Below are 64,912 nucleotides of genomic sequence, written 5' to 3'. Positions count from 1 at the left end.
TTAAATAAAGTAAACTTTTTGAGTCTTTTTGCTCATCATGGCCTTAAAAAATAACTTCTTCTTAGGATTATCATGAGGATCTGAAAATGACATCTAAAACATCTGGCTCATTCAATGACCAGTGGCTATTTTAATAAGGCTTACACAATCAACATTTTAATTCACAACACATATTTCATTTTGAGAAAAAAAAAACCAACTACCATTTGTTAATGATTCTTATGTCAAGGTTATCCTATTAGTTCTGGGGAAATGTTTAGTCTTATATTTAATCTTAAGTCCAAACCAAAAGCTGGAAATTTGAACACCTAACACCTTCCATTTTCATCTCTTCTCCTCCTCCAAACACACAAATCACCACAAAAGTGATTGATTTGACAATTTCAAGTTCACTGAAGAAAGTTTTAACACAACAAAGAAGGGAAAGTCACAGGCAGAGTCATCCATGTCTAACTTTATGAAAACTCACAGAAAATGCTTCCTCTAAAGTCAGTAACTCCCTTCTTTTCCTAAAGGCCTCTTCTGTGAATACCTTCAGGAATCCTCAGAGTCAGGATCCAACTGTGCCACCAGGTCCTCACTTCAGTCTTAGCATCCCTACATTAAAGATGAAGGGGCCTTGGGAACAATGATGCCTTGATGGCCCTAGGCCCCCAGGCAAAGTCTAGAGAGATGGATATTTTCACTGCTTAGACCATACTGATACCATCACACATTCATCCAGTCTTCCAACCACTTTCTTCTTGACCACAAAATTGCAGGCATCTTTCTAGTATCAGGAGATATCAAATATTTCCTCTTTCTTTTAGTATCTCTGGTAGGTGAATTAGGAAGGCCTGGGTCCACTTGGACTATGGTCTCTAATTGCACTTCCATCCTGGAACCTGAGTAGTAAATGGGGCACAGCTACTGGGGAGCAGATTCTGGGAATGCAGACCTAATTAAAAACAGTAACTTTAGTAGTGGGTGCCCAGGGCATGCTCCAGTGAGGACATGGGCTGCATTCTCTGCACTCAGTTTCTCTCTGTACTCAGAATAGTCAAAAGGGAGCGACCTAATGTACCCCTCACAGGGCCTTGCAGTGGTTCTTCTAGATAGTCCTCAGTAAACACTGAGGAACATAATACTACAATCTCATGTATTGGGGCCACATCTGCACAGGCCAGGAGATGTGATGAGTTAGACACAAATTATGTTCAAATGTAATGTGTACATACTGATATATTAATAGTTCTTATCACATTAACTATACTAATATTAATATAACCCATATGATATAGAGTTATATAAATTTAATAATACTTAATTTCTAAATATTTTGTTCATATACTGAAATTTATGTAATATATATTTAATTAAACTATTTTTATATGTATATAAATGAAACATGTCATATGACATATACAATATTAACATACAGAAGTATAATTATTATTTAAGTAAAGTTTATACAATACTTAGTGAAAAGCGTTTTACATTTATTATGTGATATAATTGACACAACTCCTTGAGAGAGGTGCTGTTATTATCCCCACTTTAACGATATGGACTCTGAGAGAATCAAGAAGAACTACAATCCTGCAGCATATGGAACGAAAACCACCATCACAGAAAGATAGACAAGATGAAAAGGCAGAGGGCTATGTACCAGATGAAGGAACAAGATAAAACCCGAGAAAAACAACTGAATGAAGTGGAGATAGGCAACCTTCCAGAAAAAGAATTCAGAATAATGACAGTGAAGATGATCCAGGACCTTGGAAAAAGAATGGAGGCAAAGATCAAGAAGATGCAAGAAATGTTTAACAAAGACCTAGAAGAATTAAAGAACAAACACCGAGAAGAAATAAAGAAGAAACAAAGAGAGATGAACAATACAATAACTGAAATGAAAAATACAGTAGAAGGAATCAATAGCAGAATAACTGAGGCAGAAGAACGGATAAGTGACCTGGAAGACAGAATGGTGGCATTCACTGCCACGGAACAGAATAAAGAAAAAAGAATGAAAAGAAATGAAGACAGCCTAAGAGACCTCTGGGACAACATTAAACGCAACACCATTCCCATTATAGGGGTCCCAGAAGGAGAAGAGAGAGAGAAAGAACCCGAGAAAATATTTGAAGAAATTACAGTCGAAAACTTCCCTAACATGGGAAAGGAAATAGCCACCCAAGTCCAGGAAGCACAGAGACCCCCAGGCAGGATAAACCCAAGGAGAAACATGCTGAGACACATTGTAATCAAATTGACAAAAATCAAAGACAGAAAAATTATTGAAAGCAACAAAGGAAAAACGACAAATAACATACAAGGGAACTCCCATAAGGTTAACAGCTGATTTCTCAGCAGAAACTCTACAAGCCAGAAGGGAGTGGCATGATATACTTAAAATGATGAAAGGGAAGAACCTACAACCAAGATTACTCGACCCGGCAAGGATCTCATTCAGATTCGACGGAGAAATCAAAAGCTTTACAGACAAGCAAAAGCTAAGAGAATTCAGCACCACCAAACCAGCTCTACAACAAATGCTAAAGGAACTTCTCTAAGTGGGAAACACAAGAGAAGAAAAGGACCTACAAAAACAAACCCATAACAATTAAGAAGATGGTAATAGGAACATACATATCGATAATTACCTTAAACGTGAATGGATTAAATGCTCCAACCAAAAGACACAGACTGGCTGAATGTAAACAAAAACAAGACCCATATATAGGCTGTCTACAAGAGACCCACTTCAGACCTAGGGACACATACAGACTGAAAGTGAGGGGATGGAAAAAGATATTCCATGCAAATGGAAATCAAAAGAAAGCTGGAGTAGCAATACTCATATCAGATAAAATAGACTTTAAAATAAAGAATGTTACAAGAGACAAGGAAGGACACTACATGATGATCAAGGGATCAATCCAATAGGAAGATATAACAATTATAAATATATATGCACCCAATATAGGAGCATCTCAATACATAAGGCAACTGCTAACAGCTATAAAAGAGGAAATCGACAGTAACACAGTAATAGTGGGGTGCTTTAACACCTCACTTACACCAATGGACAGATCATCCAAACAGAAAATTAATAAAGAAACAGAAGCTTTAAATGACACAATAGACCAGATAGATTTAATTGATATTTATAGGACATTCCATCCAAAAACAGCAGATTACAGTTTCTTCTCAAGTGCACATGGAACATTCTCCAGGATAGATCACATCTTGGGTCCCAAATCAAGCCTCAGTAAATTTAAGAAGATTGAAATCATATCACACATCTTTTCTGACCACAGTGCTATGAGATTAGAAATAAATTAAAGGAAAAATAACGTAAAAAATGCAAACACATGGAGGCTAAACACTACGTTACTAAACCACCAAGAGATCAATGAAGAAATCAAAGAGGAAATCAAAAAATACCTAGAGACAAATTACAACGAAAACACAACAATCCAAAACCTATGGGATGCAGCAAAAGCAGTTCTAAGAGGGAAGTTTATGGCAATAGAAACCTACTCAAGAAACAAGAAAAATCTGAAAAAAACAATCTAACCTTACACCTAAAGGAACTAGAGAAAGAACAAACAAAACCGAAAGTTAGTAGAAGGAAAGCAATCATAAAGATCAGAGCAGAGATAAATGAAATAGAAACAAGGAAAACAATAGCGAAGATCAATAAAACAAAAAGCTGGTTCTTTGAGAAGATAAACAAAATTAATAAACCATTAGCCAGACTCATCAAGAAAAAGAGGGAGAGGACTCAATTCAATAAAATTAGAAATGAAAAAGAAGTTACAACAGACACCACAGAAATACAAAGCATCCTAAGTGACTACTACAAGCAATTCTATGCCAATAAAATGGACAACCTGGAAGAAATGGACAAATTCTTAGAAAGGTATAACATTCCAAGACTGAACCAGGAAGAAATAGAAAATATGATCAGACCAATCACAAGTAATGAAATTGAAACTGTGGTTAAAAATCTTCCAACAAACAAAACTCCAGGACCAGATGGCTTCACAGGTGAATTCTATCAAATATTTAGAGAAGAGCTAACACCCATCCTTCTCAAACTCTTCCAAGAAATTGCAGAGGAAGGAACACTCCCAAACTCTTTCTATGAGGCCACCATCACCCTGATACCAAAACCAGACAAAGATACTACAAAAAAAAAAGAAAATTACAGACCAATATCACTGATGAATATAGATACAAAAATCCTGAACAAAATACTAGCAAACAGAATCCAACAACACATTAAAAGGATCATACACCATGATCAAGTGGGATTTATCCCAGGGATGCAAGGATTCTTCAATATATGCAAATCAATCAATGTGATACACCATATTAACAAATTGAAGAATAAAAACCATATGATCATCTCAATAGATGCAGAAAAAGCTTTTGCCAAAATGCAACATTTGCTTACAAAAAACTCTCCAGATAGTGGGCATCGAGGGAACCTACCTCAGCATAATAAAGCCATATACGACGAACCCACAGGAAACATCATTCTCAATGGTGAAAAACTGAAAGCATTTCCTCTAAGATCAGAAAGAAGAGAAGGATGTCCACTCTTGACACTATTATTCAACATAGTTTTGGAAGTCCTAGCCACGGCAATCAGAGAAGAAAAAGAAATAAAAGTAATACAAGTTGGAAAAGAAGAAGTAAAACTGTCACTGTTTGCAGATGACATGATACTATACACACAGAATCTAAAAGATGCCACCAGAAAACTACTCTAGCTAATCAGTGAATTTGGTAAAGTTGCAAGATACAAAACGAATGCACAGAAATCTCTTGCATTCCTATGCATTAGTGATGAAAAACCTGAAAGAGAAATTAAGGAAACACTCCAATTTACCATTGCAACAAAAAGAATAAAATACCTGGAATAAACCTACCTAGGGAGACAAAAGACCTGTATGCAGAAAACTATAACACACTGATGAAAGAAATTAAAGATGGTACTAACAGATGAGAGATATATACCATGTTCTTGGATTGGGAGAATCAATACTTTGAAAATGACTATACTACCCAAAGCAATCTACAGATTCAGTGCAATCCCTATCAAATTACCAGTGGCATTTTTTTACAGAACTAGAACAAGAAATGTTAAAATTTGTATGGAGACACAAAAGACCCTGAATAGCCAAAGCAGTCTTGAGGGAAAAAAATGGAGCTGCAAGAATCAGACTCCCTGACTTCAGACTATATTACAAAGCTATAGTAATCAAGGCAATATGGTAGTGGCACAAAAACAGAAATATAGATGTATGGAACAGGATAGAAAGCCCAGAGATAAACCCACGCACCTATGGTCAACTAATCTGACAAATGAGGCAAGGATATACAATGGAGAAAAGACAGTCTTTTCAATAAGTGGTGCTGGGAATACTGGACAGCTACACTTAAAAAAAATGAAAATAGAACACTCCCTAACACCATATACAAAAATAAACTCAAAATGGATTAGAGACCTAAATGTAAGACAGGACACTCTAAAAACCTTAGGGGGAGACATAGGAGGAACACTCTTTGACATAAATCACAGCAAGATCGTTTTTGATCTACCTCCTAGAGAAATGGAAATAAAAACAAAAATAAACAAATGGGACCTAATGAAACTTAAAAGCTTTTGCAAAGCAAAGGAAACTACAAACAAGATGAAAAGACAACCCTCAGAATGGGAGAAAATATTTGCAAACGTATCAATGGACAAGGATTCATCTCCAAAATATATAAACAGCTCATGCAGCTCAATATTAAAAAAACAAACAACCCAATCCAAAAATGGGCAGAAGACCTAAATAGACATTTCTCCAAAGAAGACATACAGATGGCCAAGAAGCACATGAAAAGCTGCTCAACGTCACTAATTATTAGAGAAATGCAAATCAAAACTACAATGAGGTATCACCTGACACCAGTTAGAATGGGCATCATCAGAAAATCTACAAACAACAAATGCTGGAGAGGGTGTGGAGAAAAGGGAACCCTCTTGTACTATTGTTAGGAATGTAAATTGGTACAGCCACTATGAAGAACAGTATGGAGGTTCCTTAAAAAAAACTAAAAATAGAATTACCATATGATCCAGCAATCCCACTACTGGGCATATACCCAGAGAAAACCACAATTCAAAAAGACACATGCACCCCAATGTTCATTGCAGCACTATTTACAATAGTCAGGTCATGGAAGCAACCTAAATGCCCATTGACAGACGAATGGATAAAGAAGATGTGGTACTTATATACAATGGAATATTACTCAGCCATAAAAAGGAACAAAATTCGGTTATTTGTAGGGACGTGGATGGATCCAGAGACTGTCATACAGAGTGAAGTAAGTCAGAAAGAGGAAAACAAATATCATATATTAACGCATATATGTGGAACCTAGAAAAATGGTACAGATGAATGGGTTTGCAGGGTAGAAATTGAGACACAGATGTAGAGAACAGACGTATGGACACCAAGGGGGGAAAGAGGCGGGGGGTGGTGGTGTGATCAACTGGAAGATTGGGATTGACATATGTACACTAATATGTATAAAATGGATAGCTAATAAGAAACTGCTGTACAAAAGAAGAAAAAAACATATGGACACTGAAGCTTAGAGAGGTTAAATAAGGGTTAATTTGTGTCCCTTAACAGGGACACCATGCTGCTTTCCACGTGTCATCTCTGTTTGTGCAGAGCACAGATAATGATGACATCGTACCTTCATTTGCCTGTGGGCTGATGTATTGAAAAGCTCCTATCATCAGGTTACCACCAGTAAAATGTAGTGAGCATTTTTCTTCTACAAAAAGCTCCGCAAGGTTCAAACAATGGAATACTATAGAGCAATGAGGATATCCAATGTATAATACACTTAAAATTATGGTTGGACATCGTAAGCTTAATGCTGAAGGAATGAGTCAGATATGTATGCGGTGCCATTTTCACAATGTATGAACACAAGGCAAAACTAATCTCTGTTATTAGAAGTCAGGGCAGTGGCTGCCTTGGGAAGGGACAGGGACTGGAGGGGCCAAGAGGATGCTTTATTGAGTGCTGACGAGGCCTGCTTCTTTGACAGGGATACCAGTTACTGAACTGAATGAAATATTGTTTGGATTTCTCTGTGTGTATAACTTACTTCATTTCAAAGTTTCACATATGCAAGCATAGTGCACATGCACACACACATACACACACACACACACATCATGAAGCCTTTAAAAAATTCTTTGAGGCATATACTTTATTATAGTTGTTTTTGATATTATCATTGTCTAGATACTGAGGCATATAGAGGTTAAGTAATCATGCTCAGGTCACACAACTAGCAACTAATGTAGCCAAGGCATTTTGAACCCATAGTTTGGGGACATAGCTCCTAACCCCCTAGTAGAGTTAGTAAAATAGTACTTGGAGGCCAAACACACATACCGTTAGTTTTTAAATATATCAAGATGCTTTACTAATTAATAAAATGCAAACTAATTTTATTGTTTCTGATACTGTAAAAGCTTTTAGACTTGGATTTTCCCAATCCAAAATTATCAAAAATACATTTCTTATTATGTGTGGATATGTATAAAATTAAAAAGGTCCTCTTATTGGGAAAAGCTGGGAACCGCTGTCTTAGAACATAAATATGAAAAATCAATTAAATCAATTTTTTATGAACAGCCTCTCAGAACTCAGCTTCTGAAGTCCCCTTCCAGCCTGTTCATTATACTGAGGACCAGTGTTATGTCTGTGGATGACTGAAGTTCTGACTGATGTTACTGAGTACTAATTAATACCTCATCCTGTAAGGTAGAGCTCTGGTAGAATCATTCTGAAACTAATTTTCAGAAATGCCTGTCCCACCTCAACAGATGCTACATCACTGTGAATATGAAGGGTTATGTTGTATAAAGCAAAGGGTTATTCTAGACATGTCAGTCTCTGCACAAGTCAATTAGCAGTCTCGACTACAGATGATTTCCATTCACTGTAGCATATAGACAGAGTTTGTAATTATGCATTTATTTGGGTGTTATTTGTTTCTATATACATTAGTTGTCATGTAGTTGTCAACTCCATGGGGAGAGGACTCTGGCTATCTCCCATTGCCAGTGTGTCACAAACAACTGGCATGAGAGCTAGCCAATATCAGATACTGAATGGATGAATGAATGAATGAATGAATGAATGAGAGACATCTAAAATTCAAGTATGTCTTATTATCTCTCTGATGGTGGCCAAGTTATTCAACTTCTTTGAATCTCAATTCTTTAAATCTGTGAAACATTAACCTCTTTTATTTTAAGTATTACATGAGATGATGTATATAAAATTTATAGTAAGCACTTGATAAGTGGTAGCTATTAATAGATTTCTTTAAAAATTTTTATATCTAAAAGCAGCACTAAAGAAACTGGAGGAGGTAATGGCAGAAAATGAAGATACTTAAAGTCTCGCGAAGGATACTCAGTGTCTCACCAAGAGGTGAAACTGAGGAAGAGGGCTAAGAACATGCGGCTAAGCATAATGTAAAACTTATATATGCTGAGAACTTAAAGCACAATAATTCAAAATGAAAAGGCGCACTGAGAATGCCTTGTAAACTGAGTGTAGATGTATACTGGTGGGTCAGTATTTACGAAGCCAATAGTTGTGCACAGAGCCTAAAGCAAGGTGGCATTTTAGATTCCAAGAGTATCATAGAACCAGGATAAATTACTTGACATGAATAAAAACCTTTAATACAAATACGTACAATGTAGAGGAAGGAGTTTTATTCTCTCTACATATGTAATGTGTATTCAGTGTCAGGTCTCCACAGTATACTGTGTTGAAACACCAAGTGTAGAAGACAAACATTATCTGTGCTTCCAGATTTGGGGTTTTGGTTAGATATACAGTTTATGCCCCCGGAGCTACTCACCCATTTTCACCTTTTCACTGAGCTCACTATATGATGACCCTGTTCCTTCCCATTATGTTCTACCCTGATTTGTAGGGTAGTTAGTTCCATGCTTTTTAAAATAGTTTTGATCACCCCAAAATGCTTCCCTAAACACTTGTCTGTTTTGAACTTTGTATAATAGAATCATACGATATACGTCATATATTTTTTGTCCTTTCTTTTACTAGAAGAGGGAAAATTAGACCACATTGTAAGAGTGAAGGGTATCATTACAAGGACGAAAATGAAAGTCAAGCAGTGGGAAAAGAGAGAGAGAGAGAGAAAAAAAGCAATGGGGGCTGATCCCACCATCCTTAGAACACAGATCTGGCAATGGGAGCAGAAGATGCTCCTCTTTTAGAGTTTGGGCTCCTCTGGGCTCCTGTTGCTGCCGCCGCCAATGCTACGGTGGAATGGCTTGAGACATGAGGTAGCGGAAGGAAAATATGAGAAAAGGGAGAGGAGGTGCCTCACTCTCTCCGAGCGTGATGAGTGTTCCTTCTCACTCTGAGCCAGAACTGGAGGGCTTCTCCTAGAGCCCTCTCTGTATGCTAACCAGTGCCCACTTCTGCACTGGCCAGAAATACTGGAGGAAAACAATAGCAAGCAATCTCACCATTAGGTCAATGATGCTTTACATTATGGTCTTCTTCCTCAATTTACCTGGTATGATTACTTTTCAGAGCCCTCGAACGCCACTCCATGCATTTTGTGCAGGTTTTACAGCAGGAGTAAATCTATGAAGTCTGTTTCTTGAACAATGTGCAGCTGCTGATGCCTCTGCTTAGTTTTCTTTTTCTTCTTTTTTTCTTTCTTGATTTTAAGCCTGACTCCCCAAAGGTCAAGCTTGAGTTTACATAGCTTATTTTTCAGCCAAAGATTGGGCTCAAACACTACAAACCAGTAAGTCTTCCACTATGTGCTGAAGGATGTGTGTGGGGGCCAGGGAGCACATTCAAACTTCAGGCTATTTTTAAGTCTGCTTTGTGTTTCAGATGGGCTCTCTGACATCTCCCCCTGGTCATTACAGGCTTCTTCTGCCAGGGATGTGCAGGTGGTTGGCACATACACACAGTTTATGTAGCACACATACACAGCCTCTGGTCAACCTGGGATGTATGACTATCTCACCTCCCTGTTCTCCTTTGCTAGTGCACAGGTTTCTTATTTCCATCAAGCAGGCCTGTGATCTCAGGATAGAAACCACTGGCTCTCTTTGTTCCCTTATCATGGATGTTGTCACTTCAAATGACACAATCCAAACCAAGCGTGCCCCTTTTGGTGGCAAAACTTATATTCACAGCCTACCCCACCATGGTTGTACTACTATGCAGACCAAGCTGGGGGAAATGGGAGAAGCTTTGGGCAAAAATGTCATGGACTATGCTGTTTTTACTTGAAATTTAGTCATTTTCATTAATAAATGCTTCTTTCTTGATTATCTACTTTTGAATTCCTGAGCACTGAAATGGTTGTATTTTACAATTTTGTCCACCTTTACAACTTTCAAGCTCCTCATTCTACCATGTTGGAAGCTGATTTCATAATCAGATATAATATTTTGATATAAAATGGCTATCTGCGAAGATAAACTGTATTATAATGCAAGCATTAAACAACTAGAAAATTACATTTGAAAATATGATAGTTTTAATAGCATCAATATTCATCAGAAACTTAGGAATATATCTATCAGACCTGAAAGAACTCTACAATGAGATTTAGAAATCATTAATTAAGATACAGAAAAATCGAGTGAGACATCATAACATGTGCTTAGTTGGAAGACATAATTTGGTAAAAATTTCAATTTTACCCGAATGGATTTGAAAACTCAATTTTACTAAAAATCCCAGCAGTTGTGTTTGCTTGTTTGTGTGTGTGTGCACATGTGTGTGTGTGTGTATAAACAGACAAGATGTTTCAAAGAATAATAATCTTGAAAAAGAACAAAGCTGAAGGAATTACACTACCAGAAATCAAGATATATTAAAAGCTTTACTAATTAAAATAATATAGTATTAGAGCAAGAAAAGACAAATAAACCAATAGTATTGAGTTGGCCAAAAAGTTTGTTTGGGTTTTTCCATAACATCTTATGGAAAAAACTGAAAGAACTTTCTGGCCAACCCAATACAAAATAGAGAATCCAGAAACAGCAGTCTATGCATACAATAAACTGCCTGTGACAAACCTGATAATCTAATGCAGTGAGAAAAAAATATTTTCAATAATCAGTGCTAGCTCAAACAGATATCCATATGAAAACAAAATGAAATTTACCCCACCTGTCATCATAGACAGAAATACTTCCAGAAGTATATGTCCAAATATAAAGATAAAAGCAATAAAGTTTTTGCAAGAAAACAAGGGAGAATAGCTTTATCATATTGAAATCCATAAATATTTCTTAACTAGGAAATAAAAAGCACTCACTGAAGAGGACTGATATACCAGACTATATCAAGGATAAGAAATATTGGTCAGCAAATAACACCATTAATGCAGTAAAAAGGCAAGCCACAGCATGGGATAAGGCAGTTGTTTTATGCTATGTCTAGAATGTATAAAGAACTCATAAAAAGTAATAAGAAAAAATTCAGTCCAAGAAAAAAGGTGACAAAATGTTTCTCACAGGCACTTCACAAAGGCAGGGATCCAAATGACCAATAACATATGAAAAGGTACTCAACATAATTATTCTTCAGATAGGTGCAAATGTAAAACACAATCAGATACTAAAGCACAGCAACAGAAAGGCTAAAACAAAAATGACAAAATAAGAAAAAAGAAAGGAGAAAGAGGGAAGGAGAGAAGAAGGGAGAAAGACAGAGGGAGACAGAGGAAGGGAGAAAGAGGGGGGAGGGAGAAAAACTGTGGAGTGGGCAGGGAGAAAGAATAAAGTACAAAGTTAAAAAAAAAAGAAAGAATGAGAGAAAGAACAAACCAAGATTAGAGAAGAATTTGGAAGAGGAGGAGGTAACAGGTCTTTCATACATTCCTGGTAAAAGTATAAATTGCTGGGCCCGTTTTGGATAACCACTTGGCAGTATGTACCAAATCTAAATATAAATGATAATTTACCCAAAAAATCTAATTCTAGGTATATATACCCAATAGAAATGCAAATATATGGTCACCAAAATACGTTACACACATATTTATATTCTTATATTCATAATAAGAAAAAACTGGAAATCAATTGCCAATCAAAAATTGAAAACATAAATATTGTTTTTGCTTTGTTCAAATAATGGTTAACTATATAATACTGAGAGTGAACTAAAACTGCTTATACCCAAACATAATACTGAAAAAGGAGGCAGACACCAAGAGTTCACATTGTATATAGTTATATAAATTTCAAAACAAGAAAAAACTAATGGATAGTATTACAATTCAGGATTGTGGTTACTCATGAATGAAAAGTGGCATGAGAGTTTTTTTCTGTTTTTCTGATGTTCTTTCTTGAGTCAGGTGTCAGTTACACAAGTGTGTTTAGCTTGTGAAAATTCATCTAGCTGTTCATTTGTGATCTTTGTAAGTTTCTGCATACCCGTATACTTCAATAAAATGTCTACGTAAATAATTAATGTTTGTTTTGATCTTTTTTTAAATTTAAATCTGTTTTGATCTTTTAAATGCAAATTACAGTGGAATGAAGACTAGCCCTGAAAAAAATATCATTTTCATTCACTTGCATTAAATATAAGGGGAAGAAAAAATGGTGAAGCTATAGTTAATGATGAATAGCTGTGAATAGTACACACACTCTTCTCGATGCCAAAGCTCCTAACCTATATTTATCAAGAATGGTGAGTCACAATAATAATTATTAATATATACAGATATTATTGTTACATAGGCCTAGGTTGAAAAAATGGTCAGAAATTCTACTTTATGTAACCTAGCATGGCAACACACTTTTTACATAGTCGCTGGTTCTTGTTAATCTTATAAGTACAATTTTATACTAAACTAGGTAGGATTGTGCTCAGGAATGTATCAGATCTGGTCTGATTATTTGAGAGGTAATAATATATGAATGGTGGAGCAGAGAGATAGTTATTTCAGTTCTACGTCCCTACTTAAAATGATAGAGTCAATGAGTAAATATAATTATGGTTTTGGGGGACACTAGGATATTCATCATGGGAGAAGGGAGATACAAATATGGAATGGAGTGAGGTGAGGAAGAGCCCTGTATTACTGGATTTGAATGGAGTATAAGAATGAATTCTTGATTTAAGAAAAAATATTGATATCAAACTTAATTTACATCGTCTACTTTCATTTTATACTTGCTTTGTATGAATGCTGCCCAGGATTTTCTTTTCATTACACAGTATTTGGATTTTCCTGCATCAGTGAAAACAGGTGATTGCTTGAAGACAGGGGAAAGGTTTAAGTGGTTTACAAGTTTCTAGCTTCAAATATGCCCTGTTCTGTTGGTACAGCAAAGTGCATTTTTTGATAGATGCCACTTTTTTTTTAAGAGTTGCAGCAGCCCCTTAATCTTGTATTTGTTTGTTTTGTTGTTTTTGTAGAACCCTTTATTTCCCAAACTTATTTCTATTTGTCCTTTTACCACTCTTCATAGGATGCCTCATGGTAATGCATTCCAGAAGCTGTCTTTTCTTCACTTGCGAGCCCCCCTGCCCCTTAGATCCCTGCAAACCAGTGCTCTGTTGCATTTCAGATGGGACACTTTCTTTCTGGAGATGGTTTTATTTGTTTTCCACCATTGCTGGGCCCTGACTGCCGTCTCCTCTTTTCCATGTAATCGTCTCCTAACTCTCCATTTATGAGATGGGCTCAAGTGCTGGTTCTGTTAGTGGTGATAGTTTCCTCCATCTTTAAATGTATATTAAAACATATTATATTCTCTGTTTGCTAGATATTCTGCAATTTTTGAGCATTGATGGTTTCATTTGATTTTCAAAAGCTGGGTAGTGAGTTCTAAATGTAGGCCTCTGCCACTTTCTTACCAGAAAAGGGAAGCCCTCTGTAGGTACACTGTAAGACTTTTTAATAAATAAATGAATACTTGAGTGTGTTTAATATGCAAAGCACTATAAGTATACAACTTGCCTCATACCGGGCAAATGTTCTGTGTAAAAGAATCCATATTCAGATTAGTGAGCTGACTTTCAACGATGATACCTCCCAGAAACATCTCTCTATAAACAAGAATGGTATGTACTTAATTTTCTCTGGCACTTTGCTCCCCAAATATTTTTATGTAAATATTTATATATACAAAAGCCTAAAAAAAAGTCTAAACTTATTAGGATCCACCATGATTTTTGAACATAATCTTGTTTATAGTATCCGTACACTTATTCCTCACTGTTAGTAGAAAGGTATTTGGGAAAATCAGAAAAAAGGTGTCATCTTTAAAATATATTTTCTCTGAAAAATAAAAGACAACATAGAGAAAAATTTAGGGAAGAAAGTTCCAAGAAAGGGCCATGTTCTAGTGAAGTTCTAAGAGATAGCAACAGAACATGCTCATGCATTGCCAGTTATCAATAGTGCAATGTATAAACAACATTTTAAGAGGTCACATTGATATGATGTACTAAAAATTTGAAAGTACTTAAGTTTGAATTACCATTTCCACTTTTCCACATCTGCTTTAGAGGAATACAAACATGGACACAGAGACATGAACAAGGCTATTTATTTCCATAATGTTTGCATTAGCAAACAGTAGAATTAAATGTCCATTAGGTGAGGAAGAGATATACAAACTAATGTAGATCCTTGTTATGGAATACTATGGAGCAGTTTACAAAAATGAGGTGATCATTTGAATGCTATTATGGGTAAAACTGAACTATGCTCAAATATCCACCCCAGATGGAACAGACACCTAACAGTGAAAGTTTAAACAATGAAGTTTCTAGAAGATAACATGAAAAAATATCTTCATGACCTTGAAGTAGGCAAATATTTCTTTAACAAAAATATTATTACTAAAATAGTAAAAAGAAAAATTTTAATCCTTAAAGAAGAACTGAGAGAGTATAAAGAAAATAAAAAAGTATATATATATTCATATATATCTAAGAATGACTCATATAGAATATGTGACAACCTCCCAGAAATCACTAAGGAAATGACAGACAGCTGTTTAAAAAAGAGAGAGAGAGAGAAAAGATTGGAAAAAAGTACTTTACAAAGAGGATTTCCAACAGGCAATATAAAAAGGAAAATGTGATTAATATCATAAGACTCCAGAGAAATTAAAATCAAAGCCATGTAAAATATTACTGCATTCTCACTAGAATGACCACACTTTTTTTTTTTAATGAAAAAATATTTAGTTTAATGAGCCCCTGGAGCTCAAGTCTACTATGACAGAGTATAAATTAGTACAATTGCCTTGGAAAACATTTTGGCAGTACCTCCCAAGCTAAAAATATGCTTACCCAATGACCTACCATTTTTACTCCCACGTAAATATTCAAATGAAATGAGTACTTTTATCTACTGAAAACATGTACAGAAATATTCATATTAATTTCATCTATAATAGCCAAAACTGTAAATAGCATAAATACCCATATAAATGTTCATATAAAGAAATATTACAGCGGAATGAAAAAGCTGTTTCTCACAACAATATGGATAATCTCACAAAATAATGCTGAACAAAACAATTCGGAAACAAAAGTGTACATGTGTTATGAATCCATTTTTAAAAGCAGGAAAAATAAACTATGATGATTAAAGTCACATGATAGTTACCTTTGGGGTATATTGACTGAGAGAGACATGATAGGGTTATCCGGGGTGTTAGTAATATTTTAATATTGATCCATCTGATGGGTTGACTTCACATGTATTTTCATTTTATTTTATTTTTTATTTTTATTTTTTCTCAAGTCCATTCTCTACGTCTGCGTCTTTATTCCTGTCCTACCCCTAGGTTCTTCAGAACCTTTTTTTTTTTTTTTTTATAGATTCCATATATATGTGTTAGCATACGGTATTTGTTTTTCTCTTTCTGACTTACTTCACTCTGTATGACAGGCTCTAGGTCCATCCACCTCACTACAAATAACTCAATTTCATTTTAGAAATGAAATTACATTGTCATACTTTTAAGATTATTAACTTTTACATTTGAACTCTATAATTAGAAAAGGAGAATGAGGATGTATCTCTATATATTTACATAGAAATATTTCTAAGACATATTATGAAGTCAAAAAGTAAATTGTAAAACAATATCTATAGTATGAACCCATTTTTATGACCATCTCACCTCAACAAAATAAGAAACAAAACTGCATATTTGTATGTGTATGTATAATTTTCAATTGTGTGATTAAAAACAAATGTATCTCACTCACAGAGTAATTCCAGGAATTCTGAACCATGTCTAGGTCAGAGAATTCTTATTAGGCCAGTTTTTCCTTATATTAGTTTAAATTAAATCGAGATATTTTCTGTGTCAAATTTATTCCAACAGAAATGACCTGGCCAAAGGATTTTGCTTCTTCGAATTAAATTTAGTTTCATAAAGCATTAATTATAACTATATATTTTTTTCATAGTGAAAACTTTGCTTCTCTTTATCTTTGACTTGAAAGACCAGAGAACTGTCATGTCTACTAAATTCTATCTCCATGTCTAATCAGTGCTAATATTACAATCAATTCAAGGACCAACGATCAGTCTTTTCTAGAGTTATAAAGTCTGAGTTTCAGTGAAGAAAAGAGTGAAAATTACCAGTCTTACATCCTTGTTACAATAAATCACCAAGTATTTATTCATCACTAATCTTGTACTTAATCCTTTCTTAGGCAGCCTGAAGAGTAATGAGAAAATATCAGACATGGTTCCTGCTGTAAAGGAGACAATAATTCAATTGAAAAGAGAGGGTTTTGTTAAAGATCTTTTGTAATTTAAACTACCTACAGAAGGGCCATCTGTCAAAATGATAGATTAAATTCTAATCCAGACTAGGAAGCGAGTGACAAATATATACTTATCATTTAAGATACTTATAGAATGATTACACTGATAAATCTATATTGGGACTAACTAAAACACAAAAATGACACAAAATGGATTATGTTACATACTGATGACTCTGAAGAAGTTATTGTGAATAATTAAGAGTAATGAATATGACAACTTGATTTTGTTCAAAATTAAAAATGAGGTTCTCAATCTTTGCCCATAATAAATTTACAATATTTATTTTTGAAAATCTCCAAATATTTATTCATAATAAGTTTAACTGAGTAGAAAATACAAGTTACGGTACTGATAATAAAAATAATAATTTCCAAATGTTGAGATGTCACTTGATGAAGTTCAGACAAGTAGAAAGTAAGACAGCCAAAATTTGAATAGTTTTATCTGAAGCCAAATTCATATCATTTCTCTCACCTCAGAGTTCCTTCTATCCAGTTCTATAAAAGTATAAAAAATTGCTTCTGCATTTAATGTAAACTGATGTGACTATATTGCCTATTATGTCACTCAAAGTCCCATGTAATTGACAACATTGAACATGTTACACCAAATAAAAGTATATCTGCACTGTCAAAAGTACATCTCTTTTATAAGATGAGAGTTATGCTTTCTCTTAAATTTCCCTTTTTCCTACCCTCTGTGGACATACATAGCCAAATTTTATGCTAGTAATAGAATATGTTAATATTATCAATGTCATTCTATTTCCCTTTTCCTCCTTTGTGTTTACGTCAGTTTACTTGAAGTTGCCTGAAATTCCTATTCAGAAGATTTGAGTTGAGGTTAAATTAAAGTTAGATGTGACAGGCATTGAATAACTTCTATTAGTAAATACAGATGAAGTTTCAACAAATATGAGGCAGAAAGAAGTCTATTTTTTATTAACCTATGTGAATAGAATGTATTTTTGGTTTCTACTAGTGGTGATAAAGGAAAAAATTATACTTGGTTCACAGTCCAAAGAAAAATAGAGCTGAGAGGGCTCTCAAAATAGGAAGGGTATCCTTCCACATCTAGGCAGTCTTCATTCAGTGTACTCTGCACAGATAGGCATCAAACTTTCTCTCAGTATCTCCATGGAAAAATAGACCCTGCCATCATCTGCTTTCAACTTTTCTGTGTTTCCTCAGTGGTTTTCCCACTGAGATACTCTCCATGAAGCTGTCAGATTTCTTCATTTTTACCAATTTTCTCTCCTAGACTTCTGTCTAAGCAGACTGTGTTTTCCAAGATCGGTACTGATTCAGCCTGTTATTTCTGCTTTATGCTTCTGAACACCAAGGGCTATGATATTAGCACATGGTGCATTATTGTCCTAAACACCATTGAGAAGAAAGCAAGACCCCAAAGGGTGAAGGCATTAATGAAAACAATGAGCACTTTAGTAAGAATCCCAGGATGTTTAAATCCAGTGTCCCAGAATGATATATAACTTTGCCAATTGTAGCAAGCATTTCAGGGATTGATTATCTCTTATAAGTTGTAAATACAGGTACTATTTCCATTCATGCAAAATTATTTAGAAAGCAAAATACGGAACTGTTTTCTACTAATTTAAATGGTAAAAGAAGAAGGCAAAGGACTGAAATTCTTGCCATGCTCAGCCCTAAAACAGAAGATCCTCTGTTTGGGCAACAGTGCTGTGGATATAGCCAAGAGACTGCTTTGGCACAAAAAAGAATATATCAGCATTACCACTGCCAGTTACATTCCATTGCCTTTAGTTTCCTGGCTGAGTTTAATCTGTGTGTTTGGGGGAGGGGAAAAGGCAAGAGGGAGGCAAATCTGGCAGCCATTTCTCTTCAACTCTACAATGTCCTTTTTAGTATCTAAATAAGAATATGCTCCTATTTCATCATCATTTTGCAGGTCTAACTATTGGGAATATCAACACTGTGATAGTTACCGCAATATTGCTGAACACAGCTGTTACTCTGCTTATAGAAAATCAAGGAAAGAAAAAAATTGATTTAATCAAACTTTGATTACTCTGATGTTTAATTTTTAGTTTAAGTTCTAGCCGTCTATTGCTGTGTAAAGCTAATTTTAAAAAGAACAGAACATAGTTGTATAACAATAATGTATTATCCCACACAATTCTGTGAGTTGAATCAGCGCAACTGAGAAGTTCTTTCTTGGGGTCTACCATGCAGTTGAAGGAAGATGTAGGCTGATCTTGTGGTCATTTTAAGGCCTGACTGAATTGGAAGTCCAAAACATCTCCCTTACATGACTGACAGTTGATGCTGGCTTTTGGCTAGGCTCCTATTTGGGGCTGATCACTGGAGCACCAATATGTGGTCTTTCCATGTGGCCAGGGCTTCTTCCAGCATGGCAGCTGTGTTCTGACAGGGAGTATCCTAAACATGAGCATTCCTAAACCCAGGAACTGGCACAACACCATTTCTGCTGAATCTAATTGTTCAGAGCAGTCACAGAGATCTCCCAGAATCAAGAGAAGGGAGAGGGACACAGACCACACCTCTGGATGGGTGGAGCATCAAAGAACCTGTGGCCATCTTTAATCTGCCACATTTTAATTATTACCATATGTGGGGAGTCGCATCTTAATTAAATGGCTAAAATTGTTTGTGAATATCATGAAGGTGTTAAAAAAAATCCACAGTGTAGTAATCAGCAAAGCACAGTATATTTGTATCTTGCTGGTAGGTAAAGAACATTAACAAAATTAGTATAATTTGATTTGTATTCCAACCCTCTTTACTCGTGAGCTAATTTTTGGAGGACTGACAGGTATTTCAGCATAAGACATTCTCTTACTGGCCCAGCATGAGTGAAGATGTTAGTGTTGTTTGTAGAGGAGGTGAGGGGCCATTAAAGATATAAGGTGTTAGGTCTCTGAATATCCTTCTCCTTTCATGGCACTGAGGGCCGAAGTAAAGCGAGCTTCCAATTAACTCTGATTTCAACAAACCCATGGTTCTTTCATTCGATATTCCCAGTGGCTTGTACATTGAAGTCTTCTGTGTTACTATTACCCCTGTTTCCCCCTCTCTTAAAATGACACTTATACCCCATAGGAACCCTCTTTCCAATGTGTCTCCTGTGAAATTCAGATGACTTCTCATCTGTGTCTTAGTCTTTTGCATTCAAAGTGAAATTTTCTTGACCCATCACTCAATGTCCATGGGTTAGGGAAGTCCAAAACATTTCTCATGATCAGGTCAAGCTCTCAAAAGCATTCTCGTGGTCAATTATTCTATAAGCATCGTATCTGTTTCACCCTGCTTTATTTAACACCATCTGGATTAAAGTAGCTCATATCTACTAAAGTAGCTCAATGTCTCTATTAGAGGAACAAGAAAAACACATGTGTACATCTACTAGGCCGAGGAATTAAAACGCGCTAATAACTGGGCAGAGTACACTGAAGGTCTTAGTGTATTGGAGCATTAGAGCAAATAATGGAATATCCACAACCAAGTGATGAAGAGACAAGTATAAAATTTTTTCATGTTATCTAGTTCTGGATACACACTTTGGAGGATGAGTGTTCATGAGACCATATATCCTGAGTATAACCTGTGTTTCCTTAAACCTCTCTATTTGCAGGAAACAGCACTGGCCATGTTTGTCCTACTTTTATAACCAGTTAAAAGTATATCTTGATCATATGGTTTTCCCTTACGTATTTAAATTTATTTTAAGTCTTCTGAAAGCTTGATCTCTAATTCCTGAAATGTGAACAAGAATAACAACAAAACAAAAAGCAAACAAACAAAAATACCCCAAACAAATCACCACAACAGAATCATTTAAAACCACAGCAACAACAAGCCTGAGTTAAGCATAGTGGGATATAACTATATTTAAGCCAGTTAAGTATTTTACAGAGCAGTTAACAAGATTCTTAGAAAACTGATCAATCTTTTGAAAGGTAAAAATCAAGTAAAACTTACATCTCAAGGTTTGTATTATATTCCTTTCAGTGTCCTATCAGTTTAATATTGCTTTTGGGATGAGCTATTGCCGCATTCTGCCTATTTTCTTCTTTCCAACAGGATAATACTGTTCGTATGCCCAATAATGACAAATAGATTTCATCTCATGTGACAACTCTAATCAATTGATACTGGATGCTTGGGGCATTGTTTTGTGAACAGTTCTCAGGCTATGTCTGGACTCAACAGGACTAAAAGTTCTTTATACCATCCAAGGGCATGATGCAGGAAGTTGAGTTACTAAGTGAAAGATATCAGTCATCCCCACATTGCCTGCTAAGAACTATGGACAGGGATTTATCCTTGGTGTTTCAAAAGCCCATCTGTGGGTCTAGTCATTGCTATACCCCTCTTACCTAGCATAAAACGAGCATTCAACAAGATTAACAAATGAATGAATCAATAAAAAGTACTGGATTTTGGTTTTTTAAAAAAATATGTCTGTAATGGACATACAATGGGATACAAATGGGATGGACAAGTAAGGAAAGAGAGAACTAGTAGCCTACATCAACAAATGTGTCTTTCATATACTTCAGTAAACATTAAGAATGTGGCATAAGATTTAATACATACTCCGGATAGCTTGTAAAATTTACCTCCCCTTTACCAAAATATCTGTTTTATTAAGTATCAAATAGTCTGCAGTAGGCATTTTCTAGTTAGAAAACCATGAAATTATAATTTTAGAACTGGATGAGATTCTAAAATTTAAACTTAAGTTAGATTGAATTGTTAATATTTGAGTACATGACTATCCCCTGGATCCAAACCTTCACCCTCTGCTAGGCTAAGAGTGTAGTGTAGGGCAGAACATGTGTTATATACAATTTCCCTTCCCACACATAGCCATAAATCTTTCTCTATAAACACTTGGGGATCATCACCTGATATTATGATATGCTTATGAAATCCTATATTTTACAAATAATTCTAGTTGAATCTTCTTGGTCACCTCAGAAATTACATGAAAAATACTTCTCTAAAGTGTTTTTGAAATTATTCGAATGTTCAGAATATTTTATACATACATCAAATATATTGTTGCTAACAATAACATAAATAAAAGCAACAATAATTTCTCTATTTTTTAACATAGTATAGCATACTATACTTAGATAAACTACAGTTAAATATACAGACATTCCTCAGTATGCGTAGGGGATTGATTCCAGGAACTCCCTACCCCATACCAAAATCTGCAGATGCTCAAGTCCCTTATATAAAAAGGCATAGTACAGTTGGCCCTCCGTAGCCACAGGTTCTGCATCCATGGACATGGAAGGCCAACTGTACTGGGGTTTCTGTTTTGGCTTCATCCTTTATATGTGATTTTGGATAGGTAGCTTAATGCTTCTAGGTTTTCTTATTGGTAAAGGGACACAATAATTGTAAGTACATCAAGAGAGTATATTATAAATGATTTTTGTTTTTTGTTATTTATTTAATCATGTATGTAAAATGAAACAATTTGTTACAGCATTTCATCATTACTACTTCAAGCATGAGATTAAAAAAAATTGGTTTTCTTGAGATAGATAATTTGCAACAAATAAAAGCAATTTGTGATCAACAACCCCAAATCTTCCACAGTGCATTTAGAGGTCCAGGATACATCTTCACAAGGATGGGAAATTTCTCTCTGATATCTTTCTCCATAGCCATGAGAAAACACAATTTCTGGCTCTGAGGTGACATACTCCTGACTCTTAGAAATGCAGTTCTAAATCTTTATCTTACTTGATTCTTTTGATATTTCTATCCATCTCCTTCTTTTGGAAAGTCTTGAAGCCTTCCCTTGCTGTATCTCTAATAATCTCTCTCTTATTCTTCTAATAATTCCTTCCCAGTTTTACACCTTACCTCTTAAATGTAAGTATTCACCAAAGTTCCAGCATAGTTTAACTTTACTGTCGTCCCTCACTAGAGCTCCGCATATGTGAAGACAATCAACTACCCAACATTTCACCATATCTCTCAGGCACCTCAAGCTCTACTGATATGACAATAATCAAACTTTAAATTAAATGCCCCTCCTGTAGTCGCCTTCCTGTTAAAACCACCAGTCACTGTTGTGCATAACACAAATCTGAGGTCCTGAATTTCTTTCTCTTCTCTCCAATTACTATGATTGTACTTATCAACTCTGCCCTGAACTTTCTACTTCCTTTATCTTTCTTCAGTCACCTTGAATCTCTTCTTGGCACATTTGTCCAAGGGATCTCTCTAGAATGTAGGACTCATTATGTCTCTGCCTCCCTTAAAGTCTTCCCACAACATCCTGCAGACTTCAGAATGAAAGTCATGATTCTTAGCATGACACAAAACTTTTCATTGTCTATTTCCCCCCTGCCTCTCCAGCAACTTCTTACCTTGTGTCCCTGCACTTGACCATAGTGTGTACCCCTACAAAACGATTTGCTGTTCCTGGAATAGCTGTCTCCCCACCATGCCTTCTGGCTTGTCTTCCTTTTTTGAATTTCTCTTCAATCTTTAGACTGCTTATCAGTCTGCTTGCCAATTCATGGCTTTAAGACTCTACTTCCCTGTTCTCTCTTGCCATATTTTGCCACCTTCATTATTATCAGTATCATATAACAGGTAAAAGTACTAGTACTAGTAGTAACAGTAATCATATACTGTACACTTAATATCCCCATTTTAAAGATGAAAAAACTGAAGCATCGAGTGGTCAAGTACTTTAACCCCAAATCTTATAGCTTCCATTTGGGTCAGGAGTTAAAAACCAAGCAATCTGACTCCAGGGTTCTACTTTTTAACAAAACTATTCTTCTTCCCTATCCTAGAAGCCTAGTCACTGAGTTGCAAGGGTCTATCCACTTGTTTGTCTCCTTCAATGGTCTCTGAATTTCTTGAAGTCAGTGTCACAGTCTTTATCTTCAAATTCTCAATGCATGGCTTTGATCTCTTCATTCTCAGGTTTTTCAAGTAGGGATATGAGGAAAAGAACTTGCCAAATATAAGAAGCCTGATTAAAATTTAACTAGCATTCAAAAATATTGAGGACTAGGGAAGAAAGGAAGGATAGGTATTGTAAGTTTAAAATGTAATGAAGAATGAACTCATTCAGCTATTATGGAGTAGTTACTAAGGCTACACAATGTGTTAGTTGATCTAGGGGGCAAGATGGAATAAGAAGTATCTTAGTGGAATACTTTTTTCACAGTCACTTCTTATCCATTCTGAACAGTTATTTATGTGGCCTCTGCTACAATATGTATTCTAGGTAAATATCATATCTATGTATTTGCCATTAAGGTTGTAAAATTTCTGTGAATTGGGTGTGATTATTCCTGTTTACAGCTGTTGAATCTAGAGACAGAGGATTTCAGTGACTTATCCAAGTTCACATTTTTACTACACCAAAGCTCACTTCCACAAATATATAATTAAAGAGAAGAGAGAGAGAGAGAAAGACAGGAAGGAAGGAAGGAAGGAAGGAAGGAAGGAAGGAAGGGCGCGAGGGAGGGAGAGAGGCAGGGATTGTATACATTTGTATGTTTGTGTGTGTGACTGAGTATGTGTTAGTATGTGTGTATGTCCACCAGGTACCAATTGAGTCCTCCTATACTCTCTCTTCAGGTTGGGCCAAGGTTGGGGGTAGGGGCTGTGGCTGGTTGGCAGAAGTATGGAGTACTGGAGGAGAGTAGAGAGGGCAGAGTATTCTCCGCCTTCCTTCCAAAGAGATTGGGTCAGATTGGCTCACTCCCTCAAGCAATGTTCACTGTTTTCCTCAAAGCTGCTGACTCTGTTCAGGTCTATCTTCTCCACAGGCCTGGGGGTGGAAGGCTCAGGTCACTGAACACTGACCAGACCTTGTAGTTTCCCAATGCCTGCCCTTTGCAATTAATCTCTTTGTAAATAAAATTTTCTATATTAAGAGTGCCATGTGCTTACTGTGGGACCCAGACTGATGTATTGGGTGTTTGTGTGTTTATCAGTACACAATCATTACAGTTCTTCTACTAATTATTTCTCTACATTCTATAGCATCATGTCATTATAAATTTTATAGTGCAATTACTTGACTACAGTAGAACTCACAAAATAATGACAAAAAGTACAGATCTTCTATTAAGGTCCATAAGGTAATCTGTAATATTTTTGCTGGATACAGCCAATTGCTCACATATAAACAGAATCCTGTCCCTTAACATTAAGCAGATTTCTAGAGGAAAATGTCTTATAGTATTTGCAGCTAGGTTTCCTTTGGCTTTGAAAAGACCAAAGCTATTATTCTAAAGGGAGGCTAAGGGAGCAACAAGTGTTGCACTTTCAATTCCCAGATCAGCAGTGATGATAGCACAGCATTATTTACATCCACTTTCCAATAGATTCTGCTTAGCACTGTCAAGATCAAAGCTGAGCAAAACTCTCCCTTCTTACCACTTTGTCATCCTTACCCTTACAGGCATGAAAATGAAAATTCTTCCCTGTTATGGGGAGATAATGTTGCTATGGTTATAAAGGTAAAGTAGATTTATCACAATAATTGGGAGTATGATTCTCCATTATGGTTAGTGATTGCAGAGACGGTTGACATGAAAACATTAAATTTTATTTATTTTTCCCTCCTTTCCTCACCATTTCTTCAATTTCTTCTTCAACTTCATTGTGTACATACTAACGAAAGTTTATTTCCAGGATGATTAGGCATATCATAATTTGGAAATTTATATATTATATATTGCATATATTATATATACATATACCCTGATAGTGACAACATGATTTTTTACCTCTGTAAGGCTTTGGATGGAGTGCTTGAAGTGTGGAAGAATTTGGAATTAATGTTGAATAGGTCCATGACCTGCTCTTTCTTCAATGATGACGTATTTTAAGGCTTAAGTGATCCTATCACACCAAATTTATGATATACTATTCAAGAAAGTTGATCAGAATATAATTTTGGCTCATTATAGTGTAATAATAAGCTTTATAGTACAGTTTCACTGCACTGCTTGTGTTAAAGTGATAAAGAAAGTGAACTATATCTTTTTTTTTTCTTTTTTTTTTTGGCCAAAGTTAGATTTAACGACCTCTCATTTTCCCAGGACAGCCTCATTTATTAGATAACCAAATTCCTTTGGCTCTCTCTTATTTTCCCAATATAATTTAAAATCCATTTTCCCCCTTGATTTGCTAGCTATACATATCATTTTCCTGCCCACAATTCACATTCCATTAAAGAGTTGTGATTCTACAAGACACATTATACTGATACTCTGAACTAAAAACAGTGTTTCCTTGGCATATTTTCACTTGAAAATCTAAGGATATATTGCACACAGTTCAAATAGCTTCTGATTAAAGATAATAATCTCACCTAAGAGTTGAAAAAATTCATAAGTACATAATAAGAACATAATAGATTTATAAGTAATTTACTAAATTTAAAACACGCATGTCCGGAGTAACCTGTGTTTTTTCTAAATGATGTAGCTTTTCTCCAAATTGATGCTTGTGTGTATTGCAGTTGTGAAGAGAGACTCTGGTACACCCCAATCCTGCTCTCCCTCTGCCCCCTAACATTTCATGCTCTATTTTCAGGGTGTGTAATAGGATTGCACTTATTCTCTCCTCCCTAGCCTCAGTGCTAAACAAGGAGTTGGGAGTGGAAAGGAGGTGTGCTTCTTTTGGTTGAGTATTTATTTGTCTCTGTGAGACATTCCAGAGATCTCTGTTTCCATTTGTTACCATGACTAGCTGCATTCGAGACAGTCCCTGATATCCTTGATCCTTGAATGATTATAGTGAGCATATCCTTCTGTTCACCTACAATGGATATATAACTTAATGGGGAAAATATACATTTGTAGTTTTAAGTCACTAAAATGTAGGATTGTTTGCTACAGCAGAATAATTCACCAATCCTAATTAATACAGAGGCAAAACACAGAAAAAAAAAGTGAAAAACATTCTTGGCAAAGACAGATCCTGATAAGCTAGGGAAGGAGGAAGATATGCCTTTAAGAGGAGTGCTAAAAGCAGGATTTATGAAAGATGCTTCCAGGACACACTTACAAAATAAAGAAGTTGTAACTACACAGCTTTTATATGAAATGATTAGATAAAGGTTTAATTGATGGCTAAGACTCATCCATTGTCCAGATGGATTTTGACAGAGATTGCAGAAGAACATTTATGATGTCTGTGAGTCCTCTTAAAGGCATAGCTAAGAGACTGTAAACCTCAGTATGAAAGGGCCATTTCCTTTAAGAAGAACAGATGCCTGATCTGATTAAGTCCAACAAGTGCAGATTATCAAACCATTAGACAGATTTTAAGAAAGACTAACTGAAATGAATTTATACTTTACATAATTTAAATGCTTTATCTGCCTGATTCTGGATCAATTCAACAAACTAAATTTATATTTTATAATATATTCTATTAATTTCTGAAACTTTTTATCTTACCATTTTGTAACATCTATATCTATGGAATTTTATAAGTATATACTACCATTTCTAGGTTTTCTTTTCTCATCTTATATACTTAATAGTGTATGCAAATTTTTTCTAATAATAACTAAATTATTTTTATGGGGACTTGGTATTATAAGAAGTCATTAATTTTACATCATTAAGCTTGGTAAGCCAAACATTTTAGAGGTGAATATTTTTAAATTTTGTATTAGACAAGTGTGAGTCAGTATATACTATGAAATATTTAGCACTTGATCATGACTATTTAGTTTTAAGTATTTTACACAAATGAACTAATCAGCAGAATGACTTACTACTACCACATAAAAGGAAGAAAAACATAATATCAAAGTATAAACCTTTATTAATAAGCATATTTCAAACTTGTTTCATAAAGATATATTAATAATAAGCTAATACACTATTGGTTTATATTGTTTCCATAAAAATTGAAGATGGGCTCTACAGTTCAAATCCAACCCCTTTCTTCTTAATCAAATGCTAATCTGCATATATGAGACCATTAGATAAGTACCACTCAAGGCCCAGTGAGGAATGGAGTGTTCTCCAACCTCTTATGTCATTTTTCCTTGGCTGAAAGAAAAATTATAATTTGAGCAATTTGACCTGCATGTGACTGCCGTGACAAGGAAAGCCCCTTTAGGGCTACCAAACATCCTATTTCCAAAAGACCAGTCCTACTTAGCATGAAATATTCCATATTATACAGGAACCCTAGATAAAACACCAGCACATCTATTCAGCATGAAATCTTTTTTTTTTCCTTCTCCTACACATGTCATTTGTAATTTGTTTAGTGTAACAAGGTAGATATGGGCATAATATTTGAACATATGAGAATCTTTTTTCTTTCACATTATATTATAGTGATCATTAATATTATACTCAAGATTTGAAAAAATACATATGTATGTACTCCAACAACTTAAATACATTTATGATTCTATTATTCTTTAGTCTAGATGTCATTTTTCCTGATTTCACATGTCAGGGTATGAGATGAGAGGGAAGGTATACAGGTCTTTTTCAGTACCACCTACATACTGTCAGTGCCAGAAGTAAGACAAAATCTACACAAGGTGGAGAGTTTTACACATATATACAGCAAGGTAAAATAATAATGTGAAAGTTTCTAAGAAAATGAGAACAGACGTTTAAAAACAATTCATGGGGGATCAACTTTGGGAATGGTGAAGTGAGGACCTCAGTCATAGTCCTCCCACAAAAAACAATGAAAATACTAGCAAAAGCCCTAAAATTATTTCAGAACTCTGGAAATTACCCAAAACTACAGAACAAACTGGAAATCTTCTATCAAACAGCAACTGCCAACCTTAGTAGCACAGCAGGATCTGTGATGCTTTAACTTCCTCTTTCCCTAGCATAGTGACACAGTAATCATAAAATAAACAAACAACCTACCTCCCAAAAAAACAGTTTTCTTTCAGCCAACAGAAAGGACTGACCCACTGAACCATTCTGTAATTCTGTTAAATGTAACATCCCCAGAAGCACAGTCAATATTGTGCCCAAATTTGAAGCTCCCTGGAAAATATCCCTTCTGGGGTGTTATGGCTATTTGATTTAATTCAGAGTTCAACAAAGTTCTATGTCAAGGATATTACCAAAACAATACAGTTTTGCTGGCAATATCACTGGTGTCTAAGACTGTGATTTCAGGCAATCAAACAAGATCTCTGCCAGGAATTTCTGAATGAAATGATCACAGGGAACTTTGAAAAACTCCCACAGGAATCTTAAAGGCAGCATATGTGCACAAGGCTATGTAAATGCCCAGGACAGACTTGGGAAAAAATAGAAAGCCCCACACATCTCTAGCAGACGTTGAGGTGTTGAGGCCCTATGTAAGCAGGAAGTGAAAGTTAAAGCTGTATTGTAAACTGCCTGAAGTTTAAATCATACCTTCTCACACAAATTCTTTTGACAGAGAGTGAAAGAAATAAAGGTAAGGTATTTTAGAAAATCTTCTGATCAATCACTGTTTCTGAGAATCTGATTTGGAAAATCTTCTGACCAATCACTGACTAAATTATACTGACCCTGGGCTGAATTTAGGAAGTTAGGCTTAAAATTAAAACAAGAACTTAAAAAAATTCTAGTAGATTTCAGTGACTGCACAACACAGGGAATATAAAAATCTACAGATCTAGTCTGAGAAAGTTATTTGAAAAGCAGCAACAACAAAACAATGAAAAAACAACAACATAAATAGCATCAAAAAAAAAAAAACCTCTGGGGGAATGAGGAAGAATCTGAAACCAAAGTTACATTATATTATCTAAAATAACCAGTTTTCAATGTCAAATACAAGTCATACAAAATAATTGGAAAGTATGCCATATAGAAAAAAGAAAAAGTAAAAGTAGACAATGGAAAGTTTTTATGAGAAGGGCTGGATTTTGAAGGTAGTAGTTAAAGCCTTTAAATGAACCACCATAAATATGCTCAAAGAACTAAAAAATACCATATTTTAAAAAGTAAAGAAAGTATAATAACAACCTGTCATCAAATAGAGAATATCAATAAAGTGATAGAAATTATAAAATGAAACCAAAAAGAAATTTGGAGTTAAAAAGTACAATAGCTGAAATCTGAAATACGGATTCTCAACAACATATTTGATCCACCAAAAGAAAGAATCAGTGAACTTTAAAAGATGTCAGTAGAGATTATGCAGTCTGAGTAGCAGAAAGGAAAGAAGTGAGGTGACCTGAACAGGGCCTCAGTGATGTGTGACACTGTCAAACATACTAACACATATAACAACAGACAGAGAAAAAGGAGCTGAGGGAATATTTGAAGAAATAATGGCCAAAAACTTCCCAAATTTGATGAAAGGTGTGAATCTACATTTAAGAAGCTCCATGATCTCCAAGTAGCATAAACTCAAAGAGCTTCATACCTAGACTTATCATAGTCAAACTGACAAAATTCAAAGAAAAGCAGAAACTTAGGAAAGCAGCAAGAGAAGAATATACCTTATTATATACAAGAAACTCTCAGTAAGGTTAACACCTGACTTCCCAACCACAGAGGCCAGAAGATAATAGGATAACACATCGAAGTGTAGAAATTAAAAGACTGTCAACCAAGAATTCTATATCCAGCAAAACTATCCTTCATAAATGAAAAAGGAATAAAGAAACTTCTAGATTAGCAAAAATTTAAGAGAATTTGTTGCTAACAGACTTCCATGAAATACCAGGTTGAAATGTAAGGAAACTACATAGTAACTAAAATTCACACAAAGAAATAACAAACACTCATAAAAGGTAACTATATAGGTAAATATAAAAGGAGAGTACAAACATACTTTTGTTTGTAACTTTTGTATTCTCCTATCTGATTAAAAAATGACTACATAAAACAATAATTATAACACTGTATTCATGGGCTTATAATATATTAGGATATAATTTGCATGACAATAATAATACAAAGATGGGGAGAGGGAAGAAAAGTATCTTGGGTCAAAGTCTTGTATACTATTGAAATTAAGTTAGTATTGATCTGAACTAGACTATTATAAATTCAGATGCTAATTGTAATCTACAGATCAGCCACCGAGAAAATAAATAATTAAAAAACCACACACATGGAAATTTAAATGATACATAGAAATTTAAATGATATATGAAAAAGTGTCTATTTAATACTAAATTTATAATAATCAAGGAATAGATGAACAAAAGCCATATAGAACATACAGAATACAAATAGCATGATGCCTGACATAAATACTATCATCTCAGTAATTACCTTAAATGTAAATGAATTAAACACTCCAATCAAAAGACAGAGATTGATGAAATGAGGGGAAAAAAGGCCAAGATACACTATATTAAAAGACACATTGCTTGAAAGTGAAAAAATGAAAGAAATATACTATCCAAGTAGTAACTGCCATGGTCTAAATGTCTGCGTCCCCCTCAGATTCATAAGGTGAAGTCCTAACTTCCAAAGGTGATGGTATTAGTAAGTGAAGCATTTGGGAGGTGTCTTATTCATGAGAGTGGAACCCTCATGAATGGGATTAGTGCCTTATGAAAGAGGCTCCAGAGAGATCCTTAGCCCCTTTCTCCATGTGAGAATGCAATGAGAAGTCTGCAACCTGGAAGACAGCCCTCACCTGACCATGCTGAAACCCTGAACTCAGACTTCTAGTCTCCAAACTGTGAGAAATAAATTTTCTGTTGTTTATAAGCAACTCAGTCTATGATATTTTGTTACAGCAGCCTGAATAGACTAAGATGGTAAACAAAAGAGAGCTGGAGTGGCTATATTAATTCAGACAAAATACACTTTAAAACAAAACAGTGTTTCTGCAGGTAGAGACTTTTCATAAGGACAAAAGGATTATGACAATTACGTGTCTACCTAGAAACAGCTCTCCAAATTACATTAAGCAAAAACAGACAGAACTGAGGAAGAAATAGACAATAATAATTGGAGATTTGAATACAACACTTTCTATAAAGGATAAAACTAGCAAAAGCTCAACAAGATATAAAAGACTTGAAAAGCACAATAACTAGACCTAATAGACATTTACAGAACACCTTATCCAACAATAGTAGAATGCACATTCTTTTCAAGTGTACATGAAATATTATCCAGCATATAGATCGTACATTATGCCATAAAACAAACGTCACTACATTTGTTTGAAATGATAAAAAGTTGTTTTATTTTTATTTTTTAAAGTATGTTTTATGACTACAAGGAAATTGAATGGAAATCAGCAATTATAAAATTTTTATGAAATAGTGAAAATTCACAAATACGTGGATATTACGCCATACACTATCAAATAAGCAATCAGTCAAGAAGGAAACCACAAGGAAAATAGAAAATACTTTGAGAAGAATGAAAACAAAAACACAATTTTACCAAAGCTGATGAGATGCAGCTAAAGGAGTGTTTTAGATGGAAATTCACAGCTTTTACCACTTATATTTAAAAAAAGAAGAGAAAGGTCTCATATCAATAACCTTCCAATTTAAGAAACTAGAATAATAAGAGCAAACTGAATGGAAAACAAAGAGAAAAAAGTGAATAATAAAGATTAGAACAGAAATCAATAAAATGGAGAATAGAAAACAATAGAGAAAATCAACAAATCTAAAAATTGCCTATTTAAAAAGATAGGCAAAGTTGACAAACCTTCAACTAGACTGCTTAAGAACAGAAGGGAAAAGATACAAATTATTCAAATCACAAATGAGACTGGGGGCATCATGACCAGCCTTACAGAGATTAAAAAACAATTGTAAGATGTACTATGAACAACTATATGCCAACAAATTAGATAACTCAGATGAAAAAAAATTCTAGAAAGACATCTGGTAGATCTGTAATAAGTAAAGAGATTGAATTAGTATTTAAAATATTTCGTAAAAGAAAAACTCAGTACCAGATGGCGTTACCAATGAATTCTACCAAACATTTAAAGGAGAACTAATATTAATTTTTCACAAACTCTTTTAAACTTCTCAAATTATTGTATGAGGTCAGTATGACCCTGACATCCAAACCAGACAAAGACATCACAGAAAAAACAGAAAGACAGATAGATGAAAGAAGGAAAGAAAGAAAGAAAGAAAGAAAGAAAACTACACATCAATAGAAAGGTGAGCAGTTTTGCAGGATACTAGATCAACATAAAAAAATCAATATATTTCTATACACTAAAAGTAGGCAATCCAAAAACAAAATTAAGAACAGAATTCCATGTAAAATAGCATCAGAAACGACGTAGGAATCAATTTAATCAAAGAAGCGCAAGACTTACACACTGAAAACTACAAGACACTGTTGAAAAATATTTTTAACAATTAAAATAAATGAAAGCCATCCTATGCTCATGGATCAGAAAACTTAATATTATTAAGATGATAATACTCCAGTTGATCTACAGATTCAATAAAAAGCCTTTTAAAATCCCAACTGGTTTATTTTTTATGGAAATAGACACTTCGATTTTAAAATTCATATAGGAATTCAAGGGGCCAAGATAGTCAAAACAATCTTGAAAAAGAACAAAATTGGAAAACTCAGACTTCTTGATTTCAAAACTTAGTTTAAAAACTACAGTAATCAAGACAGCATGGTACTGGCACAAGGACAGACATAGACCAATGGAATAAAATTGAAAGTCCAGGGCTTCCCTGGTGGTGCAGTGGTTGAGAATCTGCCTGCCAATGCAGGGGACACGGGTTCGAGCCCTGGTCTGGGAAGATCCCACGTGCCGCGGAGCAACTAGGCCCATGAGCCACAACTACTGAGCCTGTGCGTCTGGAGTCTGTGCTCCGCAACAAGAGAGACCGCGATAGTGAGAGGCCTGCGCACCGCAATGAAGAGTGGCCCCCACTTGCCGCAACTAGAGAAAGCCCTTGCACAGAAACGAAGACCCAACACAGCCAAAAATTAATTAATTAATTAATTTTTAAAAAAATTTGAAAGTCCAGAAATAATCCTTACATTTATCATCAACTGATTTTCAACAATGTCAAGACTATCAAATAGGGAAAGAAAAGTCTTTTCAAAAAATGGTGCAGGGTCAGCTAGATATCTTCATGAAAATGAATGAATTTGATTGACATTTATCTCACACAGTATAAAAAAATTAACTCAAACTGGATTATATACTAAATTTACCACTAAAACTATATTCTTGGAAGAAAACATATGCATAAATCATTATGACCTTGGGATAAGTAATGGTATCTTAAGACACAAAAGCACAAATGACAAGAGGAAAAATAAGTAACCTGGGCTCATCAAAATTAAACACTTTCATGTTTTAAAGGACACCATAAAGAAAGTGAAAATACAAACCATAGAATGGGAGAAAATATCTAACAAGGGACTTGCATCCAAAAGGTATAAAGAACTCTTACAAATCAATAATAAAAAGAAAACTACCCCAATTTTAAAATGGGCTAAAGCTTCAAATAGATATTTTTCCAAAGAATATATTCAGATGGCCTATAAGCACGTGAAAAGTTATTTAACACCATTAGTTAGTAGGGAAATGGAAATTGAAATTACAGTGCAATACTAATTCACATTGACTAGGATGGTTATAATAAAAAACAGACAGTAACAAATGTTAGAGAGGATGTGGAGAAGTTAACACATACACTGCTGGTGTATCATACACTGCTGGTAGGAATGTAAAATGAGGTGATGACTTGGAAAACCTTTCTTCAAAACGTTAAATACAGAAATAACATGTGACCCCAACTGTATTCCCAAGTATGTGACCAAGCAAAATAAAAAATTATTCCACACAATACTTGAGCATGATAGTTCACAGAATTACTTATAATATCTAAGAAACAGAAACAAGACAAATGTCCATCAACTGATAAATGTCTAAACGTTAAGTGGTACATCCACACAATGGAATATATCACAAATAAAAAATGACAAAGTACTGATACATACTACAACATGGGTGAATCTTGAAAGTATTGTAATAAGTGAAAGAAACTAGTAACAAAACATTGTGTATTTTATAATTCCATTTAAATGAAATATCTAGAATAGGCAAATCTATAAAGACAGAAAGTAAACTCATAGTTCACTAGGGTTGGGGTGGTATTGGGAGGAAATGGGTGGTGACTGCTAAGAGATACAGGGTTTTTTTCTGGAATAATGAATATGTTCAAAACTTAGATGTAGTGATGGTTGCCTAAATCTATGACTGTACTAAACCCATGGAACAGTACTCTTTGAATGGCGCATTTTGTGGTATATGAATTGTATTTCAATAAAGATGTTAACAATTCATGGATAAATCTTAAATCTTTAATCTTCCATATTATGGTTGAAATCAATGCACTTAAGCTTGAGTAAATATAATATTAATATAATAACAATAATAATAATAATAAAATAGCCACCCTTTATTGACTGCTTGGTACAACAACCACGTGAGTATCAGGCAGTGATTTTAGTACATTAAGTCTGATTTTTAAGATGCTTAGCAGAATGGATAACATTAGTCAACATATTACAGATGAGCAAATGGAATGTCATATAGATTAAGTCAGGAGGTCACAGCTAATTATCTGATAAATGGTAGAGCCAGGATATAAAATCAGTATAAGGCCCGTGTACTTTCCTTGTTCCATCTGGCCTTGACAAATGCCTACAGCAATATTTCATAAAATGTATTTGCAGGATACTAGTGCCAATAATAGCTCTAGATTTTGTATTTTAAAAGGATTGCATGGTTAAGACTGAGAAACACGGATCCAAAAAAAAATTATAACATATTGTATTGAGAGTCTATAATAAAGACACTAATCTAATTCATTCTGTATAGATGAGCATACGAGCCCATATTAAGACAAATGATTTTCCTAGCATTTCCTCATCTATGGCAGCACAAAAATTGCCTTTCGAATAGGTGGTTTATTCCACTATATCAGCCTTATATCAAGGGCAATGGCTTAGTTAGATTCGTGGAGTACAATATTATGTTTTTGGACAATTAGCAACATGATCACCACTCTCTTCAAAATGAGTTACTTCACCTCTTACTACATATTTACACGTTACTATGGTGCTGGCTTCACCCTATTCAAACAAAAATGATACATTTTTTCTTGAATACCTTGTCAGGCATGCATGAATATAGGCAATCTCTAGCATTCTGATTCCATCAGGTAATGAGGAACTTTCATAACAAAGGCTAGAAAAGCTCTGGACTTGAGATCCTCTCTTGCCTACATAGAAAAATGAGGCTGGATATTTAACATGCACTCGTATGCCCAGTGAAATGTGCTAAGTATATGTCACTTATTTTTCCAAAATAAATGAATAAAATGTTTAAAACTTTAACTGTAAATCCAATGAAACACCTACCATTCCTTATTCCAATATTTCCTACTCATCACAGCTATATTAATCATTGAAGCCCAGTCTGACCAGTAATCAGTCACCTACTCAATAACCATGCATGGTTTTTCTATTGTCTGCAATACAAAATCCAAATCCCTTAGCCTGTCATTTATGATTTTTCCCAACAGATGGCCCCAGGCTTATTCACTATTCACACCTAATTTCCAGAAAACATCACAACTTGCTATTCTTCTAAATGAGACCCATACTTTATAATTGCTGGATCTTTGCTCGTATTTTTTCCTATGCTCAAAATTCTTTGTTTTCCCCACTGCTTAGCAAAATTAGAATCACTTTTCATCCCAAAGGCAACTTCCATGATAAATTTGTTCTTAATTCCCAAATCAGAAATAAGTTGTACTTTTTCTGAATTCTTTGGAAAATATTTTATAAAACTCATCTAATACATTTACACTCATAATCTTATTTTACTTTGCTAAAATCCAAGAGGAAAGAACTTACACTCAAGCCTCCACTATTATGCTACTGAAGAAACTGATGGTTAGAAAATAGCCCCAGGTGAAGCATATACCAAAGACCAGAAATTGGATTAAAAATAATTTAGCTAAATCCAAAGTGTGAGCTTTGCGATAATGATAGTAGGTGACTTTTATTTTTTTTTCTTTGTCATGCCAATTGTATTTTAGGCCTGTTCTCTTTACTTGTAAAAACAATTCTTTCTTGAAGCTCTTTACTTTCTGGCTCTGGGACCTGATTTTCCTCCCATATCATGTATATTCTTTCTCAGTTTCTTTTTCAAATTTTTTTTACCTCGTCTCAATCCCTAATTCTTGTAATGTCCCAACCTTGGACTCTTGCTCTTCTTTATTTATACTCACTGTGATAGTTTTAAATACTATCTATGTACTTGTGACTCGAAGATTTACATATCCAACTCCAATCTCTCTGCTGAGCTATGGACTAAAATATTCAACCACCTGCTCAGAACCTCCATTTGGATGTCTAATTTAAACTATTCAAAGGAGATCCTCTCTTTGTCTCCCCTATCAAAGTACATTCCTATACCTTCTCTCTTACCATATCACCAAACAGCATACAGTCTGTCCAGTAGTTCAAACTGAAAACCAGCAATGAACCTTGATTCCTCTTTCTTTCACATTTACCATCAGTAAGTTCTGCTTGTACCATCACAGTGTCTCACCACTTCTTACCACCTAGATTCTTACTGGATTTATCGAAGCCACTACAAAATCTTGCCTAGAACTTATCAAGTTTCTGTAAACAGGTCCTCTTCTTTCAATCCTGCTCCAGTACTGAAAAGCTTCCATCTTCCACTCACCACCATTCTCAACCTCTCTAAGCTGACCTGAACAGACTGAATCATCAGGCTCCCTTGTATTCTAGATTGCATTTGGTTTTGGCCAATGGTGAGTGTGTGGGTGGGGCAACAGCAGGAGTTAGGAACAAGACCTTTCCATGCAGAGTGACTTGAGGTTGACCAGTCCCTGAATTTAAGGTCTTAATTTTTATCAGACACTCCTCTTCACACAGCTCTTTCTTTCCCCATTTCACTAACTGCTCCACTCCTCTGTGCTTCTGGGTCCAGTAGTGGTAAAAGCTCCCAAGTATTGGCCCTATTTTATTGCTCTATAGTTTACTAATTTGTTGTCTTTATAAACAGTCCTTTTATTAAGCTTTCCACAAAGTAGCTAAATTGAGTGTGGCATTTGTGTCCAGCAAGAACTCCAGGTGATACACTACCTATGGCTTGTGCTATATATACACCATCTATGGCTTGTGCTATACATATCAACAATAATTATCTTTAAAAAAACAAAAAGTGAAATCATGAAATTATTTCCTCTTGAAGCTCTTCTGAGACTTTCTAGTAAGGTCCAAATCTCTAACCATTGCCCTTAAAGCTTCTATGAGCTGGCTCTGGCCATGACTCCAGGTTCATCTCCCACTCTCCCCACTTTGATTCATTTCATTCCTGCTGTCTTGACTTTCCATTTTATTCCTCAAGCAAAAATATACCATACTGAGCTTATTTCTATCTCAGAGGCATTGCATCTTGCTAGTTCTTCCTGAAATGTTCCTCACACACAGGTGATCATTGCTTGCTTCTTCATTTTATTTAGGTGTTACTTAGACAGGCCTTCTTAACTACCCTTTCAAAAACAGTCCCCCATTCATATTTAATATCTAGTTGTTTGCCTGACTTTATTTTTCTCCTAGAATTTATCTCTACCCAAAATTGTATTTTATAGTTATTTGTTTATTTGAATATTGTCTGTTTCATTCACTAGAAGTTTCACAATGTCAAGAATTTTATGTTTCTTAGTTACTGTTATATTCAGAGTAAGAAAACAGTGACCGGAATATACTAGTGCTATGAAAAAAAAGAATGATTTGAGTGCATGAATGAATGAATAAATGAGGTAGTCAGGTAGGTACTATTACAGTCACCACTTTACAGACAAGGAACTGAGAGTTAGCTAGAAAATTGCAAACCTGAGAATACTGAACTATTTTAATAAAGGTAAGAACTATGTATTAATACACGTTTTATTTCCCTTAAGCCCTGACACAGTGCTTGAACATGGCAATCTCTCAACTGATTTATGTTCACTAATGATGGAGGCTTTTTAAAGAAGAGCAATGTGGCAGCAACATGCAGACTGGCTTCTGGAAGGGAAGCTGGTTAGAAATTTATCTTAGTACTATGCATGTATTTCCATATAGTCTCAGACAACATAAATTGATCATTAAAAAGGTACTTTAATAAAGGCATCTATGATTATTACAGTCAAGTATGAAGGCTTTACATATGTTTATTTACAATTGTTTACCTAGTTTGTAGATTATCCAGGCTTTGCTTGCTACTTGTCTTTTGGAAGATCTGCTTTTTGGACATTTCATGGTTCATTAATAAATTTATCAAAGAGTTTATGTAGGAAAAAAAAAACTATCAGAAATTCACTGCAGTCACTTTAAAATTTTTATTAGTAGCTCTGATACAAGCAAGTAACAGCATTTTAGAAATAAATGTGATATTATGTTATTTATGTAATATTATATTACCCTTGAATTCAGCTTTACAGCTATTTTGCAAACCTATACTGAATATATAATAGTTTATAATGTGATGTGTGGGAATTAAAAAATGTAGATATCAAACCCACTCTGTCTTATTGGTTAAGTAGTTAAGGAACACACATGAAGCAAGTAGATATGGATATCTACTAAGACAAGATGCTATGCAAGCCCACAGGATATACTGGATTAAGTGCAAAAAGTCGTGCAGAAGCTGCTTTAGAGGAAGAAAGTTGACAGAGACAGTCTCGCATGGAGAAAGGAAAACCTTACATGAGCATTCAGCCTGCTGAAGATCCGATGATTATGATGATGGCTTTTCAATGAAGCAAACAGCCATAGCCCGTTTCCAGAGAAACCACCGCCTCATCCGTGAAATCCTAAGTGAGAGTGTGGTGCCAGACGTTCGGTCAGTTGTCGTAACAGCTAGAATGCAGGTCCTCAAACGACAGGACCAGTCCTTAATGGTTCATCAGTGAAAACTAGAAGCTGAACTTCTTCAGATAGAGGAGTGACATCAAGAAAAGAAGAGGAAATGCCTGGAAAGCACAGATTCATTTAACAATGAACTTAAAAGCTTGTGTGGTTTGAAAGTAGAAGTGGATATGGAAAAAACTGCAGCTGAAATTGCACAGGCTGAGGAACAGGCTCACAAAAAGCAGGAAGAAAGGGAGAAAGAGGCAGCAGCGCAAGCTGAGCGCAGCCAGAGCAGTACTGTTCCTGAGGAGGAGCCAGCAGCTAATAAGACCGAAGAAAAGAAAGAAGACGAGAGCGTCCTAAAGGACACAGAGGAGACACTCCTTGAAGAAACGACAGAAAGCCAACAGAATGGTGAAGAAGGCATGTCTACTCCTGAGGACAAGGAGAGCGGGCAGGAGGGGGTGGACAGTCTGGCAGAGGAAGGGACCAGTGATAGTAACACGGGCTTGGAGAGCAACAGTGCAACCGTGGAGGAGCCACCAACGGATCCCGTACCAGAAGATGGGAGAAAAGGATGAATACTGCCTTGTTTTATGTGTTCTAAATACTTTTTTTTAAATGAAAAAATGTTTTTTGAGTTTAAAAAAAAAAATTTGCTTAGGTTCTCCAAGATCACCCTAATATGTTTTTCATGAATAATTCTGATTTGTTTTAACCAAATATTTACAACCATAGCATGTGACATTTATGTCTAGAGCAATGGAATTTTGTTGTGCTTTGTATGATTGTGAATTTGGTGATTCTGACACTCGTCTAGTTTCTACATTTTTTTTCCCTGAAAAATGAAGAAATAGCTACTAGTCCTTTTGTTACAATATTGTAAAACTACTTAGACCATGGTAATTCCATGAAATGAAGATACTTTCTAACCATAAAAACTTTAGGATTAAAAAATATCATTAGAAAATTAAGGATTTTAGGAACTATGCTCTCAGGTTAAGAATAGACTGGGATTCCCAAATCTAAGTCTAGTGCGCAACATCAGAAAAATAATGAAGAATAGAAAAGCCTTCTTTCTTAAGGGTACATAATGCCTTCATATATTTCTTTTATGTAATTCTATATTCTTATGTTTGTCTCAATGTAAAAGAGCCTCTAAAACAATTTTAAGCATTATTGTTCTTGGTCGGTAAATTGCTACTAATCATTCTACCAAAGGACAGAGTTTCTATTTTGTACAATGTCTATTACATTAAGATGTTAAAAAATACCATTATTGTGAGATATTTAGTGAACACTAAACTTAAAGGAATTCTCTAAGACTAAGTCAAATGAAGAAAGATTAAAGATAAAGACAAATTTGAATTCAATGTCATAATACCAATAAACACAAATTAGGAAATTTAAGTTGATACAGGTTAGAATCTACAATGAAAATATTAATACAGCAAATAGAACAGTGTTTAAAAAAAACTACAGAAAAGAAAATCAGATAGAAACAACTTTTAAATATATTTTTTTATTTTAGGAAAGTTTAGGAGTTGCAGAAATATTAGACTCCTTATATACCTCACACTCAGGTTCTCTATTGTTGAAATTACCATTACATTTCTCACAACTAATGAAGCATTATTATTAACTAAGGTTGATATTTTATTCAAATTTCCTTAGTTTTTGCCTCATGTCCTTTCTCTGCTCCATGACTGCATCCAGGATATCACATTATATTTAGTTTCCTCAGGCTTCTCTAGATTATGAGAGTTTCTTAGACTTTCCTTTTTTATTTGATTACTTTGAGAGTTTTGAGGAGTAGTCATCAAGTATATCATAAAATGTCCTTCAGTTTGGGCTTGTTTTATGTTTTTCTCATGGTTCCACAGTGTTTATGGATTTGGTAAGGAAGACCAAAGATGTAAATTGCCATTCTCATCACATCATATCAAGGGCACATGCTATTAACATGACTTTATTCCTGATATTAATCTTTTTTTCCTGGCAGAGGTAGTGTTTGTTAGGTTTTTTTCCCACTTGAAACTTTTCTTCTTTCTTTCCATGATATACTCATTAGTAGGAAGTTACTACAGTTAACTCTTGAATAATGTGGGGATAAGAGCCGCTGGTCCTTAGCACAGTCGAAAATCTGCCTATAACTTACAGTTGGCCCTCTGTATTTGTGGTTCCTCCATATCAGCAGTTCCTCCTTATCTATGGTTCTGCATCCAAGAATTCAACCAACTTTGGATCATGTAGAACCATAGTATTTACTATTGAAAAAAATCCATGTATAACTGGAATTGTGCAGTTCAAACCCATGTTGATCAGGGTCACACATGAGGGGTGAGACTTTATCCTTCACCTCCTTGGGAAGACAGTAGCTACATAATTTATTTGGAAATCTTCTGCATTGGAGATTTGTCTCTCTTTCTCATGTATCTTTTTGTTTAATCATTTATTTACATCAGTCCAGCAAAAGGATGTTTATTTTATACTTTGGGCTAGAATCCAAATCTACCATATTTATTTTATTGCTCAAATTGGTCCAGTTTAGAACCACTGAGAGTTTTTTCAGTTGGTTCCTGTGACCTTTGACATATCCCCACTGTTTTGTTTTGTTTTTTTTTTGAGTACTGTCTTACATTTTGGCATGACAAAACACTCAATGATTCATCTTGTATATTCCGTGCCTCTATATTCCCTTCCTTCAACTGGGAAAAGTTTTCAGAATTGTCTCCTTATGAATCCTTTTTCCCTAGATATTAAGCATTTGTTAAGATTCTGGATGGGTTTCAAGATGGCTATTCTCCCAATTTCCCAGCTAGCACCATCAAGGAATCCTTCTCATGTTCTCACCAGGAGAATTTGGTGGGTTCCTGGAGTAAAGGTATGAATAAGTGTGGGGCCCTCTTATGATTGCAGTCCCCAAGAGTTTCTCACTTTCAAGCTAGCCTGCACTCTGCCTCCAGCAGTTCCTCAAGATTACCATTTAAATGTTCCTACTAGTTTAAGGATTCTCATATTTTGTTCTCCAGGTAAGCAAATCTCTGGAGCTAAGTCTTTCTGGATGTGAATGTTTCTCTAAATTTGGGGGTTTCAGCTTGCCCTGTGATCTTTGTTCAATGATGGGTCAAAATATTATTGATTTTTAATATTTCTGGGTTTTTTATTATAAGGATGGGAGTTAGGAATTGATGCTGAAACCCAATCTCTGGAAATACTTATAACTCATACCATGACTGATCATTGACAAAATGTAGAATTCCTTAAATAATGAAATTAGTAATGTTATACTAATAGTCATGCTTTGAAATATATCTTCTAAAAATTTAGAAGGGCTTCCTTGGTGGTGCAGTGGTTGAGAATCTGCCTGCCAATGCAGGGGACACGGGTTCGAGCCCTGGTCTGGGAAGATCCCACATGCTGCGGAGCAACTGGGCCCGTGAGCCACAACTGCTGAGCCTGCGCGTCTGGAGCCTGTGCTCTGCAACAAGAGAGGCCGCGACAGTGAGAGGCCCACGCACCGCGATGAAGAGTGGCCCCTGCTCACCGCAACTAGAGAAAGCCCTCGCACAGAAACGAAGACCCAACACAGCCAAAAATAAATAAATAAATTTATAAAAAAGAATTATTATTTAAAAAAATAAAAAAAATTTAGAAAAACATTATTTTCAAATATTTACAAAAGCTGATCATTTACAAATATGAGACCACAAGTAAAACTTTAAACAACTTCAAGGCTAAAAAGATATATATTATATTTATAGTAATATTATTAAACTAGATCTTAATAGTAAAAGGAGAAAATAATAAATTTGTGCAGTACTTTTATAAACATTTTCTTAAATCTTAAATGGAACTATTTGTTAACCTCATCATACCTAGCACTAGTTCTATTTATTTTCATAACTTAATAATTTTCCACAAAATGTCAATATTTGTAGTTATATATGGTTAGAAAAATTATTCTAACAAAAATAGAATATATCTATTTTAATTTTTAAAATAAACATCATTTTAAGCTTTCCAATTAAAAATAACTCATATGTTTTTGACACAATCAAAGCTTCTCATTTACAAATTTAGAATCCAATCCAAGTAGTTACCAATCACTGGATCCTGAAATATTTGCACCCAACATTAAAGACAGAGCATAGTAACAGATGCACATTTAATACAACTATAAGTTTGCCTAATTAGCTAGCCAAGTTTTAAAATGGAAACAGCGTGCAATTCCTTTAAGATCATTGTCATTCCTTGCAACCCTGAAGTGAGAAAATTCAAATTCCTTGTAGGAAGATTGCAGCCGCTATAGAAACCATCAGGATCTGTAGCAAGGTTTCCATCCATTTTTGTCTTTCATCAGTTTCCTCCCTTTCTGTTTTATGGGAGATATATGCTTTAAAAGAGTTAACTAATTGAACTTCATTCTGAAAAGTTAATTCTTTAAAATAGAATTTTTTTTTTTACTTCTATGTTTTTTCATTTTCCATGCTTTTCTGGGGAAAATGGATTTGTATAAATATTTTCAACTAGACTGCTTGGTTTTACTCAGCTTGGGGATTTTATAATTGTTATTTTAATTCTGAGCTTACACCCCGAGGCAGTTTCATGAAGAGCACAATTTTTGAAAATCAACTGAATCAATAGGTTGTATGTTATGGTTTTAAATTTTTTATGATAAATGTTCCTTGCAGCTTCAGGCCTCCCATCTTGAAAGATTTCACATTAGAATATGAGGCAACAGAGTAAAGGTGAAATGACAGTTGGAATGATTCAAAACTTATCAGCTTATAAACAACTGAAATATAAGTTAGGAATAATACATCACTTGTGTCGAATGCGTGTCTAAACATCAGCATTTTGTAGCCTCAAAAATAAATCAATTATTTTAAATAAAGCCTTTCTTTTCAAGAGGAGCTGAAGGGAATAAAAAGAATTTTTCACTCATTTGAGAAGGAAATGAGTCCATGGGGGAACTTTGCATGGGGGCCTGATGGAGTATAAAGAGACAACCAGAGCCCAAAGCAGGCTTCTTAAACTTATTTAAAATATTTCTTTTTGCATTTTTTTTATTTTAAAGCTTTCAAGTTTTAATCATTACCATATGGGATTTAGAAAGAAATTGTTAAGAAATAATTGCTCACAATAATCATAAGTAGTCTGAATTAAATTAGAGCAGAGAGTGAGAGACGATGCGGTGAGTATGAATTTGCTTTTAAAGACAAATGCTTAATGGAAGGGCATGTTTAATATTGTATGTGAAATCATTTGTTACTGGCAAGACATCCTAAGCATTTCAAGTTCAAATGGACAATGTTAGTATTTGGATTCAGTTATCACCCATGGATTTATCATTTTTTTAAATGCTATTAGTCAATTATTAACATATTAGGGAAGATACTTCCTTAAGTGTACCATCTTTGTAAAGGAACTTCTAAAAAGTTTTGTGTAAATAATGTTATATTGTTCTCACAGAATATTTGATGCATTTTTTAAAGGAAAGGTAAAAAAACCTTAAGAAACAAACACCACACATACGTTTTCTTGCCCTGTACATTGAAACTACACAGAAATAGTGACATTTCAAAAGCAAAGAGCACATTTAACTCCCATTACAAAAGACATTTCCCTCTAAAAAGAAGTCAGATCTCATGGAGAAAAATAGTGGATTTACAGGACAAGGAAAGTTCAAAGAGAATGTAGAACACCTTCCTGGCCAGAAAGAAAAAAACAAAAAAAGAAAGCTCTCCTTTAAGGAAGAATGCCAGGTAATAAAAACAAGGGGAATAATGAAAACTGACTACCACTCTAGCAAAACAATAGATGCAGACTTGATCAACAATGAGTGTTTTGAAAGCTACTGAGTGAAGGGAAGGATTGAATCAGAAAGTATGCTTTTCAAATGGAGAGGTCTGGCTGTCACTATCTTAGTCAAGTGGTTAAAATTGGCATTGTCAATGGTGAGATGGCCTCACTTGATATGCCTCCCAAGGGCACATCATAATCTTGGTGGTTTGAAGCTGCTTTCACAACTGTCACCTGAGTTTTATTCTGAGGAAGCAGTCAGAAGAATCTGGGTATAGGATGATCTGCAGGGCTATTTGACCACACCATTCTAATAAATAAATACAATGAAGAAATGAGGGAGGTGACTTAAGACACATAGCAGCCAAATGTACTATGTAAACCTTGCTTGGTCCCTGAATTGAAAAAACAACCATCCCCAAAAAGGACATTTTGGGAACAACTGAGGACATTTGAGGATGATCTGTATTTGGTCAATGCTATTAAATTAGTGTTGGTTTTCTTAGGTAGTATTGATATGGTTTTGTAGGAGAATGCCCTTGCTTTAAGAAGAAGCATGCTAAAGTATTTAGATGTGAAGGGTTATACTGCCTCAGCCTACTAGTGTCTTTTGGTGGGGGAGTGTGGGAGAGGGGAGAGAGAGAGAAGAAAGAAAAGGAGGAGGTGGGGTGGGTATGGGAGGAGGAGGAGAAGAAAAGAAAGCAAGAGAGAAAGAAAGAACAAAAGAGGAAAGAAAGAAAAGGAAAGAAGGAAGGAAGAAAAAGGGAAAAGAGAAAAAGAAAGAAAGGAGAAAGAAAGATGGAAAGATAGGAGCAACTGTGACAAGGTTTTTACAAGTGATGAATCTGTATAAGGAGTATGTTTTATTGTGTTATTTATCAACTATTCTGTAGACCTGAACTATCTCAAAATAAAATGAAATAAATGTATAGAAAAGAAAAAAATTGATGTGTATAAATAACTTCTTAGTTTCTTTAATCTTAGAACATACCATAGTAAAAAGCATAATGTGGGCACTACGTTGCTATTATCATTTATAAGTATGATTTCAAATTGTTTGGGCTCATTGAGACCACCACTAGAGTGAAAGATAAAATATGAGAAAATATAAATATAAAAACAATAAAAAATATATTTTATGTCAGGAAGGTAGAGGAGCAAGGGAGACAATTGAAGAGAGGGATATTAATAAATATTTTAACTGAATCAAATAACATATGTGCTTTTTATTTTTTATTTATTTATTTTTTTTTTGTGCTTTTTAAAAATTTTTATTTATTTATTTTTGGCTGCATTGGATCTTGATTGCTGTGTGCGGGCTTTCTCTAGTTGCGGTGAGCGGGGACTACTCTTCGTTGTGGTGCACGAGCTTCTCATTGCGGTGGCTTCTCTTGTTGCGGAGCACGGGCTCTAGGCTCACGGGCTCAGTAGTCGTGGCTCGTGGGCTCTAGAGCACAGGCTCAGTAGTTGTGGTGCACGGGCTTATTTGCTCCACAGTATGTGAGATCTTCCCAGACCAGGGCTTGAACCTGTGTGCCCTTCATTGGCAGGCAGATTCTTAACCACTGTGCCACCAGGGAAGCCCTATGTGTGCTTATTAAGGTACCAAAGAATGTAGATTGTTGAAATTATTGTAACAATAATGAGATTTTAATAATCATTGGCAACTTTATTCAGAAATTTAAGACCAGCAGAAAAAAAAATTGGGTTTTATTTTAAGAAACATTTCTTGAAAATCTACTATGGGTAAAAAGAGAAATGCATGTTATGAAAGGAACGATGCGCAGCTAATGTTCCTTATATCATATTATTTTCAATATGTGCTTTGGAAATGGAAAACAAATGAATACTCAATATCTTGTGTGCTACTTACTAAAAACAGAAAAGAGTCTGAATAAATAATTTACATTTAGTTAACCTAAAAATGATCAATTGTATTTTAAAGTAGAACTATTAAAAATTGGACATATTTGGTTGGGATATTTTCCAAAGTACAATTTCTTACAAATAATAGTATCTTTTACCAAGATAGACAAGCAATGAACCAAAACAACCAAATCTGGTACTTTGTTAGAAAAGTGTGTATGACACAGAATGACAGCTTAGAGTCAGTCTTTTTCATATTCAGAACCTAGATCTCTCACTTATTATCTGAATGATCACATGCAATTTACATAAATCTCTAAGTCTTAGCTCCCTCTTCTGTGTAAAGGAATAATACTTGTAAATTTCTTATCATAGTGTTTGTCATATAAGAAGCTCTCCATAAATGTTATATTACTGTTGCTACTACCCTTATTAAAAAGCAATTTTTAATTGTTAGATCCAAAATATAAATAAGAAGAGTTTTAAAGGAGGTGATATAAAGCTAGTCAGCACATGAATCGCTTTACATAATAACCATTAGTAATTGCTTATAAATGTCGCATTGTTTACTTATAAAAATAAACATTTTCTAACATACAGAGGTCTAAAGGCATGAGCAAAACTTTCTCTAGGTTTTTCTGTTTTGACTGCCAAGGAAGAGAAGGGACAAAAGTCAAGAAGTAGAAGTGTGGAATAGGCATGGTCATTTTAACTACAGACAGAAAGCTTACACTGGGCTCCAGCAGAGAGGGGCCTGACCTACTAACGACCACCTTTTAAAGTGACAGAAGAAGAAAACTTCCCAAGGCTCCTTATGTTGAATGAAGACATTTCAGAGTCTTTCACTAGATTGTTATTATTTTTTTATTTTACAATAGTGACCATGCAAAAAGAAAAACAAGCTTTTGTTGGCATGTCTTAAATTTGTGGTTTATAACTCTTAATTTAGTTCAATATTGTATTTTCCTTATATTTAATAATCTTAGAGAACTATATGTCCTCTTATATTTAGATTCTTTCTACTTGTGTAGAAAAACAAGTAGGGATAAATGTAAGTTAGGTTGGGCTGGTGGATGTTCTTCCATGTCCTCTGCAATCAGCAATAATTTGTTTTCTATGACCATACACCATTTTATTAAGTTTTCAGAATTATGACATAGAAGGGGACAATCTGCTATTACAGTATTGTTTTACATTTGTTGTAAAAATGTTAATTGACTTATACTTTACAATATCCATGACCACATTTTGCTCATTTCCCCTCACTGGATCCAGTGGAACCAATGATGTGATCTGTGGAGCTGTGGTGGGAAGAACAGTGAGCCAGTTTTCCATGGGGTCTCCTCTTTTGGTTCAGATTGATATAGAACCAAATCTAGTACAGAATAATCATATTTATTCAATCCTAAGGCCTTTATTTTTTAACATGTTTATATTTCTGAAATCAGCTAATATATTATGTCAAATAAACTTGCTAGCCATTTTCTTTTCTTTTTTTCCAAAAGCCTCTTTTTAAATAAATGAGACATCATGCAATTGATGTTTTCTGAGTATCAAGAACTATGGCTTGTTTGTTTCTATGATTACTAGTTAAATAATCTTGTCATAGAAGATGCTTTAGAGATGTGGTTGCTTTCTATCTTAGAGAATTTATTGGCTTTCAACTTTTAGTCAGCCATATCCAAAGTACCCTTCTGAATAAGCCCTAGATTGCTTCATACCCTAAGTTGCTGTGGTTGTTGCCTCATGGACCTACTTCCCTGGACGGATAAGTTGATGAGGCTTGATGACTGACTGAAAGCAACTAACTCCATGCCAATCATCAGCCACTGTGGTGATAGGGCATGATCTGCTCCCAAATTCTTTACCCTGAAAAGTTACCAACTGAACCAATCTTAACTTCTCTTTTTTTCCAGTTGAAGGGAGAGCTCTGTGGAAACAATCAGCGTATAGCAAAAAAAAAGAAGGCAGTAAGCAAAAGTGATGATGTAAAGAGGAGAGTAGAAAGAGAAATGAGGTAGATAAGGGAAAAGACAGCCAGAAAGAACCAGAGCCTGCCAGGTAGAACAACAGAAGCCTGCTTCTGAGGAGAGAACTACTCGTTTGAATGCTGGGCCGTTAGCCTGCTGTCGGACTACCAGAGTGACACGTGCCCTGAATGACATTCAAATATTCTATGCTTCCTAACTAGGTGATTGTGCAGATATTCTGAATGATGCTCTTGTTTCTCATGAAGCCCTCTGAAAAAAATGCTTCCTTCACTTTATTTATCCCTAAGCTATGCTCCTATTACCTAAGCTGTCTAGTTATGACTACAGAGGAAGAAAAGTTGAGTAAATAGTATTATTAACATACATAACTCAACTGAGTTAAGGTGGGAAATACCAATGGGTGCCCAAGGGTTTTTATTCAATCTTCATTCCCCTAAACAAAGGGTTCTATTATAGTGATATATTCCGGCCAGAGCCCACAACAGGACACTGGTCTGATTCTATTGATGCTTTTTATCCATATCTTTGTTGTCTGTAACTGATATCAGGATTATAAAGTCTTGATTTTCCCTCAGGCTATGTAACCAGATGCCACTGTCTGAGAATTTCAAGTTGAGTTCCTAAACAGAGAAAAATAGGAGATAGGTGCCACTACATTTTAAAGAGAGTTGCTGCATCAATTAGTATAGTGCAGGAAAGAAAAAGTCACTCTAGGAATTTGGAGTAGAAAGAAATTTAAGAGTTTTCACAGACTTCACAACTATCAGAATGGCTGGGAGAACAATATTCAAGAAGGTCTCTGTTTGTTTTCACCAAATTTGGGAGGGCAAGGATTGCAGGGAAAATGCCATCAAAGACTCCATCTGCCTAAAGCACCAAAAGGAGGAGTAGGATGCCTGCAGCTGTCTGAAAACCTCTCATCTGCCACCTGCCAAGACCCACATACCATACCTACCTAGAAGCTCTCATCAGAGAACAATGGTTTTCCCTCTCTTCAGTTTTCCTAAACTCCTGTGAATATCTCTTATTGGCAGAGTCAGACTCACACTGTGCTGACAAAGGATTCTGGGAAATATGCTTCCCAGATGTGTTCCTTCAAACCTAAGGGTGAATGTAACAGAAGGTGGGAGGATACTGACTTGATAGCAAACAATGCTACATAGCAGCTAAGGAGCTTCCAGACTGCAGAGCTTAGTAAGACTTACAGGGCTTCTCAAATGTAGATAAGATGTTCCTGAGATCACCAACTCATCAGTGGTCTTGAGCCTTTAGGAAAGCTAATTATAGGCTTAGAGAGAAAATGCTTTTTCTCTTGCCTTTCTAGTAGAGGAGAAAGGCAAGTGTTTGACCCCTCCCCACCCTACTACATTCACTCGAAGAGGTGCTTGCAGAGGTGGAGGTAACTGCATAAACATCTCATACCCTGGTTCAATGCTCGCCAAACAGCTGAATTAGTCAGGCTGTACTGGGTCTGCCATTTCAGCTGAAGAAAGTGAAGTTAGAGAATTTATTAATAAAAAATGGTATGTTTGGCCCTCCTCTTTAACCCTGGACTTTGGGGGCATGTGCCTGCTTCCTACCAGAATTTTGAAGGCAGAATGTTGGTTGGAACAGTGAGCAACAGCAGAGAGATTTGGGAAACCAGTGAGAAGCAACATACGTACACCCACCATTTGTGGGACAAAGATGAGTGAATTTCCCATGGGTTTGAATGAAGATCATGGAGGTTAGCCAGGCTGTAAGCCATTGTGAAAGAATTCTGCATTGGAGAATTACCCCTGTAGGTAAGGGGATTCCAGTAGTACAAAGTAATGAATAGACCCCTGGAAATAGAAGCTAAGGGTGTACCAATACATCAGGCAGAAAGTGCACTGCACATCAGGGATGTGTGACCCATGAGAAAACCTCAGGTGATCATTTAAGACTGTTCCACGTAGAAGAAAAGAAACCAGCAGTCAAATAATATATCATTTTGCCATTTTTCTCCTATTTCTCTTCCTTAACCTCGATATATCAAAGAAAGAAGAGAAAAGCAGAAGAGTGAGAGGGAGAGGCAGAGTGAGGAAGGAAAATAGAGTTAAATACTGGTTTTAAACCCTTCCCTATTATGGGTGTCTTAGCCACATGTCAAAACTAAGCAGAGGGAGAGGGAAAGAGGTTGAACTGAATGTGAAATTCAAAATTAAATTTGAAAATCTTGGGTCTTTAATATTTAAAGTGCATCTAAATTATAAAAATGAAAGTATTCCCACAAATGAAAGGAGCCTGAAAACAATAGGATAGGCTCAAGAAGTAATTAAAGAGAGAGTGAGGGATAATTGAGAGAGCATATTTGAAGGCAGTAGTTGAAGAAAAATAAAAACAGTTTTTGTTTACACCCCACTGTATTCTGTGGCTTCCATATTCCTTTTCTATATACATTGCAAAAATACATACTCTTGTTCTTTAAACATTTCTCTTACTTCCTTCTTTGTAACTTCTAATTCTATATATTTGTATACATTTATTGAGGTAAAATTTACATACAATAAATTTCCCATTGCAGGTGAATTTTAACAATCGTATATGATCATGTAACCACCAACATAATGAAGCCACAAACATTTCCAGCACCCTAAAAAATTTCCGTGTGCCTCTTTGCAGCTTAGTGCCTGATCTGACCTTATCACCTAATATCTGATCTTTCTGTCACCTTTTCTAGAAGGTCATACATGTGGAATTATAAAGAATGTAGTGTTTTATGTTTGACTTCACTTAGAAAAACATTTTTCAGATGTATGTAAGTTGTTGAATGTATCAGTACTTTGTACCTTTTTATTGTTGAGGATAAATATATCACAATTTGTTTATCCATTCATCGCTGGGGAACACTTCGGTTTTTTCCAGGGTTGTATTTTTAAGAATAAAGCTGGTGTGAACATTCATATACACATCTTTATGTGGACATATATTTTCATTTCTCTTGGGTGAGACTGCTGGGTCATGCTGCTGGATATGTCCTTGTTTTTGCGTTTAAAGTTAAAAAAAACAAGAGGATATCAAAATGGTCAGTAAACCCATGGGAAAGGTGCTCAACATCCTTAACCAACAGGGTAATACCAATTAAAAACACAATAAAAAAATTAATTCTAATACCTATCACTATTGTTTTTAATCCCTTATAATAGAAATCACTTACTTAATAAACAAATAATTATACAAAATTACCCCCTTACTTATTTATTTTTAACATCTTTATTGGAGTATAATTGCTCCACAATGGTGTGTTAGTTTCTGCTTTATAACAAAGTGAATCAGCTATACATATACAAAATCCCCAGATCTCCTCCCTCTTGCGTCTCCCTCCCATCCTCCCTAACCCACCCCTCTAGGTGGTCACAAAGCACCAAGCTGATCTCCCTGTGCTATACGGCTGCTTCTCACTAGCTATCCATTTTACATTTGGTAGTGTATATATGTCCATGGCTCTCTCTCACTTTGTCCCAGCTTCCCCTTCCCCTCCCCATGTCCTTAAGTCCATTCTCTACATCTGTGTCTTTATTCCTGTCCTGCCTCTAGGTTTTTCAGAACCACTTTATTTTATTTTTTTTTAGATTCCATGTATATGTGTTAGCATACGGTACTTGTTTATCTCTTTCTGACAGACTTCACTCTGTATGACAGACTCTAGGTCCATCCACCTCACTACAAACAACTCAATTTCTTTTCTTTTAATGGCTGAGTAATATTCCATTGTATATATGTGCCACATCTTCTTTATCCATTCATCTGTTGATGGACACTTAGGTTGCTTCCATGTCCTGGCTATTGTAAACAGAGCTGCAATGAACATAGTGGTACATGACTCTTTTTGAATTGTGGTTTTCTCAGGGTATATGCCCAGTAGTGGGACTGCTGGGTCGTATGGTAGTTTATTTTTAGTTTTTTAAGGAACCTCCATACTGTTCTCCATAGTGGCTGTATCAATTTACATTCCCACCAACAGTGCAAGAGGGTTCCCTTTTCTCCACACCCTCTCCAGCATTTATTGTTTGTAGAATTTTTGATGATGGAAATCTGACTGGTGTGAGGTGATACCTCATTGCAGTTTTGATTTGCATTTCTCTAATAATTAGTGATGCTGAGCATCCTTTCATGTGTTTGTTGGCAATCTGTATATCTTCTTTGGAGAAATCTCTATTTAGGTCTCTTGCCCATTTTTGGATTGGATTGTTTGTTTTTTTGATATTGAGCTACATGAGTTGCTTGTATATTTTGGAGATTAGTCCTTTGTCACTTGCTTCATTTGCAAATATTTTCTCCCATTCTGAGGGTTGTCTTTTCGTCTTATTTATGGTTTCCTTTGCTGTGCAGAAGCTTTTAAATCTCATTAGGTCCCATTTGTTTATTTTTGTTTTTATTTCCATTTCTCTAGGAGGTGGGTCAAAAAGGATCTTGCTGTGATTTATGTCATAGAGTGTTCTGCCTATGTTTTCCTCCAAGAGTTTTACAGTGTCTGGCCTTACATTTAGGTCTTTAATCCATTTTGAGTTAATTTTTGTGTATGGTGTCAGGGAGAGTTCTAATTTCATTCTTTTACATGTAGCTGTCCAGTTTTCCCAGCACCACTTATTGAAGAGGCTGTCTTTTCTCCACTGTATATGCTTGCTTCCTTTATTAAAAATAAGGGGACCATATGTGTGTGGGTTTATCTCTGGGCTTTCTATCCTGTTCCATAGATCTATATTTCTGTTTTTTGTGCCAGTACCATACTGTCTTGATTACTGAAGCTTTGCAGTATAGTCTGAAGTCAGGGAGCCTGATTCCTCCAGCTCTGTTTTTCTTTCTCAAGATTGCTTTGGCAATTCGGGGTCTTTTGTGTTTCCATACAAATGGTGAAATTTTTTGTTCTAGTTCTGTGAAAAATGCCAGTGGTAGTTTGATAGGGATTGCATTGAATCTGTAGATTGCTTTGGGTGGTATAGTCATTTTCACAATGTTGATTCTTCCAATCCAAGAACACGGTATATCTCTCCATCTGTTTGTATCATCTTTAATTTCTTTCATCAGTGTCTTATACTTTTCTGCATACAGGTCTCCTTAGGTAGGTTTATTCCTAGGTATTTTATTCTTTTTGTTGCAAGGGTAATTGGGACTGTTTCCTTAATTTCTCTTTCAGATTTTTCATCATTAGTGTATAGGAATGCAAGAGATTTCTGTGCATTAATTTTGTATCCTGCTACTTTACCAAATTCATTGATTAGCTTTAATAGTTTTCTGGTAGCATCTTTAGGATTCTCTATGTATAGTATCATGTCATCTGCAAACAGTGACAGTTGTACTTCTTCTTTTCCGATTTGGATTCCTTTTACTACTTTTCCTTCTCTGATTGCTGTGGCTAACTCTTCCAAAACTATGTTGAATAATAGTGGTGAGAGGGGCAACCTTGCCTTGTTCCTGATCTTAGAGGAAATGGTTTCAGTTTTTTACCACTGAGAACGATGTTGGCTGTGGGTTTGTCATATATGGCCTTTATTATGTTGAGGTAAGTTCCCTCTATGCCTATTTTCTGGAGGGTTTTTATCATAAATGGGTGTTGAATTTTGTGGAAAGCTTTTTCTGCAACTATTGAGATAATCATATAGTTTTTCTCCTTCAATTTGTTAATATGGTTTATCACATTGATTGATTTGTGTATACTGAAGAATCCTTGCATTCCTGGGATAAACCCCACTTGATCATGGTGTATGATCATTTTAATGTGCTGTTAGATTCTTTTTCTTTCTGGTTCAGTCTTGGATGGTTGTGCTTTTCTAACAATTTGTCCATTTCTTCCAGGTTGTCCATTTTATTGGCATATAGTTGCTTGTAGTAATCTCTCATGATCCTTTGTATTTCTGCAGTCTCAGTTACTTCTCCTTTTTCATTTCTAATTCTGTTGATTTGAGTCTTCTCCCTTTTCTTCTTGATGAATCTGGCTAATGGTTTATCAATTCTGTTTACTTTCTCAAATAACCAGCTTATAGTTTTAGTGATCTTTGCTATTGTTTCCTTCATTTCTTTTTCATTTGTTTCTGATCTGATCTTTATGATTTCTTTCCTTCTGCTAACTTTGGGCATTTTTTTGTTCTTCTTTCTCTAATTGCTTTACGTGTGAGGTTAGGTTGTTTATTTGAGATGTTTCTTGTTTCTTGAGATAGGACTGCATTGCTATAAACTTCCCTCTTAGAACTGTTTTTGCTGCATACCATAGGTTTTGGTCGTTGTGTTTTCATTGTCATTTGTTTCTAGGTATTTTTTGACTTCCTCTTTGAATTCTTCAGTGATTTCTTGGTTTTTCAGTAGTGTATTGTTTAGCCTCCATGTGTTTTTATTTTTTACAGATTGTTTCCTGTAATTGATATCTAGTCTCATAGCATTGTGGTCAGAAAAGATACTTGATACGATTTCAATTTTCTTAAATTTACCAAGGCTTGATTTGTGACCCAAGATATGATCTACCCTGGAGAATGTTCCATGAGCACTTGAGAAGAAAGTGTATTCTGTTGTTTTTGGATGGAATGTCCTATAAATGTCAATTAAGGCCATCTTGTGTAATGTATCATTTAAAGCTTGTGTTTCCTTATTTATCTGCATTTTGGATGATCTGTCCATTGGTGAAAGTGGGGTGTTAAAGTCCCCTACTATTATTGTGTTACTGTCAATTTCCTCTTTTATAGCTGTTAGCAGTTGCCTTATATATTGAGGTGCTACTATGTTGGGTGCATATATATTTATAATTGTTATATCTTCCTATTGGATTGATCCCTTGATCATTATGTAGTGTCTGTCCTTCCTTGTCTCTTGTAACATTCTTTATTTTAAAGTCTATTTTATCTGATATGAGTATTGCTACTCCAGCTTTCTTTTGAGTTCCATTTGCATGGAATATCTTTTTCCATCCCCTCACTTTCAGTCTGTATGTGTCCCTAGGTCTGAAGGGGTACTCTCATAGACAGCATATATATGGGACTTATTTTTGTGTCCATTCAGCCAGTCTATGTCTTTACGTTGGAGCATTTGATCCATTTACATTTAAGGTAGTTATTGATATCTATGTTCCTGTTACCACTTTCTTAATTGTTTTGGGTTTCTTATTGTAGGTCTTTTCCTTCTCTTGTGTTTCATGCCTAGAGAAGTTCCTTTAGCATTTGTTGTAAAGCTGGTTTGGTGGTGCTGAATTGTCTTAGCTTTTGCTTGTCTGTAAAGGTTTTAATTTCTCTGTCAAATCTGAATGAGATCCTTGCTGGGTAGAGTAATCTTGGTTGTAGGTTTTTCCCTTTCATCACTTTAAATATGCCCTGCCACTTCCTTCTGGCTTGCAGAGTTTCGGGTAAAAGATCAGCTGTTAACCTTACAGGGATTCCCTTGTATGTTATTTGTTGGTTTTCCCTTGCTGCTTTTAATATATTTTCTTTGTATTTAATTTTTGGTAGTTTAATTAATATGTGTCTTGGCGGGTTTCTCCTTGGATTTATCCTGTATGGGACTCTCTGTACTTCCTGGACTTGATTGACTATTTCCTTTCACATATTAGGGAAGTTTTCAACTATAATCTCTTCAAATATTTTCTCAGTCCCTTTCTTTTTCTCTTCCTCTTCTGGGACCCCTGTAATTCGAATGTTGGTGCATTTAATGTTGTCCCAGAGGTCTCTGAGACTGTCCTCAATTCTTTTCATTCTTTTTTCTTTATTCTGCTCTGCGGTATTTATTTCCAGTATTTTATCTTCCAGGTCACTTATCCATTCTTCAGCCTCAGTTATTCTGCTATTGATTCCGTCTAGAGAATTTTTAATTTCATTTATTGTGCTGTTCATCATTGTTTGTTTGCTCTTTAGTTCTTCTAGGTCCTTGTTAAATGTTTCTTGTATTTTCTCCATTCTATTTCCAAGATTGTGGATCATCTTTACTATCATTACTCTGAATTCTTTTTCAGGTAGACTGCCTATTTCCTCATCATTTGTTTGGTTTGGTGGGTTTTTACCTTGCTCCTTCATCTACTGTGTGTTTCTCTGTCTTCTCATTTTGCTTAACTTACTGTGTTTAGGGGTCTCCTTTTCACAAGCTGCAGGTTTGTAGTTCCTGTTGTTTTTGGTGTCTGTCCCCAGTGGCTAAGTTTGGTTCAGTGGGTTGTGTAGGCTTCCTGGTGGAGGGGCCTGGTGCCTGTGTTCTGGTGGATGAGGCTGGATCTTGTCTTTCTGGTGGGCAGGTCTGTGTCTGGTGGTGTGTTTTGGGGTGTCTGTGACCTTAGTATGATTTTAGGCAGCCTCTCTGCTGATGGGTGGTGTTGTGTTCCTGTCTTGCTAGTTGTTTGGCATAGGGTGTCCAGCACTGTAGCTTGCTGGTCGTTGAGTGGAGATGGGTCTTAGCGTTGAGATGGAGATCTCTGGGAGAGCTTTCACCGTTTGATATTATGTGGGGCCGGGAGGTCTCTGGTGGACCAATGTCCTGAACTCGGCTCTCCCACCTCAGAGGCACAGGCCTGACACCCGGCCAGAGCACGAAGACCCTGTCAGCCATATGGCTCTCTTTGGGTTTAAGGCATGTGTTTTTATCACTTCCCAGAGTCTCTCTGTGATATTAAGTTTCAGTAGCTTGCTATGGTAGATTTTTCATCTACTTCCATTTTCTATATTACCTCACCACTTCTTTGCCAGTTTTACTCTAATCCTTGTCTCAGAGGGTGTTTCTTGGGAAAGCCAAAATAAGATGGACATACATGTGAATCAAAATGAGATTCCAAATATGACAAGGATAAAATAAACCATTATGGCAGAATGAACATTATTCTGAAAAAAAACTTCTTCGTGCATACTCCTAAAGTGGGCAGTGGATGATGTGTAAAACAACGTCTCTGGTGACACTGATCAGGCAATGTCTCTGACTCCTATGTCCATGATAGCGTCTCACTTTTTGAATAACATTTGTCATGCTTGGTCCCTGTGGAGATGAGCAGCCTTTCCTTTGTTTTCTCCTAACATGGGGCATTAAGCCCATTGCTTTTCATGACGTTTTGCAATCCTTCAAAGATTGTTTCAGATCTCAGCTTTAATTTGACCATGTTGGTAAGAACAGAACAACAACAAAAAGTAGCTTTCTTTTGCTGTGTAATCCAGGTAGATGAAAAAAGTATCCAGGAATCAAAACCACAGCACACAAAGTCGGACATGCATTCCAGTGTTGGAGGAGGAAGCTGGCGCCCAGGAAAAAGCTCTTCTGAAATGGCCCAGTTCTGCTCAGGGGCGGCGGGAACAGTTCCTCTGCCTATCGGCGTGGCTGCCTCTGGCATGGTATGCACGTGGGTGTGGGCACAGGGGCCGCCTGCCTCCTCCAGGCCCAGCGGGCTAGGCCACACCCACTCCTGGGCCTGGGGGCTGGCAGGAATCCCAGGCCACGGAGCCGGGTGCCAGGCAGGACGCCCTCGGGTTGGGGCAGCTGCGCCTGGCCCTCGGGGGCAGTAGCCTCGACCTCACAGGTCTTGTGGGCTCCAGGGCCAGCGAAGCGCATCCTCTAAAACCCTCAGCTTAATGGGCCTTTTACAGGAAGGTTTGGATCAAAATGACCCGCACCAGCGAGTCTGGCTGGCTGGAGGGGCACAGTGCCTCCAGGGGGCCACTTTGCCCCCTGCCACTGCACTCTGCTGGAGGGGCCAACCTGGGGGTGCTGTCAGGGCTCAGAAGGTACTGGAGCGGCCCTCCTGCAGCGCCTCCTATGAGGACTGGTGGTTAGCAAAGGGCAGCGCCTCCACTGATGTGCTGAAGACGCAGGTGCGGGCAGAAGCGAAGCCCCCCTTACCTATCTTGAAGTAATAGTTTGTTCCTTTTTGATTCAGACTTTTCAAAGGATGACAATTACTTAACCTACAGACATAGTGGAGTGGTGCCTTACTGTTGTGACTGCAGTGTCACTTTCATTCTGATGAAGTCCTTTAGCTGATAACAGTAATTTGTTACTGATTAAATGACCTCAGTATGCAAAGTTATATGTTTTTAGTGAACTAATCTACATTCATTCATTTTAAAACTCTATATGATAGGAACTGGGCATCATAGAAGTTTGTATGCATCATTAAAACTTGTGGGATTCAGGAAGGCTCTCAAAGGTTAGGACTGGGCATTGTGACTGTGCTGTATGCAGTATGCCCGGGCTGATATGGTACACCCAGACTGAAAAGGGGATATTCCTAGCTTCCTTTGAAGAAAAATATTTTGAATTTCTCACACTAGTTTTGAGTACTCCTACATATATCAACTTAAATGTTCTTAACAAACCTGCAAGATATAGACAGCTAATCCATTTCTAAAGAGGCAAAAGTATGAAGTAGCTGGAATGAAGGAGCTAATGCATCACACATTTCTCCCTCTTGCCTGATTTCCGCATCAACTGAGAATGACAAATGTTCAAACAGGTAAATGAGATCCAAGCAGCACCTTTATTACTGATTATGGCTAATCTGAACATATGGCTTAAGGATTGTTATCCATATGGATTTGCTAATAGTACATCCCTGAAAAAGATGTATCTACCCTCAGAAAAAACATAATCCGTTCCTGCTAAGGGTGGAGCTTTTACTGCTAGGCTTACCAAAAGATCTAGAAGCAGGTCAAAGCTCTGGCTCTCTGAGTTCCCAAAGAGAAAGCAGCAGGAAATTGTCTAAGCTACACTCATCAGATCATTCACACCTTCTCCCTTGGAGAGGTGCAGGTAAGGAGGCCTAAAGCAACAAAGAGAGTTAGTTTCTACACAGAAGCATAAAGCCAGAGGAAAGTGGGTCCCCCATTCCTAATTTCTCTAGCTTTATATCTGTTTTACTTCTTAACTCTATGGTTAACCAAAAGTTTGATCATCACCATGTGGGGAGGAAATCAGCAGCCTATTTGTGCCGTCCTGTATCTATTTCATCAGACTGTTTTTAGAGTCCCAAGCACTGCTTCTGTATGTATACTCTTGGGCCCACTATTAAATAAGTTTGATTTTGCTGCTGGATGGCTTGGAAATAGGTCAAAAGAGCACTTTTATTAAATTAACTACAAGGCCACTCTACCCTCGGCTGAATTTCTATTCCCTAATCTATTTCCCATCTCAAATTAAGTGTATCTATGCTGTTCAACACATTTTGAGAAGTCCAGTTATTTACTATTTTACCAAATACGAGCTGGGAGCCCATGGCAGGCACTGTTACAGCACAAGGTATCAAAGAGTAATAAATAAAACACCATTCCTGCCTTCATGAAATGTGAATGTTGTAGGAGAAAAATAACATACACCTATAAAGATATAAATGTACAATATGTTAGGCTATGATTAGTGGAACAAAAAGAGGGAAGCAGGAGAGAGGGAGAAGGTGGAAAAGTTACTTAATAAAGTATTCAAGGAAGATTTCTTTGTTGAAGTGACATTTGAACAGAGACTTGAAGGAAGAAAGAGAAAAGTACCTTGTGTTTGTCTGGGAAGAGTTCATTCAAGGCATAGGAAACAGAAAGTACAAAGGACCGGAGTGAACGGCTGGAGGGGAGTGGCAAGAAGGAGTTGAGACTGAAGAGATGGAGAGAAGGCATATCACACAGAGCCGTGTAGACCACAGGGAGGGCTCTGGCTGTTACTTAGAGTGAAGCTAGAATGTGAAGCTATTGGAAAGTTCGAGCATATAAAAGTCACAGTGAGACTTACATTTTAAGTGAACCATACTGAATTTGGTGTGGAAGATAGAATGTGATGAGGCATGTATAGGAATAGTCAAAGGTATGTAAGGGATTTGGTGGCTTGGATCAAGGTAGTCATAGTAAGGGTGATGAAAAGTGGTAAAATTTCTGGATATATTTGAAGATAAGTGAACAGAATATTCCAATATTCTGCTGTGGAGGATGAAAGAAAGAGAAGAATTAAAGTTCTGGCCTAAGCAATGAAGAAAACGGAGCTTCCATTTTCTACAACAGGGCATACTGCAAGAAGAGCAGGTTGGATGACAGAGCTGGTGGGGTGAAAATAAGAAACTTATTTTCAGAGATGTAGTACTTGCTATACCTATTAGATAACCAAGTAAATATTTTTAGTAGATAATAAGAGTTTAGCAGAGAAATAGTGGGATTCATCAAAGAGATGGCATTAAAAGGTGTGAGCCCACATGAGAACATATAAGCAATGAATGAAGACAGAAAATAGCAGGACCAATCAAAGACCCCTGGGACACTTTATCATTACGAGGGTACATTGAAAAGGATAATTCAGCCATGGAGCAGAAATACCTCAATCCACATCTGGCTCATATCTCATGCTGCCCAGCTCAGTGAACTGGCTGAGGCTTGAAGGAGCTAACAAATAATACTGATAGATAGAGGAGTCAGACATATTGAAATAAAAGTATCTGAGAGAGTTGGGGAATGCTGCTCAAGTATGTACAAATGATGAACTGCCTAATATTGACCCATAGTTAGCACTGAGAATCCACAGGCTTTGAAAGAAAAGTTTTCACCACTAAACTTACCATGACTTTGAGAATGGGCCAGAGCACATACTCTCTGAAAGCAAATAGATCCCAAAGACGATAAGGTAGAAGCAGATGGATCTTCCCCAAACTCACAAATTAGACAATTTGTTGTCATTCCCTAATGCAGTGCTTCCAAATCACTGGGGAAAGGGGCCGACTTTGTCCTTCAGAAGACATTCAACAATGTTTGGGAACATTTTTGGTTGTCACAGCTGGATGGAGGTGCTACTGGCATCTAGCAGGGAGAGGCTAGGGCTGCTGCTAAACCTCCAATAAATCACAGGACATCCCCCTACCCCTCCACAACAGAAAATTATCTGGCTCAAATGTCAATAGTGCTGTGGCTGAGAAACTGCCCTAAAGCAAATGTTTAGGGAGAATCATGTAGAGTTATTTTTCATAGTTATATTTTTAACTTAAAGAAATATATTATGCTGAGATTTCAGTTTGTTTCTTTTTTTTCCCCACTCAGCATTGTTTTTTTTATTGTGGTAAAATATACATAATATAAAATTTACCCTTTTAACCACTTTTAAGTATACAATTCAGTGGCATTGAGTACATTCACATTGCTATTGTATGATTCCACTTAGATGAGGTATCCATAGTAGCCAAATTCAGAGTCAGCACTGTTTTGAATATATATTTACTACAGGAAATACTACAGGAGTCATTTCACGTAGCGGGGATATAATAAAAAGAGTTAGCTGCAACGCTTTTGGAGAGCTAAAAACACACAGAGAGACAAAGCAGAGGTAACCCATATATAAGAGCAATTCATGTATAAGGTAACCCACATGTAAAAAGCTATGAAACTTAGGGCTGGAGCAACAAAAGGGGAAAGAAAACTAGGAGCTTAGAGGAAAGGATTTCATGGAGCTGGTGCTCAGACCTCTTGGGGGCGGGGGGCACCACATAGCCACTGCTGACAAATCTGGGAGGGCTCAGGTACTGAGGATGCTGTAAAAAGCTGGAGGCTGACCCAACTGGGGCTGTTGGAGTAACTATGACAAATATAGGAAAATCAAGAAAACAGGATCAGGGAAAACTTTCCATCCTCCTTTGATCCCTGCCTAATTATTTCTTCTAGCGCCTCCTTTCGGCAGAATCTAAGAAAGAAAGATACCTTTCAGGGAAAAGCAGTTTGTAGCATCCCAGCTCTAGCATCACAGAGAAAACTGTAGAACGAATGTAGAGTTGAAGGATGAGTTATATAACAGCACAATAATTGTAAACCATTGCTGTTAACTGGCACATAATATACAACCCAATGTGCATCCACCATATTTCACCTTTGAATTTACCTATCCACTCTCTCAGATTGCCCCCAGCTACCTGCCACCACAAACTATGTTGAGCATTTTACTCTAATATAGAGCTAGCCACTAGATCATAGGGGTTATGAATATATATTTCACTCAGTAGTTCCAGATTAATCTTTCGATTCTTTGAACTTCTCTAAAATCACACCACCCATCGGTAAAGTCGAATCTTTATATTGGTAGTTTTTAATAGAAGTATCTTGATGGTTTTGATTTCTCAGCAGAACCTCTGAAAAAATTAGAACAATTATTTGACTCTACTGAGACCTAAAATCAATTGATGTTACTACTTTTCTGTGTTCAAACTCTCTCTTCCAAATTTCTCACTTGCATCTTTACCTAGAAAATATTCTACGTTCACCATCATGGCCACTTCACTGGATGCACTTACTTTGCTATCCTTGCATTATATTTGTCTACCAGATTACACCCAACACTGTCTACTGCATTTCTGCACCCAGACAATTAACGCAGTGGAGAAAACACACAACCATGTTTCCTAGTCCCGTTTTAAATGTTGATCACTAACTCAAGTGGACTGGCTAACAAAAGACATGTAGAGAAAACTCACAGAACAAAATAAATTAAAAATTGCTAATAAGATACTAAATTGTACAATCTATTCACAATCAAAGATAAGAAAGTTAAAATTACAAGATACCATTGTTATCAAATTGGCAAAAGAAGATAATGTTTGATGACACCCAGTTTGGGAAACAAACATTCTCTTATATTTTGATTCATTCATTTGATAACACATATTTACTGAGTTTCCTTCATATGCCAGGCACATTTCTAGGCAATGAGAAAACAGCAGGAACCAAGATAGGAGGTGTCTCTGACTCAAGAAGTTAACACTTTAGAAAGGAGAAGGGAAAGAAACACATGTCAGATATTGATAAAAAGAAATAAATCTGAGTCAAAGGCTAGGTAGTGGTTAACAGAGCAATGTTTTCTCATAAGGTGGTCAGGGCATACATCTACTGAAACAGAAGCCTAAATGAAATGGGGGAGAAAGTTATATATGAATATGGGGCAGAGTATCCCAGGTAATTAAGACAGAAAGTGCAAATGTCCGGAGGTAGGGGTATTTTTTGCCTATTGACAATAGTGTGGTTATAGTAAAATGGATAATAGGAAGGACAGTATTTATGAGATCAGAGAAATAGGAAAGTGCCAGGTCAGGGAGGAAGGAATTGGTAACGAACTTATATTTAATTCAGATTTTTCTGGGATTTATATGTTTGCTCTTAGAAGGAGTATACATTGGTACAAACTTCTTGAAGGGTCATTTGGTAATATTTTTCAAAATTAAAAGGGCACAGACTCTCTGAACCAGCAATTCCAATTATAATTCTTTACACTCAGAAATATTTCCACAAGTGTGAAAGGTTTATGAACAAATATTTTTATTTCAATATGTGGGTAATAAAAAATGGAAATAAACTAAATGTTTATTTGTAGGTGTAGGTGACCATACAATTTATCATCTGAACTGGGACAATTTTGAGAATGAATGGAAGAGCTGTTAACAATAATGCAAGGACATCACACATAAACCAGAACTGTCCATTGAAAACAGAAATGTTCTCTATCAATGGGAAACTGATTAAAAGAATTATGCTATATC

At 35.9% G+C, this 64,912-nt stretch overlaps 1 pseudogene across 1 annotated transcript; it reads left to right on the top strand.

Moving 5' to 3' along the window:
- Positions 1-8,217: 8,217 nt before the first annotated feature.
- Positions 8,218-43,405, top strand: LOC309664936 (SWI/SNF-related matrix-associated actin-dependent regulator of chromatin subfamily E member 1 pseudogene; annotated as a pseudogene). Its single transcript has one exon. The product of its transcript is annotated as an SWI/SNF-related matrix-associated actin-dependent regulator of chromatin subfamily E member 1 pseudogene (transcript).
- The last annotated feature ends 21,507 nt before the right edge of the window (positions 43,406-64,912 follow it).

The sequence above is a fragment of the Balaenoptera physalus genome, assembly GCF_965194825.1.
Source record: "Balaenoptera physalus genome assembly, chromosome: 7".
Lineage (NCBI taxonomy): Eukaryota > Metazoa > Chordata > Mammalia > Artiodactyla > Balaenopteridae > Balaenoptera > Balaenoptera physalus.
This window is presented reverse-complemented; position numbering and strand designations above follow the sequence as displayed.